General features: G+C 39.8%; 1 protein-coding gene across 1 annotated transcript; it reads right to left on the bottom strand.

The window, feature by feature from the left end:
- Positions 1-13,336: 13,336 nt before the first annotated feature.
- On the bottom strand, positions 13,337-59,210 carry QRFPR (pyroglutamylated RFamide peptide receptor). Its single transcript, XM_023636622.2, has 6 exons — positions 58,411-59,210; positions 22,591-22,749; positions 21,164-21,225; positions 17,722-17,957; positions 16,107-16,204; positions 13,337-15,366 (listed from the first exon to the last, which is right to left on the bottom strand). Exons 1-6 carry the CDS (start codon positions 58,748-58,750, stop codon positions 14,966-14,968), a joined length of 1,296 nt encoding a protein of 431 aa, XP_023492390.1. The 5' UTR covers positions 58,751-59,210; the 3' UTR covers positions 13,337-14,965.
- Positions 59,211-72,089: the final 12,879 nt, after the last annotated feature.

The following is a 72,089-nucleotide window of genomic DNA, read 5'->3' as shown; positions in this document are numbered from 1 at the left end:
TAGAGTGTTTCTTCCTCTTATCAACCAGGAAGGAGTCAAGTATTTCAAATGTTTAGTTCTCAGAAATAATCTCTTGGAAAGAGTGAGTTCTCAAAAACAAAAAAAAATCAGAGGTAGAATAAGGAAGGGAGGAAAATATTATCAATGCAATAACTAAGTGTTTTCGTATGCATTACTGTGTCGTGCATTTACATAAATGTTTTCTTAATCCTCAAAACAGCACAATATGTTTTATTTATTTATTAATTTATTATAATATTATAATTATATTGTATATTATAATTATTTATATATATTGATTCATTATATTTATCATATTCTCAGAGAAGATAAGAAAAATGTTACATAGTAAGATGTGAGCAAGACAGAGTTTAACGAAGAAGTTCCACTTGGAAAAGTGTTCGTCTTAATTTGAAGACTAAACAATCATTCTTATGCATAAAACGTAAGGGAAAAATACTTCAGAAAAATCTTGAAGCAGAATAATAGGAAAATAATAGAAACTGGTAGAAGACAGAAAAAACACATCTAGAGAAATTTTCTAGGCGTAGAAACTCAATATCCCATAAATCAGATTTTGAGCAAAAGTACGAAATACTTTTAGAAAATATGTCTGGTCATTTAGACCTTTTTCCTTCCAATTTACAGTCAGTTCTAGCGTTGGCTTGTTCCTGATTTCTATTCACCACCACCTACAATATAGCCCTCTTCCTCCAATTCCAAACCAGCCCATTCCTTTGTAGCTGTGTTGTTTGCTTCAACTTGTCCATTTTACCTGAATTTTTTCTCCCTTCCTTCACCAACACAGACTATAAGCTCCCAGGGTGAGCGTTTATTTTGTGTTGCATGCCTAGTGTATCAACCTCTGTAGGCACTTAATAAGTACACACTAAATTAAAAGTACATAAAGGACAATTTCACTGTTTTGGCCAAGTGATAAAAATTCTAATATCAAGCACAATCACAACATCTAGCACAATTGTAATTTAAATATACTTCATTCTAATACCAAATATAAATGGATTTATCTATTTACTATTCTTCCCACTACATTTTCCAAATGCGAGGCAATGAAGATTCATAATCTGAGAAAAGTAGTATCTAAATTTTAGTGGACAAAATCAGAATACCTGCTTTCCTTTTAGGTCTTGACTTTTGTACTCTCACTGATCTATAAAAGCAAGGTAATCATCAGATAAATGACCCTGAACAGCCGTTGGAGATAAAAATTTGCTTGAGTTACTCCAATTTAAATTATTTCTTTACTTAAATTTCTGTATTTTTATTATGAAGCCCAACTCTCTATTCTTTTTAGCAAAAGAAAGCTTACAGTCTGTCTCTTTAATCATCATTTAATTATGTGTCTAATCTGTCCTTATTTTAGAAAATCATGTTGCTGGAAAAACTTAGTTCTAATTGAGTAGGCATTTAAATTAAACCTGTACAATAAGGTACAAACTTCCAGAGCAGCAAAATATAAATAAATTAACATTTGCAGGAGGAGTAACCAGTGACTCAATGTTTAAAAACTGAATTTCCTACCAGCCTTGTAACGTGGACACTCTGTGGTTAGATTTAATTTATTAATTTACTTAAAGTAAGTAAATTAATATGGTATGCTCTACATTTCTGAATTTTAGGTTTTAAACTTTTAGCTCCCAAGTCTCCTTAATCTTTATATTCTGTATATATTCTTCGTTCTATAAATAGGAAAGGTGAGAATCAAAGAGATCAAGCAACTTACCCAAGCCAATTCAGCAAACAAGTGGCAGAGGTGGGATTTGAACTAAAGAATATGACCTTAGCCCATGTCCTTTCCACTATTCCACAGATGACTAACTAGACGAGGGATGGGGACAGGGCACAGGAAGGTATTCCAGGCGTCATGAATGTCCCTCCTTCCAGGTTAAAAGGCTCTGTCTTCTTGGAGAGAGCAGAAGTGCCCCAGTGACTATCGTCCCTCGGTGAAGTCTTGGTGATAACCAGGGAATTAACAAGGGCTTCTCCCCCTTCAGTTCTTCCCACACACCACGTTGGAGGACAATGGTATTTAAACTCTGACCCAGACCTTTGTTCATCCCTTATTCTGGCTTCCTACTCTGGCTAGCACAAAAGTTTCATTAATTGAAGATCTGAGATCTCCCACCAGAATTTTCAAGAATTTCATGATCAAGAGACATAAAGTGTTAAATAAGTTAAGAAAAAATTATGAAGTTCTCAAAAGGAATGATCCGGTGTCGCAGTTCATGTGCTTACAACCTTGTTCTCCTATAGAGCATCCTTATCTTTAATAAAGCTTTAATAAGTATCTCATGCACTTTAGAACCACTGGGTTTTTGCTGTGCCATATAAGTTGTTTATAAATACAGAATGAGAATAAATTCATACGACACTTGGGGATAAAATAAGCATACATATCAATTCAAATCAACTAGTAAATATTTTACCACTGTGAAGTACAGAGCCCTGTGCTTTGTATACCATATGTATAGGAATATATATGCTTTTCCCTTGAAGGAGACTACAGAGTCATTGGCAACATAAGACATAGTTGCAACTCAAACATTATTGAGTGTGAAATAATTAAATAGCAATTTCCTAAGCCATTTGGCAAAAAAAATGTTTAATACCTTTACCAATGCACTTAACCGGCCTTTTGGGATCTCTTGGACATTTCAAAAGCAAAACAACTTAGCATGTGGAAGGCATGAACTTCCTACTCTCTCAGGGATCTTCCATTTCAGTAAATGATGCCACTATCTAACCTGTGATATTAGATGGGAACCTGGGATCCATCCCTCTACACCAACTCCCCATAGCCAATGCACCAGCAAAGCCTGTCTATTCAACCTGCCAAGTATCTCTTCAGTCTCTTTGACTCTTGCTGTCTTGATTTCGATGTGTGTTTCTCTTTCATACATCTAGCCTCCACAGTAGCCATTAAGCGCCACTAGTCAGGGACCATATCTCTTTTTGCTCAGCACGTTATTCTCAGAATCTAACAAAATCTAAAAAAGTCTGATACAGACTACGCCCTCAATAAATGTGTTGAATAAATGAATGAATGAACACATGGAAAATATCAGGACAGTAGTAAATCAGGGGTCATTTTCATTTTCACTTTGAACTCCAAGCAATCAGCAACAGATTCATTCAATGGGTTTTGAAAACTATGTCCACACAAAAACTTGCACACAGATGTTTAAAGCAGCTTTATTCTTACAATGACTTATATTTTTTCAGTTGGAAATGACACAAAAAGTTGCAAGTGACTTAAGCAAAATTGAATTTATTGACACAAATATTTGAGCATTCTAGGAGCTGTTTTCCCTTAGTGAAGCTTGATTCGGGGCCTGGTTTCTCTTTTTTCCACTTTGTGCCTCACTTCTTCAGTGGAGGCCTATTCTAAGTCACCATGTGGCATTATTCACAAGATGGCTGCATCCACACTTGCCCTGAGTCCAGCAAGAAAGTAAAAGCATTTCTCCTTCAAAGTTGGCAAGAATGTTGTGGGCCTGACTCTCATTGGCCAGAACTGGACCATGTGCCCACCCCTCGACCAGTTGCTGTGGTTTATACTAATCATGGAGCACTCCTGGAGTTGGGAGTAGAGACAATTCCAGTCAAATGCTGTAGTCTTCCCGGGGAAGGGGTGATTTCCCAAAGGAAATTTTTACCACAAAAAGGATGAATGTTTTCACTACGGCAAAAACAACAAATAACAGATGCCCGCTACAGTGCTTTCACAAAGCCCTTCAATTATTGTTGCCACCACGGCATAAAAATATTGACATCAACAGAAAAGCTGGTGGAAATAGTGAACTCAGATAAGAGAGAAAGAACTATAGGCCATCCCACAGCCCTTCAGTGGTGCAGGTGGCAGAGGTATTGAATTCAATATTTGGAACAAATAAAATAAAACACAGCCCCAAACCTACAAATATGGGCCTCAAACAAGCCTAGGAAGCCTCAGCAGATGAGACCATGAGGCCTGAGCAGCACGTCACAGAACAGAATGTGTGTCTTTACCCACCGTGGCTAGGGTTACTATTGACTGGCTGGAAATTTGGTGACTTGCTGAAAAATCCTGCCGCTTATATGCGTATGTTTATGGTTATTCAGATTCCGTTATCCAGAGTGGGCAAAACCAGAGCAGCCTACCCACCCCTCACTTTTACAGAAATCTGTCTGTGTGTATATCTGTTACATGAGGACACAAAAGCTAACAAGATCTAAAACAGCAACAGGAGGCAGGGCAGGACTAATCGCCAGACATGTGCTATGGACAAAAAGTGCCTAAGGGTTGGGAGAGAGATCGATTCACGCCGCGCTCTTCAGGGAGAAACAGAGACAATAAGATTTTGTCCTTTACATAGAAAGATGGTGCAGGAAACATAAAAATACGTGCTTTTACTTGCTTTTCTCCCCCCAGGAAATAGTAACATCTTGGAAGTGATTCAGCCATGTATTTTTACCCTCTCTCTCTTGTGATATGGGCATGTATTTCTAAAAGACCGGTCAATATAAGGATGTTTTCTATAACCATGGAAACACAAAGATTCAATCAGTTCCTGGGCAATCTTAGGGGCTAACACTTCTCCTACCAAAGTTTGAAAGCCTCAATGAGATTCCATTCTCAGAGGACCTTATTACCAGCAAGTCCAGAGCCCCAAAGGAGAGAAAGATCCCTACCCCTTCCCCACCCAGAGGGGAGACGAAGGAAAGGCAGTGTTCAGAGGCTCAGTCACATCAAATTTTCAACTGGAAGAGTGATATCAGACAATCCTCAATCTCATCTATTCACGAAAGTCTCCTCTACCAGTGTTTTCTGTGCCACATCTCACACCTCCCAACCTCCTTCTGTATTCACCCCATAGCTGTGCCTGACCACAGAGGGGTGATCCTTCATAGCTACTCATTCCCGTCCGAATCAGTTCTCCTCCTCCTCACTTTCTATTTTCTTCGGTTTTCTCGTCATTTTTTCCATTATTTAGACTAGAACAGCTATTACATTTTCTGGAAAACACCTTGTATTTTAGTATTCACTTTCTCTGATGATCTGAATTTCCCAGGGAAAGCCATTTAGTCTTTGGCATGGTTAAAAAATGTTATAAGCTCATGCTGCCTTGGTTGCCCACTAAGTTGTGATAAACTTACTTTTATCTGGCCCACCTTCTCACTCAGTGACCCTTTCAATCATGCCTTGTTGATGGATTCCCTGTAATTGACTGCTCTGGACCATTTCGACACAGTCTAACCCTCCAAGCACTATTCCCTATTCATAGTAGATGGCTTTGCTTTAAAACCATCTTATCTGAATTTTTGTAAAATTCTCTCTCACTACCTCCAGGAATCTTTATTTCTACTACTTGCTTTACAAGGCTATTCTTTCTTCCCCAGACCAATCCAAAACAATGCGTCTAAATCCTTCAAATTTCAGCTATTTTACTATTCCAGGACCTTCTCTAAATATCCATGGTAACATTTGTATCTCTCATTTGACACAGCCTTTGTTGTCTAGTGCAAAATAAATGGGACGAGGAGATCAAGAGTTTAAAATAAGCATCACAAATATCTTTCAAGAAATGTTAAGAAGGATTCTCGTGATATGAAGAAGAAACTAACAATTATAACAAAAAATCAAATGGATATACTCAGCATGAAAAATACAACATTTGACATAAAAATATTGTTAAGTTTGGGATCCAAAGGCAGAGTGGATACAGAAAAAGAACAAATTATTGGGTGAGAATATCAGATTAAGAAACTCTCCCAGAAGACATCAAGGAAGTTCAAAAGGATGAAAAAAATCATTAGTGAAAATTGAGTGAAATGGAGAGTAGAATATGGAGTTGCAAACCCACAGAATAGAAATCCAAGAAGAAAAATAAAAATAAAGGGAAGAAAATATTTGAAGAAATAATAACTAAGAATTTTTCAAAATTATAGATTAGAAACTTCAGGTAGGAAGTACACAAAGAGTGCCAAAGAAAAAATACACATCTAAATACACAATAGTGAAATTTTATAAGATTTAAGACAAAGAGCGAGTTTTAAAAGATGCCAGAGAGAAAGAAGTTATCTTAGACTGACATGAGAATTCTAAACAGCCACATTGGTATCAAAAAGACAAAACATTACAGATTTAGACTTATTGGAAGAAATGAACTTAGAATTTAGACTTTTCTATCCACATATGTTCAGGGATACATGTACTGGATATTTTCCATTTGCCCATCCGGAACCATCCACTGTGCAGCATTCTGCTCCATGCCCAGGTCAAGGGGCTCCCAAGTTTGACTGTGTTTGGGGAGTGGAGACCACCAGCAGATCAGAGGGAAGAAGGAGTCGGGTCAGCGTATTTAAGTCCACGGCGCCCTCCGTGAAGGCGAGGGTGGGCAGCCACATGCCTCTACCCAAGGCCATAGCTCCTATTAGGGAGCTCTCTCCACACAGCTCTCGCTCTCTCTCAGTGTCTTCTTTTTCTCCTCCTGCTCCTTGTCTTCTTCCTCCTCCTTCTAGTCTTCCTCCCCCATCTTCTTGTCTCCTCTTCAGGTCCCAGGATGGGAAGAGTGCCTTGCTGGTATTGGAGGCTGGTACCGCACTAACCCTTTTGTTTCTGTGCACCCTGCTCACTCCTTCGCGAATGCTCCCCTTATTGATCTTGCCTCAGATTACTTGGTTTGAATGTGCCACCTGTCTGCAGACAGCACTGTGAAATGATAAACAGAGCCTCAAGAGGTTTGCCACAGAACATACTTTAAAGATTTTGTTTTTTTCCTTTTTCTCCCCAAAGCCCCCTGGTACATAGTTGTATATTCTTCGTTGCAGGTCATTCTAGTTGTGGCATGCGGGACGCTGCCTCACTGTGGTTTGATGAGCAGTGCCATGTCACGCCCAGGATTCGAACCAACGAAACACTGGGCCGTCTGCAGCGGAGCGCGCAAACTTAACCACTCTGCCACGGGGCCAGCCCCAGAATATACTTTAGAAAACACTTTTCAAGGAAGTTTTGTGGCGGCTCCTATTAAATATATGGGAAATAATGATGAGTAAATTATCTACTTTTAATTTCAGCAATCTATTTCTAATTTCCCAGAGGTTTATTAATCCAATGCCTCCCTTTTTAAGTATGCTTTAGTTATGGCTTTATAAGGCAACATCTTCTTAAATCTCTAGGAGAAAACGAATTAAATTCATTTCTAAGTTCTCTTATGCTACCTTGAATTATTTAATTCTTCTAGATATGCTATCTCTTTACTTCAGTTTTGTTCCTTCATTTTTCAGAGTTTTCTAAAATGTCTGCTGATCCTTTAAGAATGTGGAAATGTGAAGCTGATCCAGCTCTGCGGACGGGCTGAGGGTGGCAAGTGGCTGGCTGTCTTCGATTTAGGGTAATTGGGTGTGGATTTGGTCATCACACTTTGCATTGTAGCATTCCAGATCACTGAGCTTTCTGCAAATATTCACGATAACTGCTATATTTCTCCTTCAATTTCTTTCAGGTGAAGATCTCTGTTTGTTTGGAGGGCAGTAGTGTTCAGGACTGAGAGGTAAACACCTTGATGGCCATTCGGTTCACAGCATATGATGGGATGGCCTGCAGTGGGTAACTGTTCTGTAGACATGGAATCAGTGAATTCTCCTATTTTCAGCCAACTCTCTCTCCAATGCAAATACCATCTAAAAGATCCCAAGTCTCTCTAGGATTCTGCTGAAGAGAATAATTTTCACCTCGTATTGTGGTCTATTCTGGGTATAGTCTATTCTGTGATTTCCTCTATATTTCTTCACAATTTGGATGTTCATAATTAACATCCAGGTTTTTTTTTCAAGAAATTTATTTAAAATTCTCATCTACTGGGGCCGGCCCGGTGGCGCAGCGGTTAAGCGCACACGTTCCACTTCAGAGGCCCGGGGTTCGCTGGTTCAGATCCCGGGTGCGGACATGACACTGCTCGTCAAGCCATGCTGTGGTAGGCGTCCCACATAGAAAGTAGAGGAAGATGGGCATGGATGTTAGCTTAGGGTCAGTCTTCCTCAGCAAAAAGAGGAGGATTGGCAACAGTTAGTTCAGGGCTAATCTTCCTCAAACAAACAAAATTCTCATCTACTGTGACTACCCTCTCTTTTTCATCACTATTTTTGGTTTACATATTTTGTCGTTCTTTCATTACCATTTGGGTAGGATCTCAGGAGGAGGGAAAATAAACATGTTTACACAGTCTGCTATCTTCAACAAGAAATTATTCCTTAATTATTTTGGAACCCACTCAGGCTTGTGGAGTTTGGAGAAAAACTATTACACTTGAAATGCCCACTCCCTACAGAGAAGAGATACAACCGTAGGTTTCCCAGAGGCTCTTTTTTCTTCAAATCCCCTTTTCAAAAATCGCCTTTGCCAGTTCATTAAAACTTAATTTTAAAACAATTTCTTTATATCTAGGTTTTCCTGAGTTAACAAAGTCTCGTAAATGTAGCAGCAGCTGAGGAATCTGGCTTAGCGGCCAGAAGAAAGTGGCGTCAGAATGTAGTTCATTTACTCCTGGGTCTAGTGATTCAAGCAGGAGTACATTTTATGTCATTTTTCTCTCATTTCTTTCTGATTTTTTTCTTTTATAGATGAATCATAATCTCAGTTCTGGAAAACAAAAATTTTGATGAACAAGAGGAAAAAGGGTCTGAGATTTAAGCCAGTAAAGCTATGTATGTTTTTAAAATTTATGGATTCACCTGATTTTTGTGACTTTCCCTTATTCTCTCATTTGCCAACAAACCCTTTACAGACTCATCTAGTTCAGAGTACCATGATTTTCTTGATCTTGAAATGGAAATAGGGTGTCTAGGTCTGACGTTCATTAGGAGCTCCAAAAATATTTGTTGAACAAGTGAATGAGAACAACACACAGTCAGTCTACACTTTTTAACGGGTGGGTCTGTCTTTGTTTCATTTCTTCAAGAACTCCCCATAAAACCTACAAATACTACATTCGAAAAGTAGCTGAACTGCTTTTTTACTCACTGCTCATAGCAATAACTTCTCAAACATGGTATTTAAAGAATCTGCTAGTCTTACAGATAATGGAATTAAATGGCTCCAGGTTGAATTTTAGGGCAATAAAGCAGAAGCTCATGTTAAGGCTACTTTAGTGAGCCGAGAATGGAAGACTGACTCTTTATGGAGTGATAAAGAAAGGAATTTCACCTTTACAGACTCTAAGGGGAGTGGAAGGGGTCAGGTTGAGTATTAGGAGGAAATTCCTGAATGTATGGTTTTCGCATTTTACTAGTATGACTTCACCTGCCACACATTCTTTAAAAGTAAAGATCCTATGGATGTAACAGAATGTATTTGATGATTCCTCTATTGGTAGGCACTCAGGCTTTTCCTGTTTCTGAGTTATTGTTTCTATTGATGAACAACAGTACACACCATTTTAACATTTTGTTAAATATATTTAAAGAGGGTCTTTTGATAATACTTTTTTTCTTTGAAAATTTCCCTGTTTCTACTGGAGATAAAAGGAACATTTCATACTGATAAAGTGGCCAATCATAAAGAAAGACGTGAGACTCCTAAATGTGCATGTACCTCATAATACAGTCTTAACACATTAGCAAAAGCTGGCTGATGTAAAAGAGGAAACAGACCAATGAAAAACCATAGTGGGAGACTTCAACACACCTCCCTCACTAACTGATAATCCCAACAAACGTGAGACCATAGGCATGAGCTAAAGAAGAGAGAGCCATTGGTGCAAGATTGATGAGTGATAGGGAGGAATGTGCCACCTGTTTGTGCAGCTCATCTGTGCCCTCTGGACCTGCTCTCACTGATCCTGGATGCACTACTTCCGTTTTATCATGAATTGTTTCTGGGACTGCCCAACATATGACTTGGTGCACGTGACCGCGCCCAGCTCATGATAGGCAGTTTTGACCACATGGTTGGTATGGCACTCGGTCTCCCCTGGGGCCCAGTAGCATGTCAGGAGCTTCGTTTTGATGGTGAATAGTTCTCTGCTGCAGATGACATGGGCTTGCTCCAGATATCCAGGGATATGCACTGCAACTCTTTAACTGGAATTTTCCAGAGGCTCCATATGACATCTTTACCTAATACAGATACTTGCAGTACAATGGGATTTTATGGGTCGTATGATCTAGGTGACAGAATTTCTCATACCTAGAGCACTGGATCTTCTAGGTCATATGGTCCAAGTGACAGGGCTGCTTGTATTGCAGCCTAGAACTGCTGCAGAGCCCCTTCTCGCTCTGGGACCCACTCAAAACTGGCAGCAGATTATTTCACCAATAAATTGGTCAAAACAGTATTCGCTAGAGCAGAATATAATGCCTCCCGGGCCCAAAGAGGTCTACCAGCTATCCTTTGTTAGTGGTAGGAGGTTCAAGGTTCAAAAATCTGTCATTTATTTTGAAAGCTATGTCCTGGCATTTCCCAGAACCTAAGACCGCTAAAAACTTCACCAAGGTGGCAGCCTCTAAATCCTTTTAAGTTTTGTCTCTGTCATCTCACACCCTCTGGGGCACATGTGATTATGAAAGGAGAGTCCTTGCCAGTTTTTTTACTTATCAGATCGAAGTCATTTAATGTCATAAGTATAATGACCAAAATGACCTTCTGTGGAATATCCAGATAGTTCACATCCCTTGGGACTATATTGTAAGGTAACAGGCAAATTAACATAATCTTGGTTAAAACAGTGGCATGTACACTGTTGTTGTCTTGCTGCTGATTCTCCTTTTTAGTAGGCATTGAAAACGGTGCGTTTGCCTGATCCATAGCTGCATACAGTGCACCAGAGCTGGGGCAGTCTGCTCCAGGACAGATACCACAGCCGGCACAGCAGCAGCGCTTGGGGCTATGACTTAAGTTCACAGTAGTCCACTGTCATTCACTGTGATCCATCCAGGCTTGGCAGGGGTTCGACTGGCGAATTAAATGGGGATATGATGGGCACAGGTTACATCACTGAAATCTTTGAGAGCGGCGCTAATCTCCGTTGTTCACCCTGGGGAGCAATACTGTTTCTGATTTACTGTCTTGGCTGCTGGTGGTGGGGGCGGTAGGGCAATGTCAAAGGCTTCCACTAGGTTTTTCAGCTGATCTTATTCTACAGGTTAAGGAACCAATATAAGGATTTGGCATTTTTGCATTTCAAACTGAAATTCCCTTATGTATTTTTAAAAATTGAAGTATAATTTGCATGCAATTATTTTATCTTTTTAATGCACACTATTCTATGACTTTTAACAAATGTATAAAGTCAAGTAACCGCAACTTGAATCAAGCTATAGAACATTTCTATCATCCAAAAAAGTCTCTCATCCTTTGCATTCAATTATCTAAATTTAACTAGCCCCTAGCAACCACTTGCCTTTTTTCTATCCTTATAGCTTTGTCTTTTCTGGAATTTCATGTACATGGAATCATACAGTATATAGTCTTCTCTGCCTGGCTTCTTTCACTTAGCGTAATACTTTTGAATTTGGTCCTTGTTGTTGGATGTATCAATAGTTAATTCCTTTTTATTGCTGAGTTATACTCAATTGGATAGCTTTACCATGAATTTTTTTTTTTTTTTTGGTGAGGAAGATTGGCCCTGAGATAAGATCTGTGCCACCCTTCCTCTATTTTGTGTGTGAGACGCTGCCTCAGCATGGCTTGATGAGTGGTGCATATGTCTGCACCCAGGATCCGAACCTGCAAACCCCAGGCCACCAAAGCAGAGTCTGCAAACTTAACCACTACATCACAAGGCTGGCCCACCACAAAGTTTTAATTATTCACTAGTTGATAAACTTTGGAATTATTTCCAGTTTTTGGTTATTTTGAATTAAGCTGCTATGAACATTCCTGCACAAGTCTTTTTTAAGGTGGAGTTCATTTTATTTTTCACTTCTTTCTTGGAGGTGTCCTGCCTTTAGTGCCCTGTCTATGAAATCTTTGTCTCACCTAACCCAGGGCACAAACATCTTCTTCTATGTTTCATTCTAGAAGTTTTATAGATTTAGCTCTTAAATTTAAGTCTATGATGCATTATGAGTTAATTTTTATACATAGTATAAGGAGAAAGCTCCTATTTTCAGTACTTGGCTATCCCATTGTTCTAGAACCATTTGTTTGAAGTATTTTCCTTTACCCATTGAACTATGTTGCCACTTTGGTCAAAATAAGGTGACCATATATGTGTGCATCTACTTCTGGCAACTCTATTCTTTTGCATTTATTTATGTGTCTATCCTTAGCACAGTGCCACACTCTCCTGGTTGTTGGAATTTATAATGTCTTCAAATAAGGTAGTACAAGTCCTGAAACTTGGTTCTTCTTTTAAAAATTGTTTCCGGTTTAGAAATTAGTCTTTAGTCAAACTAGCATGCATAGCACTGGTGTCCTGACTCATACCAAACCATAGGAGAAGGCAAGTATGCTTTGGTAGATTGGAAAAAATCCACAGAGCTCTTTTTGGCATAATGAGTCATAAGGAAATAAAGGGCTAAGCAGTGATACATATCTTTTCACTGATTTCATAGATATTTTACCCAAATGCTAATAAGTGGAAGGCTAGTTTTCCGTCGCCCTCCTCAATCCCACCTCCTGGATCCAAAGAGATCTTTTCAATTCTCACTCCAAGGACCTGATAAGGGGAAACCAGATGGAATAAAATGAGCGACAGCTTGGGGCAGAGCGAAAATGGGGGAAAGAGCAGATCCCTGGGTGGAGGACAAAGAGGTTGGAGAGACTCAGGGGACTGGGAAGTAAGGGAGGGAGAAAGAAAGGCCGTAAGCAGGGCTCCTTGTGCAAACGCAGGGTGAACTCTCAATGGACTCCCACGCGGGACCACACCACCGTCCGGACCCAGTGTCCAGACCGGATTTGGAGCTGCTTTGGCTGATGGTTGGAGTTTCTCAGTAATGGGCTGGACTAGATTTCTCTTTCAAACTTCTATGACAGAGCAGAAGGTTTACATGTTTAAAGGACAAAAAAATGTGCTATAACTATCTATGTTTCTGAAACAGCATTAATGCAATGTGAGCAAAAAAAAAAAAAAAAAAAGAAGGGCTTTCACAGGCTGTCTGGACATTTTACAGTAAATATTTAAATTATTATCTAAAATCTAACTGGTTTTATATCAAGCTCTGCAATGTTTAGCAATTTAAAAAGACTATTTTTAATAATTAAACGGTGAGTAACCATGTTGACTTAGCTGTTTTTCATTAAGTCATATTTGGAGCATGTGTACATCAAATTTAGGAACAATCATATGAATACTTGCTGAAAAATAAGATAACCCAAATCAGTGAATCTGATTCATTTTTAATGGTTTAATGATTTAATGATAATCATTGTTTTGCTACAGAGTAACTAGGCATAATTGGAGGACAGTGTACATAAACAACCCATAGTGAGTCCATTTCAACACAAACCAAATCATCAGAGAGTTGTTCTTTCTTCACTTTGTTAACTTTCCTGTGTCATATTGACATTGTTTGCTAATACCACAGTTTCATCCTTGACTTCCATTAACTTACGTTACATAATGTGCTTACATTAACACACGTATAAAATTAAATGTCTGTATCTTGAAAGATCCCAAAGGCAACGGTTCTCTGGTTCTCAAACCTTAAACCTTTCAAGTGAAATACCCTGAGAGTTCTCGAGCTTCTCTTCCTTTCTATTACCTGGCTGGAAAACTGGAGGCAGAAGAGACACTTTGGCCGTGAGGCTGTGACCAGACTTTGGAATCTCAGATGTTGAAAGGGAAATAACAAAGCACGAGGATGGTGGCCACGGGATCCCTGACATTTGGGAGGAGGAAGAGAAGACTAAAAAGAGAGGAGTTGAGTTTAAGGGTGATTTAAGTGAAGAATATGGATGGGGAATGCAATTGTTCTTTCTGACCCAGCTCTCTCTTGGGGGTCAGTCTTGGGCACAATAAAACGGCATGGGCTTGTAATGGATTCTCTCGTCTACTAACTGCACCTAGAAGCCTTTTTACATGACAAAAACTCTGCCATCCCACTAGTGAGAATAAAGGGCTTAAAAATATAAATATTTGAGATAGTTAGATTGGTCTAAATATATTACAGTCAACCTATAAAAGGGGATCTCAGAAACTTTCTTCTTTTGATTAGAGACATCAGTTCCAAAATAGGCACGAGTGGAAAGGTGGGCAGGGTTGAGGGCAAGTCTCAGAAAGGAAAAGGGAGGAGGAAGCGGAGGCCTGAGACACAAGGAGCTACCCTGATGTTTCAGAACGCCACGGTGTTTGCGAGGACACAGTGCTTTCCTGCGCATGCTCATCTGTTCCGGCAGTGACTGAAAGAGAGGAGGCACCATCTCAGTTTACACAGGACGGAATGGCGACTTAAAGAGGTCAAATGACTCGCCAGTCATCACAGCAATGGTAACTGGTCGGGCTATAAGAAGCTCAAGCTCAGGCATCGTCCTCTAAATCTCATTCAGCCATCATTCTGCTGCTTCTCCCTCTTCAACTGTACGATTCTTGAAAAGACCTCATTTGCAGAGACTGTATCAGCAAGCTTCACAGCGCACTAAAAATTACATTCTAGTGTTCAGCTATTAAACTTTTTCAAGACAAAAAGATATTTTAAGTTATATTTTAAGCTGTTATTTTCTCGTCCAATTTAGCAAGACATTAAAAGCCACATTCCATTGACTGCATGGGGGAAACACGCTAGCCAAGAATATTTATTTATGCACAAGATTTTTAAAAATTCACTTTTCTAATCTACAACGATGGTTTAATAATTGTTCATAATTCTGTTTCTATGTATAATGTCATATTTTTTATGGAAAAATGATTTAAAGTTCCTTCTTTTCATCATTCTAAGAATTAAAAAAGCCTTTGACCTTTGCTCAAAATAATTTTCTCGTCAGATTAAGATATGAATGGCATTAATTATGAAGACAATGTTATATTTAACGCCCACTGCCTAAAGCAGAATTCTCAGAAAGTTCAGAATTAAACAGGGCAAGATGTCGTTTGAGATGGTTTTTCTCCTCTGGTTGCTCACACAATTTGACTTCAATGTTACCATCACTGAAGGCTTCTCCTTTGGTCTCCTCTACTGGGTTCTTTCTCCGGGAAAACATTGCTTTCTTCTGCATCATTGTAATTCCCGAATTTCCACGCCTTCGTGCTGGAGATAAGGTTTTTTTTACTATGCAATAACAAACTGCAGATACAAAATTTTTTTTGAAGTTTTCATTCATAAATGCATAAACAATGGGATTACAGATGGAATTGGAAAATCCAATTATTTGCACTATAGCAAAAATCATCTTGATTGTGACATCATCATACTGCTTTTCAAAATTGCCTGAAATAAAAAGTGATACTTTAGAATGTATATTTGTTTTAATGAGCATAAAATAAAATTCCTGTTTATCATCTGTCTTTAGCGAACACTTACACTTGGACAAATGATTAAGGTGTGAAAAATTCTCAAGACCGCTTTGGGTAAGGCCGTCTGATGTCTGAAGAAAAACCACCTTTGTGATGAATCTTCATTCTTAGGGAATCTAGGCTTACAAGCACAGCCCAGTGCCAGGCACATGTTAGGGGACTCAGTACATTTCAACTTGATTCCAAGCTTCATGTACACTGGAAGCAGCGGCTCTCTTCAAATGTTCTTGTGTTAGAGAAACACAACCATCTGAGAAGCATGTTATGTCTCAGGTTATCAGAGAGAGGACACTGAGGATCTGGCTGAAATCCTAGGTGTTATCAAATTCATGTGGTTCAAGTCAAGGGTCCTAAATAGGAACACTCATAGGATGTCACACCTCTCCCAATGTTTAAATAACTCAGGGAGAATAGAAGGGGCGGCATGAGACAAGAATCTCCAAAGCTTTTCTTTATCTTCTGTAATTATGAAAGATTTAGTCATAGTCATACATAATTATCTGCCAATAATGATCTGGTGGCACTGAAAACATGAAAGAAACCTACTAAACATTTGATTACCCAAGTGAATAGCAACAAACTTCAATGATTCATTGTCCATTCTAGCAGGAAATGAACTACAACTTCCATCAAATGAGAATGGTAAACACTCACTGTATTCAATCATCATGTGAACGACGTGGAAAGGTGCCCAGCACACAGCAAAGAGAGCCACCACTGTCACCATCATAATGACAGCTCGCTTCTTCTTTCTGGACTCATAAGGATATACATTGTATTGGTTAACTTCTCCTTGGCAAATGTGGCAAATTGATAGCAAAGCTATTAAATAAACTTTGAGCCTAAATCTCTCAACCATAATTTCTCAAATATTAGTGAAGCTCATGATAAGTTAATTGTGGGCTGTTTATCATCTTTTCCCATTGCTATTACCCTCATCCATGTATTTATCATATTATAAACATCCTTATGATGTATGCTCTGATCATGGGTCTAGTGCTAGATGCTTGGCATGGATTTTGTTATTAATCTTCCCAACAAGACATTTGACAGATGCAGAAACTGAGGCACAGAGCAGGCTAAGTAATTTGCAAAGTCAGACGGCTAGTAAGAGATTTAAACTAATTAGGGCTAGTTTGGATTTAAACGTAGGCAGTCTAACTTCAGGGCCTAAGTTCTTATTCATTTTATATTGAAGAGCACCCATGCTTGAGACAGAAAACTATGGGACTCCCTCAGGATAGAATTAAAATGTAATCCTTTATTATTTATTTAAATAATATGATTAACCAGGGATTCAAACTAGTTTTCTCCATTACTCCTGTAAAGGAGATTAACATCTGCAAGAGGTTTACACGTTTGCATGGTGCTTTAAGTTTATAAAAATTCAAATTCATTATTTCTCATTTCAACACGGTAGGCCTTTTCCCGGAGGAGGTGGGAGAGCTAAGTCAGCCCCAAGGTGAAAGGCAGTCAGACCCTGTACCCTGAGAGGGAGGGTTTCTCTACAGACACTGGGCACTAGAGGTCGCTGCACACTTGAAGAAATGATAAAAGTCTCATCAAACCCCTAGACCTCTTGTAAGGTTTTGTTTTCGTTTTTAATAGGCATTCAGCGTAGATTATAAAATAAACCATTGGGACTACAAGGACCATAGCAGTCAATTGTGTTTTGAAATTTCTATTAATGCATATGATCAGAAAGCAAAGCTCTCAGGTAGAAATAAAATATATCAATAATAATAAATTTAAAGTAAATAACATACTCTGGATTCCAAAAGATTTTCATACACATCATCTCACGTATTTCAGCATCATCCTTGGGTGGGAGGAAGTAAGGATGGCTATTATGCTCCCTGGTACACATGAGGAAAGCAGGGGCCTCGGGAGCAAGGAGACTGATCCACATCATGTGGCTGTTGAGTGGCAGAGAGAGGAGAGCACCCAGGACCACTGGGTCTTGACATCAGCCCACGGCTCTTCCTACCACGTCTTATTGACATATAGATAAAAATGTAACAATTTTCTAAATTCCAAGTGTCTATCTATACTGGTGGCTTCCCTTTGAGTGGGGAGCTTGTAATCTTGCTGGTTTTTCCTGCCATACATAAAATCTCGGAAGTTTAAAGTCAGCCTATGTGCTGAACGTAACTTACAAATGACACTTTGACTAAATTGCCCAATTATCCTGAAATCCCTGGCCGCTGTCTCTTCCAGCGCAACTAATTAAAAACACTTGAAACAGAGATGAATATTTCATTAAACAGACCTGGCTATTTTGGACATTTCTTTTCCATGAATAGTTCGAAGCACCGAGCCATCTCCCACTCTTTTCTTTATCCAAAGTTCATAACCGATTTTACTGTACAGGATAAGCATCACCGTAAGAGGCAGGAGGAAGAGGATGACAAGGATGAAGGTAGTGTAGATTTTCTGGTGTGCAGGGCTGGCCCACTCTTCCAAGCAGCAGATGTGTTCTTTTTCATATAAGAAGTCATACTTAATCTTTAAAATAAGAATAATTCAGTTAGAAAGACCCACTAGTCCACGTCAAAAGAGCAGAAAGCAGCCAAGTACGATTGTAACGCAGGATTTGTCAGATCCTTCCATATTTACCATGGGTACATATTTCAAATGAGATAAAATTTTGATTGTTCTTTTGTTGTGAAGTGATTCTTTGACTTTACTACTTTCAATTCTTAAGAGTTTTATGCTTTCTTTGATTTTAAATGGAATTGAGGTCCATAGGCTGTTCAATTTTTTGTCTCTTTCAACTTTTATATTATAATTGTAAGTTTTCCAACTGGGCAAGAGAGCACTACAATGACCAGATTCAGCGTGAAAAAATATTCTGTACGGCATGCCAGCTAGTTTAGTGTTACACTATTTTGCTTCCTCGCTTGTTTAAAAGACAAATTTTGACAAGGGATCAGAGTTCTTCCAACTGTTAGGTACTGCAAGTCTGCATTTTGTTACGGCGGTTTCAGGGTGCAGGAATCAGGCTGCTGGCAAAGATTTCAGAAAGGCAACTGGTAGCTTTTCGATGATGAGATGAATGAGAAATTGGGATTCAAGCTATTGCCAATCTACACAGGATAGCCTATCTACAAAATATTCAGACTCAATTACAAGCCTTAGAGGTATATATATTACAGAATGGCAATGTCTGTTTATTAATACTATTTCTGACAGGCTCATCTTATGAGTTCAAAAAATTATTAATAACAATATTAATAATAACAGCAAATGCTAGTAAAGGACAAACTAAACATTTAAAGTAGATTCAAAAGTCATTTCTCTAGATAACAGGAATAAAACTTAGAGAGTTTATCAAAACTATTTTCATTTTAGTCACTTTAAAGATTTCCTGATGAAGAATTTTGGACATATTTCTGCCTCCATTCTCAGTAAATTTTATCACTAATCTTCAAAGTCAGTTGAATGGGGGAAAAAAAGCTTTCTGGTATATGCATCAAAGGTATGAAAATTCAAGTTCTGATGTAGGGGTTATTTATAGATACAACTAGGAATGAAAACACGTACTGAATAATAATTTCAAGATCCAAACTCTCTGGGAATAGGATGTTGAAGTGAAATTCATTCTGACTGCCTGCAGGCAGAGCCCTCAAGGGCCAACAAGCATTGGGGCCACATATTGACACACGTCAAAGCACAGGGCTAGACCGGCAGTCTCCCAACAGGTGCACATTGCCTTGGGACAAGCAAACGCTTTCTGAGGACATGTCCAGACGGCTATATGGGAATCAATTTCAGATCTTCTATTTCTAGATGTGCACTTCTCTAAAACTGCACTGCCTAAGAGAATACCTGCGGTTGGAGCGTCATGCTGGGTCAACATCCAACCTCAGGCATTTTCTTAGGCAGTGCCTTTTTCCTAATCACTCTTCTTCCAATTTACATAAGTTATGTCTCTCACCCAGCCCCAATCTTACTATGGGGCACCAAAGAAAGAGATGGTTCAAATCACTGATGTCAGGATGCCGCCGTGATGAAGGCACCAAAAATCTGTCAGCTTTGTGCCTTTCGCTGTATTAAATATATTTCTATTTAGGGTAAAAGTTGGCATTAGAAAAGAGATATTTTTGACAGGTGTTCAGATGTTGTGAATTCACATTTTTCATACAGTGAAGGAGCAGAAGGGATCAGAATTTCAATTTAACCATCTCGTTGCTTCCATCCCCTGAAAATTGTCAAATGCATCACTCCTGAGAGACAGCTCAGTGAGAGCAAAGCAAAAAACAACGGTAGAAATGAAGTCAGTGGTGTTTTATTTTATCCAGGTGTGAAATTCAGGCTCTGTGCATGCTCGCACACACTCTAATAGAATTTAGGAGTGAGAAGGTGGCCGTGGGGATGGATATTAATACACTTATTTGACTTGAAGAATGAAATCATGTTTTTTCCTGACAGAAAGCAAATCTGATTTGGCTCATCTGTCTGACAGTGAGGACTGACTTTGCCAATTGGATTATATCCATTTTCTATGCATATGAGTGAGCTATATATTTAAAATATATTTAGAGCAAATGATAAAATAATTTTATTAAAACATGGACAAATCTCCTTGTGTCCTATGAACTAGAATTAGACCCCACAAATGGGAACTGGGTCAGGTCATTTATAAAAGGCTCCATCAGTATGTGTTTCCCGCTGGAGATAAGGACAGCCTCCCAGAAAGGAGCCAGCCACATACAGTTGTGTGTGGAAGCTGAAGCGTCTTCCTTGAGTAGCCAGCTGGAGAAGGGAACAGCAGTCAGAGGCCTCAGTGGTGTTATCTTTGAGAAACCCATGAAGTAAAGAGTGAACCATGGGCAGCAGTCACATGCAGAGGGCACCGACACCAGAGGACACCTGCCCCTTCCACTTCCCGCTCCCCTCAGCAGCTCCCCAAGAGCCAGAGGGCAGCCAACTGAATGGGGAGAGGAAAGAAAACACAAAAGTAAAGAAGCAGAGAAGGGACCATAGCCCTCTCCATATTGCAGGATTCTAGGCTCCAAAATGGCTCACGCTGGGAGAAGGAAGATGTTTTAAATTGACTGAGAATATGGACTTACGTGATTGTGACCCTGGACTGGACATTTTAATAATGGAATGAACACTGCTTTGTGACCAGTCACTGTTCTTGTGACTGAAAGTGACCAGAGGAATGTTATTATCTGAATGACTGGAAGAGTTATAGGGCTCCTGCAAGGCTTCATCCATGGCATTTCATCAGAGGGCTGGAAAGTCCTCAGATCACATTTTTTTTTCCTTTTTTTCTTTGCTGAAGAAGATTCGCCCTGAGCTAACATCTGTTGCCAATCTTTCTCTTTTTTCTTTTTCCTCCCCAAAGCCCCAGTACATAGTTGTATATCCTAGTTGTAGGTCATTACAGTTCCTCTATGTGGGATGCTGCCACACCATGGCCTGATGAGTGGTGTGTAGGTTTGCGCAGGATCCGAACCAGAGAACCCTGGGCCACCCCCTGGGCCACCTAAGCAGGGTGGGCGACTTAACCAATTGGCCATGGGGCTGGCCCCAGGAAAAAGTCTTTAAATAAATTATTCTATTCCACTTAAAAAACCTCCAGTGAAATAATTGAGATCATACAAATTTGCTATAATGCTTTTGCAGGAAGGAAAATAATTACACTTAAGAGGAATGGGAAAACATTTTAATAATTTGATTACCAGTCCCAGCCCCAAATCTACCTCAAGTCGTTGTACATGCCACATGGGTGATCCTACGATGACTGCCACCAGCCAGACCACACCTGTAAAACGTTAAGATCATCAGAACACAACTCAGTGAAACAAAATACATCCGTGCGTAATTCTCTAACCATAAAGGCTCCCTATATTCATGGGGAGATGAATCTACTTGATTTAAAAAAAGCTTCCCGTCTCCTATGACTTTTTGAGTAGGAACTGCCTTGACTGCCTATTATCATCTTTGCTTCCAGATGTGGAGGCTCCCTCTGCCTCTTTCTTTTTTTAATGACCTCTCTCCTCCACGTATTCCTTTCCTTACCCTCTTTCCACACCCAAGTGATGTTTTCAGATATGCTGATGGTAGAAGGATGTCAATTATTAAAAGTCAAGAGGTCTGCGAATTCTTTACAGGAAGGATGTGACATAAATTTGAAAACAGCTAACTAAAACTAACAATTCCCTCCTATTTTGGTTTATCTAGTCATTTCAAACTACTTAAAATGAGTTTGGCATTGCAAGGCTTTCAGGAGTTCTTTTTGTAATTCCGCTATCCCATGCCGGATAAACTCTTACTGCGGATGTTTACTCATTCTTCTCAAGTGAGACATTAGTAAAAATTACCTTCTTTGTTTATTCTACTAGTCGCTTCCTAAATGTCTGATTATTTAGCTATAATACATTCAGACCACTGTGAAGCATATTAGGGTTTTAAATGACTCAATTATAGTTATTGGATAGAGAAATTCTTCCATGTTACTCTGCTAGGCTTTACCACACTGCCTTAAGTTAACCATCTATCATGAATTACATGCGCATCAGGTCTTGCTGACCCAGGAGTGGGTCAGCAAGCTGAAGATTCAGAAATGCCTAAAACTAAATTATGATGTGGGTGGAATTTGTCTTGTCAGCATCTCCAGTATCTGGTACCCAGTGCTCCCTCTGCAGCCTCCACTATTGTGTACTCACCTCTGGGGCCACCTCTGGGCAGCACGCCTATTCTCTGCTTTTCTGAAAACACCTTTCCTGCCCCCTATCAAAGTCTACCTGCCCTAACAAGGGCATCTGAGCTTAGAGACCTCTTACCTCAGCATGACAGTTTACCAATCTAATGAATGTGAACGGGGCGACGCCACTAATAGGTTATCTTAGATCAGCTGAAAGTAGTGCTTGAAAGCTCAAGACTTAACTGAAGAAATAAATCTGAAATGAGAACTTTTCTGTACTGGGGTAGACCTAAAGGGGAGAAGGGGTGAGGGCAAGGGTAAATGGGGAAAGAACTGAAATCCTGAAATTACACCCCAATGCCTACAAGCTAGACAAGAAATTACTCCTCTTGTTTATAAATATAGTTCACTTTGAAGAAATTCTCTTTGTTCTATAACGAAGAATGGCATTAACTCTGCCACTGGTCCATCCCATGGCCGCACCTAGCATTGTGAAAGCCCTTCGGTTGGTGTATTGCCACTTCATTTTAAAAGGATGCACCAGGCCCTGGTGCCTTTCCACAGCAATGCAGGTCATAGTGAGAATTTCTGTCACGACAGCTGTAGACTGGACAAATGGCACCATCTTGCAAATGAAAGCACCTGCAACAAGGAAACAGGACAAGTTACACATCAAAAAGAATGAAAGCTTTCTCTGTCTCTTTTTAATTATTGCAGTTAATTAATTGAGTCTCTGTTTAAAATTTTATGACTATAATTACATTATAGACCCAAAACAATTGAGAATGTTTGCATTGGTGATGTTTTCTCCCCCTAACTGGATTCTAAGTTCCTAAATTATATGTAATTATATATAAGACAATGAGAGGACAAGTAAGTATCTGACTACTGATAATAGGCAGACAAAAATCAGTGTGACTCTGGCTTGAGAAAGAGCAAAGTCAGCGTGAACTGGTCTTGCAGAGTCATTTTTGATTCTTTCTCCCCTCTTGGTTCCACATCAAATCATAAGTAAGGAATAATTCTCATCAGAGACTTCCAAATTTTTTCTTTTATCTTCTGTTCTCCTTTGACTTCCTGTCCAAGACTTTATATCTGGATTACACCATTCCACTGTTAACTGACTTCACTTTCTCTAATGCAAAGGTCTCGAACTGGTGGCCTCTGGGCAAGATTTGGCCTGCAAACATGCTTCATTTAGTTTACATAATATTTTTAAAATATCTGAACACGTTGCCAATGTTTTTAAATGTTTACGCTATCCGTCTGGCTCCCTCACCATTGGTATTTGTGAGTCCTGGTCTGCCATCTCTGCTCTTGAATCTGCCCTGCTGACTGCTACCAGATCAATTATTCTGAACTCTCAGAGAATCATAACTCAAGGGATATAAAAAGCTGGAAGAGACCTCATAAATCACGTAGTCCAAGCTCTCACCAAAGCAGAAATCCTCTCTTCACCTTCTCCCACAAAGGCTCTGCCACGCTCTGCTTCAACACCTCCTTGCTGACGCACTCCCACCTCAGGCCTTCGCATGGCTTTTCCCTCTGCTTGGAATGTTCTTCCCAAGATAACTCTCTCACATCCCTCACTGAAGTCCTTGTGTCCCCTTTTCAATGAGCTGACCTACCCTGACAACCATAGTTGTCATGCAGCCTGCCACGTTCCCTTCCCACCTCCTCACCTCTCATTTTATATCTCTGTAACTCTTTCACACTCCAACATACTATATCATTTACTGATTTGTTTGTCTTATTGTTATTGATGGTTTCCCCACTCCTAATAGAATGTAAACACTCCAAGAGCAAAGACTTTTGTCTGCTTTCTTCACTGATGTATTCCAAGCATTCGGAACACACACAGAAGGTTCTCAACCAACATTCACTGAATTGAAGAGAATGAGTCACTAGGAGGCTTCAACCTCTAAAGATGCCTCTGTTCGACTCTGGAGAGGCTCTCATCAGAACAAGTGCTTTTCATGATTCCGCCCCCTTCCTCCAGTTTTGCTTTCTGAGAGTTCCAGAACTAACCAACTATCTTTTCCAAACAGCAGCTCTTCTTACATTTGAGAGAAGCTTTCATGTCACTTTTAAGTCATTTCTTGTTGCCCCATCTGTTCCTCATTTGATTGCTTTTCAGATCTTTCAACTCCCTGGATGCCTCCCGTTGCACTTTCTCTAGCTGGTAACTCTGTGATCCAGAAGGGAATCCACTGTGCTCAGGAGGCAGCAGAACGCTCAGGCTGAGGCAAAGACTGTAGGAATATACTGCCTGCCTGAGTCTGAACACCCTCTCCTGTGACCGTGACCACAATTTACATCAGCCTTTTGTGCTAGGATTTTCAAATGGTTGGTTTCTTTTGAACTTGAAATCGACTTGAAATGAATTGGGTCCATTTAACAGAAAATTTCTGTTAACCCAAGATTCCCTTAATTCCCATCCTGTGACTTAGAGAAAAAAATATTTTTAGAGATCAGTCTAGATGCTCCCTTTCCAGTCCTTCTTGGAAGCTCCAAATGGCAATCCAAGAGCCGATCCTACCCACTCTCCACCTCTGCTCCAGTTCCCTAAATCCCAACCCGAATCAAAGTTAAAGCCGTTCCCTGTCCAGCAAGATAGTTTAGATGCTAAGTGCAGAAATTTACACTCCATAATAATATCTTTCACTGTTTGAATGCTGATCATACTGTAAATGAATTAGTTTACCTCCAATCTTGTTTAGATATGATAATTGAATAAATGAATATGTGAGTAAATTATTCATCTGGATATTTCCCTTATTCTTTTTTAAATTTCATCAGAATTTCTTCTATGTTTTCAACCAAATTGTTCATAAAAAAAGTTGGACAGGCCAAGGTTAAAGGTACACCAAAAGAAACTTTCCATGAAATGGACATGGATCCATTAGCAACACATTTTAGGTATCACCATCCAAACAAATAAGAATTATTGTTGTAGTGTTCATTGTAGAGTTGTCTCATTTTAGTGTTATCCATCCTAAATCTATTCATCTTGTCCATCATAATAGCATGGGAGCTTGGTCAACTGACTCCCTGATACCAGTATACACTCTGATCCTGACTCATCTCATCTGTTAGTTTGCTACTCTCAACCCAATTTCATCATTTGTAAAAAGGGATTCATACTACCCACCTGTCATAGGACCAAAGTGAGTACTTCATAAAATGACAGAAGCATCCAGTATAGAATGTGTTCTTTAATAAATGGCAGCTCTTTTATCATCAGTCAGATTAAAAGAATGGAGGTAAATTTTGCACACTTGGAGGTGACAGATTCTCTGTGGCTAAACTGCCCATTAAAGGACATCTAATTCAACAACTTTATTTCCCAATTAAAGATATTGCAGCTCATGGAGTTCAGTGATTGCTCATGTCCACACAGCTGTTAGTGACAGAACGAGGCCATGAGCCCCAGTGAAATGACTCCAGCTCTTTCCACCATATCACCCTCACTTATCTTAATGCACCCATGCTATGTGGCAGTTTTCTTATCTACATGCTCACAAATCGTCTATTTAATAATCCACTCAAGAATTCTGCACCAACCTGTGGTTCTGTAATCTGTCATCTTACCCTTTTTAATGAATCCAGACAGCAATTGCCCAACTCATTACTTCTGACAAGTGTCCAACCAACTTTCTATGAAATTACTGACAGTGTTTGCTTGATCACAGCTCCAAGTTTCTTTAGTGTTGTGGCGTGTAATTTACCTAGGCTGAAGATCTGAGTTCTTTCAAACATGAGTGGATGCTCTTTTGCTATCTAATCAATTATTTTGGATGTTTATTTTCATTCTAACCATCTTTGCTTTGCCCTCTTATATTTGGAGGTCATTTTTCAAGGTCTGGAAGACTGCAGCAAAACAGGCATCGAAGAGTTTTGTTTTTTCTCTGCCTTTCATTAAATTTCTATCACAGAGCCTCCCCTTCTTTTTCAGCTCCTTGTTCTCGTAATCTCCCTGATGACTCTTCAATCAGCCCACCTATACTTTAGCCTTCCCAATGTGAACTGTGTAAGTCTAAGCTATTTTGCAAGAATACGTCCTTTGTGACATTTCTTCCCATAAATGACGATTTTAAACCGGGATAATCATAGAATTCCCTATCTGGGGCACTGTTTTCTTGGGATGTCTTTCTCTTTTTTCTTGTGGGATTATCTGATTTTAGTATTAGAGTTGTGTTTCTTAGAGCCTGCCTCAAGTGGTTATTTCTCCTATTTTGTCCAGCATCCACTTGCATTTCCTAATAGCAACACAACTTCCTCTGGTGCATAAAGTCTCCCCTATGTGAGGCCCCACTAGGGAAGACAAGGCAGGAGCAGGATAGATTCTCACAAAGAAACTATTGGCTCCAAATTTACCTCAATTTTTTTAATCTGTTGAAAGAGTGCAACGATGATGAAAGGGAGGTGTGCATGGTGTGGTCCTGTGCTCACCAGATCATGAACGCTAACAGACCACGGCTAAGTTACTGCCACTGACCTCTGAGCACCCTCGGCCCCTGCCTGTTGCAGGCCCATTCCTCCAGCTTCACATTGATCCTGTGAGCCTCCAACATCCTTTCAGTACATCCCCTTCTCAAGCTACTCAGCTATCAACTGTTGCTTGTAACCATGTACAGTCCTCCCCCGTATCTGAGGATCCCAGCAGACACCAAAATCCACTGGGAACCTCAAGTTCCTTATATAAAATGGCATAGTATTTGCATATAATCTGCGTACATCCTCCTGCATACTTTAAATTTTCTCCAGATTACTTATAATACCTAATACAATGTAAATGCTATGTGAATAGTTGTTATACTGTATTGTTTAGGGAATGATGACAAGAAAAAAAAGCCTGTACATGTTCAGTATACATACAACCATTGTAGGCCTTTCAGCCTGTATTTGGTTGACACCATGCACGTGGAACTCGCGGACGCAGAGGGCTGACTGTAAACTTGATACACTTCTCTTTTATTACCTTTTCTCTAGAAAGGACATTTCCTAAAATGTAGAATACTTGGTCAGTGTTCCTTCTGTGTATCGTTAACGTTAAGACACCACCGTCCTAATCCTACCATTACAGTTTGCCTCCACTCCTGCTTCCATTTCTACTACGTCTGCCTCTTGTGTAAGAAGCTACAATAACTCTCCTTTGCCTACTAGATTAGGAACAGATGCTTTGGTTTAGCATTTATTGTCTCCTATTTCCAACCTTAACTTATTTATGCAACTTTATTTTCCAGAACATGAACTTTTTGCTCTAGACATGACTCTTATCTACCCCATGCCTGCCACTATCTCCTACCATACACAGTACAGGTCTCAAAGATTCAAATAGAAACAAGACCTCATTATTTCTAAAAAATGATACTTGGAAATTGAAAAGAATTTGGCCAATATATATTTTCACCCTAGTGTTACAGTGACTTTAAAAAGGATCCAAGTGGAAAGAAAAGAGTAAAAAGAACAAAATATTCATATGTAAACAAGATTAAAAAACATTCTTTTATTAATTTAGATAATAATATAACAAGCAATAATTGCACGAAAGTATCTAATGATGATAACCATTCTGTGAAGAATTTATTCAAAGGTTGGTTAAAAAAAACGTGTATAGACATTTGCAGTTTTATAAAGGAAAGGCTACTTTATGCAAACACTATTTGAAACAGTAGTCTAATGTATTATAAAATAATCTGGCACATAATTACCATAATTTCTTGTACCAAAAAAACAAGCCATAATCAAAGAATCCATGCACCCTATCCCAATATAGCCTGTAAATTTCTAGTTTTGTCCAACATATTTCTTAAGCAGCTACTAATGAACAAATTTACTAAATCCTGAATCCTACGTCATTCCCCTCAAGCACATCCTATAGCAGGAGAGTAGGGAATAAATTAAATATAGCCAAAATCAGAATTGCTATACAAGCTGTGGCTGCGAACCACAGAGGAACAGAACCATGGAATTCTCCAGCAGGAGGGCCCTCCCAGAGATGACCCAGGCTGGGGTTTTCCATCACTGGTGCACGGAGCCCTGTGTTTCTGCAGGGGTGCTCTAGGAGCTGCCAAGAAGGGAGAGGGGCAGGCCCAAAGTGGGAGGGGAGAGGAGCTCCAAGCCACAGCCCTGCTTCAACGGGAGCAGCTCCAAGTGCATGTAGTTTAATTTGTTGGGGTTCCAGCATATAAGTCACCTGAAATTTTAAAGAATTTATAAAAACCCAAAGCAGATTTACACAATATTCCATAAAGACTGAAGAGGAGAACCATAGTTGCTAAATATTTTAAAAGGGACGTGTGGCCCATCTCTCCTAGAATCTCAGCCCTCCTGATAATTATTCCTATTTAGCATGAGACCGTTACCAAGCACTCTAGTAATTATCCTATGACTTAGGAACTTTCCACTAATGCCGCGCCCTATTTGTGTAGCAGGGAATAGGGAGGAACAGCCTAGGGGAAGGAAATCTGCCTCAGGGCAAAGGAGGAGGCAGAAGGATTCTTAGCTCCTGCAGAGTGGAGGGATGGGACGGGGGACTTACAGCTCCCAGGTGCCAAAGGAACACTCGGTATACAGATTGCAGTAGGAAACTGATAATGAAGAAGATGAGCCATTTTTCTCCAGAATTCTTGCTGGACTTAGGGAAGAAGACAGAAGCTGCCTAGCTGGCTCTGAGAGGAGACATGTCTCAGTTTGTTTGAGCTGTTATGTCAAAATACCACAGACTGGGTGGCTTACAAACAACAGAGATTTATTTCTCACACTTCTGGAGGCTGGAAGTCAAAGATCAAGGTGCCAACATGGTTGGATGAAGGCCCCCTTCCAGGTCACAGACTTCTCATTGTATCCTCACTTGGTGGAAGGGACTAGGGGGCTCAGTGGGATCTCTTTTATAAAAACACCAATCCCATTCTTGAGAGCTCCACCCTCCTGACATGAGCACCACTCAAAGGCCCCACCTTCTAACACCATAACACTGGACATTAGGATTTCAACAGACAAATTTTGGGGGGACACACTTAGACCATAGCAAGACACCTCCCCCAAGTGGAACTGAAGAGACACTGGATGAAATGAAACACTGCTGGCCCTGTCTAAAGTGCAGGAAAGAGTGAGAGGTCCATCTAGGAATAAGGAGAGGGGTTGTGATGGCTAAGTTTACGTCAACTTGTAAAGACCAATCCATGGGCTGTGGCGAATGAATTGGCTGAATGGTCAAGGATATGGAGGAAACATGATTGGAAAATTGGTGACAAAGAAATTTGGGGAAGAGGTCTGTGAATAGATCTTTCTGAATGGGCAAAAAAATCAGGAAGATATTTGTGTCCCGTGTGAATGCCCACCAAGGGGTGACATTGGCAAAGGAGGATTTTAATAACCAAGTGAATAAGATGGCCTGTTCTGTGGATACCAGTCAGCCTCTTTCCCCCGCCACCCCAGTCATCACCCAATGGGCTCATGAACACAGTGGCCATGGTGGCAGGAATAGGGGTTACGCATGGACTCAGAAACCATCCACTCACCAAAGCCCATCTGGCTACGGCCACTGCTGAGTGCCCAGGCTGCCAGCAGCAGAGATCAACACTGAGTTCCTGACAAGGCACCATTCCCAGGGGTGATCAGCCAGCTATCTGGTGACAATAATTGGACGGATTCGATCACAGAAGGGGCAGTGTTTTATTTTCACTAGACTAGATACTCACTCTGGGTATGGATTTGCCTTCCCTGCATGCAATGTTTCTGAGGAAACTATCATCCAAGGACTTATGGAATGCCTTATCCACCATCATGGTATTCCACACAGTATTGCTTTTGATCAAGGAACTCACTTCACGGCAAAAGAAGTGCAGCAAAAGATCCATGTTCATGGAATTCCCTGGGCTTCACCATGGTCCTCAACATCCTAAAGAAGCTTGCTTGATAGAACAGTGGAATGGCCTTTTGAAGACTCAGTTACAGCACCAGCTAGGTGGCAATATTTTGCAGGGCTTGAGCAAGGCTCTCCAAAAGCCTGTAAATGCTCTGAATCAGCATCCCATACATGGACTGTTTCCCCCATAGCCAAAATTCACAGGTCCAGGAAGCAAGGGGTGGAAATACAAGTGACACCTCTCACTATTACCCCTACTGATCCACTAGCAAAATTTTGCTTCCTGTTTATGCAACCTTATGCTCTGCTGGCCTAGAGGTCTTAGTTCCAAAGGGAAAGATGCCTCCACAAGAAGACACAACAATGATTTCACTGAACTGGAAGTTAAAGAAGAGAGTTACTATGCCAGCTAGGGTGATGGATCCTGACTACCAGGGGGAAATTGGACTGTCACTCCACAAAGGAGATAGGAAAAGCACATCTGGAATACAAGAGATCCTTTAGGGCATCTCTTACTATAACCATGCCCTGTGATTAAGGTCAGCGGAAAACTATAACAATCCAATCCAGGCAGGACTACTAGTGGCTCAAACCTGAAAGTCACTCCACCAGGTAAAGAGCCATGACCAGGAGAGGTGACTGCTGAAGGTAAAGGGATAGAGAATGAGTACTGAAAGAAGGCAGATACAAATACCAACTCCAGCCATGTGACCAGTCACAAAAACAAGCACTGTAACTGTCACGTGTATTCCCACTTATTGTTTTATGAATATGTTTCTTTGGGTGTGCATATATATTAATATCTATATTAAGCAAATATCTTCATTTTTTTCCCTCTCTTATTTCCTTATCATGTAACATAAAATGTATTGACTTTATCTCATAGTATTTAAGTATTACTAATTTTACATTTTAAATACATTGTATTTAAGTTATGGGCTACCAAGGAGAACAGTAAACATCACTCCAGCACTTTACCTTGTCTTCTAGGGAAGGGATTAGTGAGTTCTTGGTTGTATGCAGGATAATTGTATCATGTTAGGCTGAATTATGACCATGTTATTGTATTTATCTGGAGATTAAGTATGGTTTAAAGAGATGCATATGAATGCCAAGTTGACAAGGGCTGGACTTGTGATGGTCAATTTTGTGTGTCAACTTGACTGGGCTATGGGGTATCCAGTTATTTGGTTAAACATTATTCTGAGTACATATATGAGGGTGTTTCTGGAAAAGATTACTATTTGAATCAGTAGACTGAGAAAAGCAGATTTACCTCCCCAATAAGAGTGAGCCTCCTTCAAGCTGTCGACGGTCTGAACAGAAGGAAAGGCCGCGTGCAAGGGGATTCTCTGTCTCTGCCTGTCTTCAAGCTGGGACATAGGTCTTCTCCTGCTGTAGGAGTCAGACTTGGATTGGAACTTACACCCTCAGCTCTCCTGGGTCTCAGGCCTTTGGACTCAGACTGGAACTACGTCATCAGCTTTCCTGGGCCTCCAGCTTGCCAACTGCAGATCTTGGGACTTCACACCTTCCATAGTTGCATAAGCCAGTTCTCATAGTAAATATCTCTTTTGAGATTATCATATATATATATATATATATATATATATATATATATATATATATTTGGCTCTATTTCTCTGGAGAATCCTCACTCATACAGATGGGACTGAAGAGCAGGGCTCCAACAGTGGTCAGATGGCCTTGGCAGCAGAGCAGCCCAGTGTAGCACCCTTGCCCTGGAGCAGCAGCACCCTGCCCCTTTCTGGACTAGGCTCACACCTGTTCCACGTGGGTGCTGCCTATTGCTTAGGGAGACGCTCAACCCAGATGCACAGAACCCTCGGGGATCACTGGGTTTGCATGATTGAAATGATGCTTCCTGAAGCAAAGCAGGATTATTTGTTATGTTACCATTACTGTGACAGATATTCCTTGATATATTTTTCACTTTTTCTTTCTTTTCATTAATTGAAACTTTTATGAGATAACTGTAGATTCACATGCAGCTTTAAGAAATGATACAGAGAGATCCCTGGGACAGTCTGCCCAGTTTCCCTCAATGGTAACATTTAGCAAAACTACAGTAAAATAGCGCAACCAAGATATTGACATGAATACAATCTACTGACTTTATTCAGATTTCCCAGTTTTATTTGTACTCATTTCTCTGTGTGTGCGGGTGTGTCGTATACCACCTTATTTCTTGTGTAGGTTCAGTCAAGTTGCTGAACAGCACCAACACCACAAAGGTCCCTCCTCTTGCCCTTTCATAAGCACACCCATGGCCCTCCTGCCTCTGTGCCTAACCACTGGCAGTCACTAAACTGTCTTCCTTTGCTAAAATTTTCTCATTTCCAAAATGTTATATAAATTGAGTAATACAGTACATAATCTTTTGGGATTGGTTTTTTTTCTTTTGGCACAATTCCCCGGACACTCATAAAAATTGTTGCACTTATCAATAGTTTGCTCCTTTGTATTGCCAACTAATATTCCACGGTATGTATGTACCACAGTTTAACCATTCATCCACTGAAGACCACCTGAGAGATACCAGTTTTTGACTATTACAAATAAAGCAGTTATGAATATTCATATACAAGCTTTGATGTGAACACAAGCTTTCATTTTTCTGGGATAAATGCCCAGGAATGCAATTTCCTGGTTGCATGGTAATTGCACGTTTAGTTTCATCAGAAACTGACAAACTATTTTCTAGAGTGGCTGTATCATTTTACATTCCTGCTGGCAATGTATACGTGATCCAGTTTTTCCACATCCTTGCCAGTGTGCGGTGTTGTCACTATTTTTTATTTTAGCTATTCTGATAGCTGTGTAGTGATATCTCATTGTGGTTTTTATTTTCCTTTGCCCCATTTCTAACAATGCTGAACACCTTTTCATGTGTGTATTTGCCATCTGTACATCCTCTAATGAAAAGTCTCTTCAGGTCTTTTGTCCATTTTCTAATTGGATTGTTTGTCTTTCTATTGCTGAGTTTTAAGAGTTCTTTATATGTTCTAGACACTAGCCCTTTGTCAGATAGACGCTTTGTAAATATTTTCTCCAGTCTGTAGCTTGTCTTTTCATCACAAGGGTTTTCACAGAGCAAATGTTTCATTTTAATGAGGTTCAATTTATTAATTTTTCCTTTTAAAGACTGTGCTTTCGTGTCAGTTAAGAACTCTAAGAACTCTATGCCTAGCCCTGAAGATTTTCTCATACTTTTTTTCTAAGGGTGTTACTTTTACATTTAAGTCTACGATCCATTTTGAGTCAATTTTTGTATAAAGTGTAAGATTTAAGTTGAGGAGGGTTTTTTGTGCTTTTTGTCTGTTTGATTATCTTGGACTATGAACGTCTGTTGCTCCAGCACTACTGAACAGTCAATCCTTCCTCCACTGAACTGTACCTTTGTCAAAAATCATTTCAGCACAATTATGTAGCTCTATTTCTGTGCTCTCTATGTCTGCCCCTCTGCCAATATCTGGGATAAATCTCACTTGGTCATGGTATATAATCTTTTTTACACATTGTTGGATTCTGTCTGCTAATATACTGAGAATTTTTTTGTCTTAAGTTCACGAGAGATGTTGGTCTGCAGTTTCTTTTTCTTGTCCTGTCTTTGTCTGGTTTATGTGTCAGAGTAACAGAGGCCTCATAAAATAAGTTGGGAAGTGTCCCCTCCTCTCCTATTTTCTGGAAGAGTTTGTGTAAAGGTGGTGTTAATTCTTCCTTAAATATTTGATAGAATTCTCCAGCGAAATTATCTGGGCCTGGAGACTTCTTTTTTGGGAGCTTTTTAGTTACAAATTCAATTTCTTGACCTCTTCTTTTTAAAAAATATCTTGTTAGGCAAAGAATTATAAGCAAATGGTTCAAAATCAGAAGGGCTACAATTAAAAAGAATAGGCCTCTGCCCATCCCCACTCACCTGCCATCCCACTCCCTGACACATGCTTGTTTTCAATTCTTCTGCTGGGTACCTTCACATCTCTAAATAAATTGCTTTATATAGCCTATTCTTGATTCACTGACTTTAGATGATATATATTGACTTCTTTCTAGGATAAATGGGCCTTTGTTTCACTTTTATTGCCTTCTACCTATGCTTCTCTGCACAGCTTCTAACTTTCTCATAGTTATAACACTGTCTTCCATAACTTCTTTGGAAATGTTTTGGGAGATGTATTTCCTAAATTCTTGCATGTAGTTTGCTCTGCCTTTGACTGATAAAGCAATATACTTAAAATCCTATTCTTTGGTCTATCAACTTCCATCAGCTTATCTTGTCCGTCACTTTGTAAGATGATGATACCTCACCTCCTTCCTCCGTTTCTCTCTTCCTCCAAATTTCTATCAGCTATAACTTTACACTTACTTTTTCAAGACTGATCACTTTTCATTCTGTTTCATAGCCATCTTAAGTCTTCTGAACTTGGTCTACATTTTAATTATAAAAGACTACAACTATGAACTGCATTTTCATTATTATGACTATTTAAATATTATAACTACAAAGCCAATATATATGTTCTAAATAGGTTTCTCTTTCTCTGATTTTATAGTCACGAGTCCCAATCCTTGTGAATTTACTTATTGCTGTAAAGTATGCCATATTTTAATTTGCTTTATATCTGTACCATAGCTTTTGTGTAGAGTTTTTTTGTTTATTTAATTTTTCCTGGGGTTTTGGATTGCATTTCTTTTTTTAGTTGAAAGGAAAAACATGCACCTTCTTCAACACAGTATACTGGTTTAGAGTATGAACTCCGGAATTAGATTGCCTGGGTTTGGATCCTGGAGTCACCACTTGTTAACTCTGTGATCTAAAGCAAATTACCCTACTTCACTGAGTCTTGGGCTTTCTTACCTATAAAATGTAGATGATAATAATAGTACTTGTCCCATAGGACTCTTGGAGAATTAAAAGAGATAATAAGTATAAAGTGCATTTGTGAGTGTCAGCTACAGTTACTGCTGTCATCATCATTGTCGTCATCTCAACCATTGTCATTATTTTTACTATTACATCTCAACTTTTCACATAAGATACTTACTGCTTGAAATCAATTCCAGTATTTGTTCTAAGACCTTCTTCTAGAATACTACTGACTTTCAATTTTTATGACTGCAGTTTTTGATTTGTTTTAAAAGACTCCTCTATAGCTGTCATCTTGCAATTCATTTTCAATGAATTCCTTCTCCACTGTTTCTTTAATTTCACGGCTTCTGATTTCTTGTACTTCACTCTGGTTTTGCATGAATCTTTTTCAAGTTAACTTCTTCAAATAACAAATTTCAAGTAAGCTCTCTAAGTTATTGCAGATCTAAAAATGGCTATAATTTAACTTTAAGTTCAATATTGGCTTACTTTGGAATGTTAAGAGCCACTTTATTAACTTTTGGCATCCATTTTTCGTGTTAATGTGTCTATATTATCAGTTTGAGTTTTGCTCCCTTATAAGTATCCTGGTTCACTATTCGGAAGCTTTTATTGATCTCCCTGTAATTGAAATTCTGAAACGTCATGGGGATATGTGGAAGCATGAGTCAGTTTTTACTCTTTCTCCTTGGCCCTGTGTGTGCCTTTCGAATTTGAGGACTTCTGACTCCTTTATCTCTGTGCTTTTCTTTGTGCATTTTTTGCGGATCTCCTATTAACCAGATGTTGGAATTCCTGGATCGATCCTCTTATGTTTATACCTTTTGCTTATATATGTACATTTTGCTTTATAAATTCTCTTTGCCTATTTGCTCCACATTATGGAGATTTTCTTGTCTTTGTCTTCCAGTTCTTATAATTTATACGTAAGCTCAGCAATCAGATTTTCACTTTCAGGGGCTTTCCCTTATGTTCAAAATGTTTCTTTTCAGAGAAGCTTGCTCTTGATTTATGAAGTCAATATCTTCTTATATCCGGACATCTCCCACTTAACATCAGGAACTTATTCATGAAAACGAGACACTCTCTGTGAAAATGTGCCCTGGCAGCCTATTTCTCATTATTTAAAATGCCAAATTACGCTCCCAACAGATTTCCTTAAGTGTACCTAAAACACAGCAAAACCATCATTTAGATGTAAAATGCTAAAAATATTGCTCCCTATTGCCAAACACTTAGAACGGTTATTATCAAATGGTTTGCTTGCACGCTGCTCTGTATGCAGTGTTTTCATGGTGCATCATGAATATTTTTTTCCAGCAAGGCACAGCAACCAGCGCACAGAAATTAAGAAATATGTTAGAAAAATGCAAGTGAAATTTGCAACAAGAACAGGGCAATTACTTGGGATGACCTGTTACTCATGAAGAAAGGAGAAGACAGGAAACTTGAATAAAGTTGAAAGGGGAGGAGGGCTGAAGAGTAATCATTGCCATTGGTTGTGGAAAATGATATCATGGTGAACAAGTTGCAAAAGGACAATTTCAGGCAAACTATGAAACTCAGAAACTAGCAGAGACTTTTTATCACTTTCATTCTGGGGTAGGAACTCCTGAATGTATCTTCAGTGGCGGGGGTGGGGGGGGGTAGTTGATCCTTTAGGATGAAAAGTTGCAGAATGGAGCTTTACTTACTCTCCTCTAGTTTACAGAATTCTTTTCATGGTGCTGTAAGAAATATTAGGCAATAATATCTCCACAAAGTTCAAAGATAACGTTTACCATTGTATCTTTGTAGCCTACAAATTATTTTCAGCAAAGAATATCTAGTGGTTTAACTGAATGCTTTCCAGGTTATCACTGTAATTAACTTTTTCAGACTGATATTCTGAACAAATTCAGTACTTAATTTCTCAGTGTGAGATTTACAGAAGACTTCAACGTCTTTTTCATTGACCTATTCTCAAAGTCAGTCTTCTTTGCAAGAGTAACAATTGCACAGAATTCGTAAAATAAGCTGCTTCTCACAGTGTCAGCACCATTCGGCACACACATCCCTTTGTGGACACTTAGCATGCTTTTCAAATCGTCTTGTGATTCTGAGGTTCTACCAACCGTATTTGGAATATAGGTCGAGACTTTTCCTATATATCATTTTTTTTAGAATGTTTTATTAAGTTCGGGGACATAAATTTTTCATATGTAAATATCAGCTAAAAAATCGTTTTTTGAGTAATACATTTATTGTAGAAGTTTGAGACGTAAAAACCAATAGGAATTCCACTGGGAAAATATCAAATGAGGAGACCTTCAGAATAGTCTGTAAATATGAAAATACTACTTAGAGTTTATTTCTAACTTAATCTATAAATAATCCATTTCTTACGGGTTTCATTTATCTGTTTATTTTCTTCCCTTTTATTCTGCAAACTTTCTTCAACTATCTGACAATCTCTGGTTGGGTTTACCTATTTAAGAATGAGGAAACATGAAAGACAACTAGCTTCTCTGTGTGCATGCGCTGGAGTTGTTCTCAGAAAGACTTTGATTAGGACGAGTAGGCCTCCACTGTGGGCTTCACAAATCGGAAAACTTTGAGGTTTTTCCTTGTGGAGCCAAAGCTCACACTAACTCTGTGGTTCTCCTTGGAACGCGTCATCCTCGGATTACTTTATAAGCAGCACCTTTTGGGTGCATATTTGTGCCAGAAAATAAGTTCACCAGAGTAAAATTATATGTTTTCTACCATTTTCCTTCTAACTGTCATTATTCTAACAGCTACAAATACTGTTTTAGAAAAGTAACTGAATTGGTTTTTTTATTTTCCACTAATGGCAATAATTAGACTTCCAAAAAAAATACAATAAAGTGAGCCCAGGTTAAACATGAGGGCAAAAAAGCATAAAGCAGAAATAATATGGTTTCATTATGTTCCAAATGTTAAAATAACTCACTGTCAAGTAATAAAGGAGGAATTTTCCTTATATATATGTACACACTAGGAAAGAAATATAGAAGGTCATATTAGGCATTAGAAAAAACTTCTGGAATGTTAAGGTGATCAGCCCACAAAACGGATTATAAAGTGTCCTTCCCCAGAAATGTTTAATAAAATTATAGGAAGATTTATGTAATTTACGTACTGAGTTGCTCACCAAACATATAATAACCTTTAATTAGTATAAACCAATGTCAACTAATTTATTTAATAAATTGTGGTATGTCGATATAATGTAAATTATCAAATCATTAAATCATCAGGCAAAGGATGTTTTAAAATGAAACAGAAAACTAACTGAAATCAAGCAGTAAACAAATGATATGTATGTGCACACACACAATCACCCAAACATGAAAAGGTTTCCACTTTGCTAAAAATATATGTAGGAAAAAACTAAAATGTGACACACTAGAATGATCATAGTAATTATCTCTGGATGTTGCAATAAATAATTTTTATTTTCTTTATATTTATTTGTTCTCTATATTAATTAGGATGTTTTGGACTGCAAGTTAAAGAAAATTCAACTCAACTGGCTGAAACAATAAGGAAAATGTATTATTTCACTAAAAGGGATTCTAGAGGTAGGGGAACAGCAGGGCGGTGAATTCCACAGTTGAATGATTTCACCACAGTCGGTCGGCCATCGGGGTTCTCTCCATGGGGTTACTTCGCCCTTCTCAGCGTGGGTTTGCATTTGTTCTTAGGATTATTTCTTTGTGCAAATAAGACGTGTGCAGTATCTTTAAGCACTGCATCTCAAACAACAGTCAAAGGCCAAAAGAAGAAAGGAAAGTACATATTTTTCTCAAGCCCTTTATAAAAGTGAGGAAGGCCTTAGACCCCACGGCCAACATGGGCTGCACGCCCATTTTAAAACTAATCATTGACAAAGAGAATGAAATTAAAAATATTGGCCTAAATTAATGAAATCCAACTCCTATGGCTGAGAAGGGGTCCTAGCCTTCCCTGAAGAACATCCAATACCTGAAAATAGCAGGTTTCTGTCAGCAAGGAATAACATCAAACAAGACCCGAATACATGGAAAGCTATGCTCTATGCATAGGATGATTGCATTAGTTTCCTGTTGCTGCTGTAACAAATTACCACAATCTTAGTGCTTAAAAGAACACAAATTTATATCTCACACTTCTGTAAGTCAGATGTTGAAAATGGGTCTGCAGGACCTCCATTCCTTCTGAGGGCTCCAGGAGAGAATCTGTTTCCTTGCCTTTTCCAGTTTCCAGAGACTGCCTGCGTTCTGTGGCTTACAGCCCTGCAGCACCGTGACCTCTGACACGGCTGTCACATCTCCTTCTCTGCCTCTGACTCTACTGACTCCCTTTTATAAGTGCAGTCATGCGTCGCTTAACGACAGGGATACGTTCTGAGAAACGCGTCATTAGGTGATTTCCTCAATGTGAACATCAGAGTGTACTTACCCAAACCTAGATGGTGATGGCATAGTCTACTACACACCCAGACTATATGGTACGAATCTTATAGGACTACTGTCGTATATGCAGTCAGTGGGTGACCAAAACATCGTTATGGGGTACGTGACTGCATCCTGGTGATTAATTGAACCCACATAGATAATCTAGGATAATCTCCTCATTTCCAGATCCTTTTGCCATATAAGAACCCTTTTGCCATGTACCATAACACAGTCACAGGTTGTGGGGATTGGGATGTGGACATCTTTGAGGGACACTATTCTGTCTTATCACACAGAATTAACATGATTTACTATCACACAGAATTAACATGAATTATTGCAAAGATGTCAATTATTTCTGAAACTACACATAAATGGAATACAATACCAATCAAAACTCCAGGGGGATACTTTAGGAAGTTGACAGGCTTATTTTTAAATCTATATGGAAGAACAGAAGCATATGTATCTAAATCAATTCTGAAAAAGAAGGTCAAAGGAGCTAGGGACTTTCCCAATGCAATATTTAGATATGCCAAAAGTCTTCGCAATAAACACTATAGCACTGGTGTGGGCACAGGCAATTAGACAAAGATTCAAAATAGAAAGCAAAGAAGAAGGTGGGAAATGGGTTTATAATCAAAATGGCATCACAAATCAATGGAGAAATTGTGAACTGTTTATAGGTGGTATAAAGAAGCCTAGCTCTCTACATTCAGAAAAATAAGCCAGGGTGCCTCTCTTACATCATGTACAAAGGGAGACTCTAAATAGATAAATTATCTGCTAAGAATAAAAGCATTAGATAAATACAGCAACATGGATAGGTGTTGAAAACAGCACTGAGCAAAGTAACGAGGCACACCTATACATACATAACAAGGACACAAACAAATTTAAGGATACCTGTCAAACACATCATTGTAGCCACCTATTCAGGAGGAGATGAATGAAAGCAGGGAATGAGGATTCAAAAATATATATATATTTTTATATATATTTATGTTTATATACATAATAAAACAAGAGAAGATCATTGCCCAGGATGACAGTGATAACATTTTATTAACTCAACACTATGAACCTGAGATAGAAAGAAAGAGCTTGAAAACAAGAATGAGAGAAAGTTGGAAGTGGGAAGGAGAAAGAGGCAGAGAGAAGTAGATACACGACTTTTGCAAGAGAGAGAAAGTGAAATGGGAAATGTTTTTCAAGCCATAACCAAGACTTCAGACAAGGTCATATCTGAAGATGGAAGCAGTCACCAGCAGTTGCATACTCAGCAGTTACTTCTAGGTGGATATTCAGACACCCTTCCCAACAACAGGTAAATGTGTGTTCTGGGAATTCCAAGACCCAGTCCCAGATTCCAGGCCCTAGAAAGCACTGGTCCTCAAATTTGGCTACACGTTGGAATAACTTGGAGATCTTTAAAAGAAATTGATGCCTAGATCTCACTTTGAGAGATTCTGATTTATGGAGTAGGAGTGAGCCTTAGGGTTTTAAAAAGTTCCCAGGTGGTTTTAACACGCAGGAAAGTTTGAGAACCACTGGGCTGGAGAATGGATTTGAGAGTGAGCCTTCACTTCACTGTCCACCTTTCTAACATTGCTCGCAGCTCCTTGGGGTTAGAGAGGGCTTAGGAGGATATTCTTAGTCTATCACACAGTACTTGCATCCTGTACTCTATCTTCTCATTCATGCATGCGTTTGTTCATTCATTCACCTGCGGGTCCTACACTACTCCAGACTCTTTGAACGCAGACCAAGACAAAACATAGCCACTCCCTGCTTTTCTTCATGGAAGGAGAACAGACATTAAACAAGAGCCCACAAATGAACATATAATTACAAAGTAATATTGCAAGCAATTCTGTTTGAATACAGACAAGGATAAAGGAGTTGAAATATTTTTAAAAAACAAAATTAAAATGCTAGATTAAAGCTGATTGACAGATAACAAAAGAAAATATGCATGAAAGCAACGATGGTGAGTCATACCTAGAATGTCGTCAATTGCTTATCATCTACCTTACAAGGGTACAAGCAGTGGTGTGCTGATAAATGTTAACAATCAGCTCTCCAACTTAAAAGAAAAAAAGTGTCCTGATTCATAGTGTTTGCTAATTTCCCTGGTGTAAATATTCTCACTATGGCCACTTCCAAAATACCAACATGATATCCATGAACATGAAGTTGAGAAGAAATGCACACAATTGGTTTTCATGAGCTGGTACAAACTAGCTCTAGCATTCCACTGATACCTAATAACGTTCAAATAAACAGTAACGAAAAAGCATGTCAACTGATAGATGTTTTACGTCTTTTTTTGTTTTGTTTTCTTCTCTCTTCTTTCTCCCTGTGTATCTGAATCACTCTTTATTCCTTGAAAGACTAGTTGTAAAGGAAGTTTGTGTTTTATAGATGACTTATTGTGAGAGGTAATTGTACATGCTATCACATATATATTATCAACTTGACTAGACTGGACCATGGGATGCCCAGATGTCTGGTCAAACATTTCTGAGTGTGTCTGTGAGGGTGTTTCTGGAGACATTAGCAGCTGAATTGAACTAAGTAAAGCAGATGGCCCTCCCCAGGGTAGGTGGGCATCACCTAATCTGTTGAGGGCCTGAATAGAACAAAAAGGTGGAGGAAGGTTGGATTTGCTCTCTGCTGGAGTTGAGAAACTGATCTCCTGCCTTCAATGTCCCTGGTTCTCAGGCCTTCAGATTCAGACTGGAATATGCAGCATCGGCTCGTTGGCTTTCAGGCCTTTAAAACTACCACCACCACCTGCTTTCCTGGGTCTCCAGCTTGCAGACAACAGGTTATGGGACTTCTCAGCCTTCATAATTGTGTGAGCCAGTTCCTTATAATATATCACACAGGTATACATGTAGATATAGATACACACTACAGCCATACCACATAATATTTGGGTCAACAATGGATTGCATATATGATGGTGGTCCCATAAGACTAGTACCACATAGCCTAGGTGTATAGTAGGCTACATCATCTAAGTTTGTGTAAGTACACTCTTGGATGTTCACACAATGAAGCTGCCTAACAACACACTCCTCAGAAGGTATCCCTGTCGTTAAGTGACGCGTGACTGTATTGGTTCTGTTTCCCTGGAGAACCCTGACTAATATGCTTATCTTTATCTCTTTCCTGACACTGCTCTCATTAGCCTCTGTAGTTCTGCAACATCAAGAAAGTCTCTCTCTGCTCTCCTCTGCTCTCTCTCTTCTTTTTTCCCTGTTTATGCCTTATTCCTGCTAGGAGTGTCCTCGGTTATGGCTGGGCCACACTGATGATGTGTTCAAAGTTAAAAGAGTAACTTCCACTCTAGTAACATTTATTGAGCATTTATCATGTGCTAGGTATTGTTCTAATAAGCATTAACTTGTAACTCATAAAATCTTCATAGCAACACCTTGTAGCAGGCAGCTAATGCTATATCTCTATCTGGAGGAAGAAATGAGGAATAAAGCAACTTCCCCAAGGTCGTTCATAACCCATAAGCAATGGAGCAAGTAGTCTGGTTCCAGAGTCCATGTTCTTAGTCACTATAAAAACAAGCCCCCACAACCACAGGTTTTCCATAACTAGAATGGAGGATGGGCCTTACAAAAGAAGTGAGTATTCAGTGTGTCTCAATAGTTTGGAAGCATTGATGCTTTTTCTTTTAAATTACTTCCCTACTTGCCAAATTAGTACAACTCTGTTCTCTCCTTGTCTATATATTTACACTTGGAAGACAGCTGATTATCAGTCATCATTTTCCTTCTTTTCTGCATCTCCTCTCTATATCCTTGACATTTCCCTGCTTCTTTCCCACTCTATTTTTCTAAACACTATTTTAATTGTTGGGGTAACATTTTTCTAAAATTCTTTGAGTAGTAAGGCTCCTATGTTACAATTTAGTAATCTCTGTGCTTAACCCCCAAATTAAAATATATCATCTGGAAAGAGTACTCAATAAATTTTTTTAAAAGTAATAGCTCTGTTTTTACTGCAGTAATAAAAACAGTCAGAGAGCTAGGAGGTCCTAGGCAAAAATCATATGTAAGAGAGCCATTCTTCCACTAAGCCACACTGACATCTTTTGACATAATGTAAATAGTTTGCCTTTGTTACAGTCTCATCCACACCAACACATTCCAAGATGGATAAAAACTTACTACTATATTAGCCAACCAACCACAGGGAAGTCAACTTTTTAATTATCTATGTTCCTTATAAATTACATAATCAATTTCTCCAGTTTAGAAACCCAATTCTGAGAATTGTCTGAAACAGAGTATTGCCACTGGGTAGCATTGGACCATAATTATGGCACTGCTGAGTTCTGATGGGTTTAATTTGCTTATGGTCAACTGTACTTGCTCTAACTCAACTCCCCTTACAGTAGCAGTTTTGGCTCCAACCCACAACAAGAAATACCTTTACATTATACATACAATACATATGTGCACACACACATACATGTAATTTAAAGGTATTTCTAACTGTGTGTACATATATTTTTATACACACATGTATATATATACATATACATATACGTATGTGTGTGCATGTGTACACACAACCATAAGTTTTACTATGTCAATGCTCTTTGATATTCTGTATTCTAATATATTTCAGTTTTTTTAAATTGCTAATCCTGACTCACCAAATGACTTCATGACTCATTAATAGGTTGCAACTCCTAGTTTGAAATTCTCTGCCTCAGAATAGTGATGCTTCTGCTCCAAAACGAAGTTCAAACTCCTTAACACAGCACCAGCAGGCTCTTCATGACCTGTCCTTCAGAAGCAAAAGTGGAACACAGCAATGATGTATTATAAACAGGGCGTCTCAAACTTTCTTGTGTGTATGGATCACTAGGGGCATTTTGTTAAAATACAGATTCTGATTGAGTAGGTCTGGGATGGGGCCTGAGACTGTGTTTCTGACAAGGTTCCAGGTGACGCTGATGCTGCTGGTCCATGAAGCTGACTCTAAGTAGCAAGAAAAGTGCATCATATTTGAAAGACTTTCTGTTCTGCAACTAGGGAACGTTATTTCTTGACTAAAATATTTTTGTTACCAAAGCAACTGGGCCACAAGTGGGTCCTGTGACAACTTGACCTAACGACTTGTGCTGGAGGTGTTTATCAGAGGAGCAGCCTCTCCTCCCTTAGTCTCCTTCGCCCACACTGAGCTCCTTCTCCCTTTTCAAACTAAAAGAAACCAGGACTGTTCATTCCAAAATAAAGCGTCTTCTAGTTACCAGTGAAGCAGCCAATTTTTACTTACCTCTTTCTATTGGGAACTTTTTAAAATAAATAATAACTTCTATTGGCTGCCATACTCTCCATTGTCACTACCCAGAACTGAAACATGTTGAAAAGATGTATAAAAGCCATGCAGAACCCAAACAGCTCAGTGTACAATTTTGGCTCACACGCCTCTCACTTAATAATTTTTTCTGTTAGAGATTTCCTTAAGGTTTTTAACAGAAGATAATCAAATCCCATTCTCATATAGTCAGACTCCCATCTGTCAGTAACATCTGTAAGTCAAGATTGTCTGACACTAAAAGAAAAATGTGGATTTTTTGTTCCAGTTCTTTCTCTTTTTTAAAAAGCGTTTTGTTTTTTGTTTTTGTTTTGCTTTTGCTATACACCCTTCTCCAGGAAGTGAGAAAAAGGGGTCACATGTATGGAGTTGCTTTAACTACAGGGAAAGTCTTTCTTTGGTATGTTTACTACAAGAGAAACCATTTAAAATGAAGTCTGCCAAGGATAAAAAGCAAATCCAATTTAGATAACAAACCAAGGTTCATACTTATCTGACATGAAATTCCCATCATTGTTATTGAAGCAACTTTGCAAATTATCACAAAGAACTGTTCATCCAAAAACTTGAGAATTTCACAGATAAATTTAAAAGAAATAAAGTAGTCAGTTAACCTCTGGAGTCATGCAAGCCTAGGGAATTTTGCAGCCTCCAGGGGTTTCCTAAAGAAGCAAAGCTACATCCTACTTCTTATGCCAAGCCTGTCAGCCTAAGGCACTGGCCTTTCTCACCAACTCTGCTGAAGGAGAGGCCCTGTGCAGGATACCTGACCCTGACCTTTCCCCATAGCCCTCTGCTGGCTGGACCATATTGGACTCCAGGCTGAGAACAACGAATGAGAAAGATACAGTGGGAGATGAAGCCAAAGGATACACAGAAATGCCCTGAGTACGAGCAGGGGCCACAAGAGTTATGAGACAGTCAAAAACCAAGAGACAAACCAATAAAATGGGGATGAAATTTACTAATGCTTGAGTTTTCCGAGTTTCTTTCTCTCCTCTACCCTTCACTCCTTAATCAGAGAAATACTGGCTGGAGAAATTTCGCTCTATGGGCCATTTTACTAACCAGATTGTGTGGAACAAATGGGGCTGGATATCAAGATGGGATATTTGCATGAATAAATCTGAGATTTAAAGAGAGCGACAGGAAGAGGGAAAGACAGAGAGAAAGAGAACAGAAACAGGGAGAATAGCGAAGAAGGAAAAATGAGAAAACACTAACTGGGGTGGAGCGCAGGAACTAGACAGCAGGAATGTGCACAAGATAACGGGCAGCCACGTTCATCAAGGAAGGCTCCGCTGGGGTGCAATGGGGAGTGTGGCTCAGAGAGGCTGAGGGAGCTTGAGGTCCTGCATTACAAGACGGGGGCACAAGTTGGTGGGACAGCTTTGTATTAATACTAGTTAGTGTGGCAACATTATGTCTATAGTCTGGGTGGCCTGGAAAGAGCCTTGCAGTTGGGAAAAGTTTTGTGGGACACTAGTGACTGTAATAGAAAAGAGCTGAATGGAACAGAAGAAAGGGGTTTTAAGAAATAATTTTGTGAATAATGAATTAAAACCTTTTAAAATTTCTTGAGACACATAAGCAAAGATTAAAACTATTTGACCTCAGCGTTGGTCATGGGACTAAGCTTTTTTGAATTTGACACTGTGCTAGCCTGGGCCTGTTGGAGCACTAGGATTTTATTCAGCCTACCAGAGTAAAGCAGGAGGCAGAAGATATGAGACAGTAAAAAGAATGAATAAACCAAAAGATTAAACATTATGGCAGTAAAAAGCCCTCAGACTTAATCAGCAGGCCTTTGTCCACTGCTGGAGAGCAGCAGACTCACATTTATGGCCGAGCCCCAGAGCTTCCTGAATTCTTCACACTAGCTCCACACAGCAGGTGCTTTGGGTCCCATGTCAGTTTTCATGAGACCTACCTGTCACTGTCCTTAAATCAAGAGACCCCCCCCCCCTTCTTAACTGCTACGAAACACCCCTGCCATAACTCCAATTACTTGAGGTAAACTGAATCTTCATTCATTGCAACCATAAAAGCAAAAATATAATATACACAAAAGATAAATACAATCTCCTTCTTCACATCGCAAAAACAAACACATCTGATTCCTTAACAGCTTCAAACATTAGGAAAATGACAAATAAGATGATATCCATTAATTCATTCAAAAATATTTATCGCGAGGCTCCTATGTGCTATTGAGAACATTCTACTGCTGAACAACAACCTAAGTGCCGGATGAAGAAGAGAGAGGAAGTTTCTGACCTTACGGAGCTTATATTCTAGCAGAAGAGACCAAAAATAGACAAACTGTGTCTTCAAAGTCATAAAATTCAGATGTGTTGTTTCCTCAACGGTGAAAATCTCATTTGAATAATGTGCTGGCGAAATTAACCAGTTGTTTTAGCATCTTGCAAACACAGTGTGAAGATCTATAGTTTATACCTCATGATTCTATTTATAGATAATATAAAATTTTAACACGATCTACATTTTGCCCCTCTCGTGTTGTTTTATTTCATTAAGTCTCCACTTAGTTTGTTTTAAGCCCCAGACCAGTGCTAATTTCTAAGGCTCCATCACTCTGTTCTCTAAAAAAGTAAGACCGCTCTTTTAAAATACATTACCATTGTTTCTTCCTCAGAACCCATGGAGGAAATCGCTGCTTGGATCAGGTTTATATTGATATTTAGATTAGATTTTAATCCAATAAAATTCCTCCTCATAAAAATAAATCCTTTATTGTTTGTGGATATTGCAGTAAAGGAAAATTTTTAAAAAGCCAAGCAGGGGCCTGCCTGGTGGCGCAGCGGTTAGCTTCATACGTTCTGCTTCAGCAGCCTGGGGTTCACCAGTTCGGATCCCGGGTGCGGACATGGCACCGCTTGACAAGCCATGCTGTGGCAGGCATCCCACATATAAAGTAGAGGAAGATGGGCACACATGTTAGCTCAGGGCCAGTCTTCCTCAGCAAAAAGAGGAGGATTGGCAGCAGTTAGCTCAGGGCTAATCTTTCTCAAAAAAAAAAAAAAAAAAAAGCCAAGCATATTGCTTCATTGGTAGAATAGCTTGACAGTTACTTGTACATCTGAGTCAGTATGGACTTCTCTGAGTATGCGTGTGTACCAGGGGTCCAAGTGTGGGTGGAGTGGTGGGCAGAGCTACTGAGAGTCAATTTTTAGGAGCCCATTTTCAAGAAGGTTTCTGAGGAAAAGACCATGGCAACTTTTTAATTTCAGAAATTTGTCCTCCAGGTCCCAAACTAGCATCTGAGCTCTAGGGGTCGAACCGTGTGGGCAACACTGTACACAGACCCATTGGATTGGGATGTGGAGTTTGGCACAAAGAGGCTGAGGGACCCTGAGGTTCTGCATTACCAGACGGTGGCACAAGTCAGTGGGACGGCTTTGTATTAATACTGACGTGGTAACACTGTGCCTACCGTCTGGAGTGGCTGCAAAGACATATGAGCCTTGCAAGGAATTACAAATTCCTATCATCCCCCTCAGATTTTTCACCACTTAATCCTCCTCTAGGGATGTCTTACTGCTTCTGAAATAAATGAGAGCAAGCACTCTTTTCTATTTTCTGAGTACAGGTGACTAGTTTGAATTTTCATATTTTGAGTATAAAAGTAAATATTTTCATGGTAATTATTCAAGATTTTATTAACCAAAATAACCTATAAATGGACATGATTATTTACCATTGTTTTATTTAAATGCATATCATATGTATTTGAGATACTACTAATATGGTAATTACAGGTTTTTTTTAACTCTATCATCCCCATTGGCTATAAATCTACTCTATAAACCATCGTACCTAACGCTTTAAACAGTAATACTCTGCAGCTGTGAACAAGCACCCTCCTTTCGTTGGAAGGCATGGCCAGGTTGCTGACACAGGACTCATTCATTCTCACAGCAGCCCTATGAGATGGACATAGGTTTTCCCAAGCTTACAGATGAAGAAACTATAGCAAAGAGAAACTACATAATTGTCCCAACGTCCAACACTGTGTTTGCCAACCTATAACGTTTGAGTTTATTAAATGCATTTCAGTTTCACAAGGAAAAGTTGTTTAAAAATAATGTTAGTGTCTTTTCATATGTGTATTGAAAAGGACTTTCAAGTTTTATAGGTGAAAATACGTAAATACTTTATGCTTCATACTGAAATCCAATGAGAAATCCTAACAACTGGATATGCATTAATATTTTTGTTAAAATACAGCATGAGGTAAAACTTGCCTCTTTGTTGTATTTTCTGCTGCTGCATCGACCACTGGGGGGGTTGATGATTATAAAATAATCATCCATTATTTTATATCCTTTCTGCTTGGTCTCCTACGGGCAGATATAATGCGAGGAACTGTAACTTACAACCGAGTTAATACGCTAACTCACAAATGGTGGAAAAGGATTAGAACCAAGACTGTCTGACTCTAAAGTACATGTTCATTTCAGTACACCAACTGTCTATCTCTTCTATTTCTCCCAGGATATGAGAACCCGCTCTCTTTTAAGGAGATTCCCATTAGTCCTTAATAATCTGCAATCTCTCTGGTATAGTTGGTGATACATATCTCAGAAACCCAGCCACAGGAAGAACAAATTTAGTTTTGCATAGTTGGATAAAAACAATAAGCACTTGAGTACTTCATAATTAATCATTAGAAATCCTTAGTTTTAAGACAAGAAAGGAAACAACAAGTTGAGCTTCTGCTGAATCTTTCGGAGAGACACAGACTGAGAGGGAACTGCCAAGATGAAGGTCCCAGACCCCATGCACTGACTTTCAGTAATTCCTTAGCAGAGTGAGAAAGCATATGTCCAGCAAAGGGGATAGCGCAGCGCGGAGGCTGAACCACCAAGGAGCATGTAATGTGGTGGGAGCAGCAGGTGGAGATGCCAGCACCCATCCCAGACCAGGAGAGGGAAACAGGAGAGGCTATGCAAAACTCTGGTTCAGCAAGATCTCAAAAACCTGTGGGAGGACATCAAAGAAATCAAAGACAGAGGACATATGTTCAGGGAGCTTGTAGTCCCCAATATTGAACTCAGTCCAGTAGACACATGCGGACAACTCTATTAAACATCCTTATCTACCCTGCACACCTTCCTTCAGGAGAACTTCCTGTCAAGCTTGTCAAGCATCCCCAAGCCACAGTGTGGCAGCTAACGGGCCACAAGTACCACTACTGCAGTCGTTAGATTCAGTCCACAGAGTCAGCCAGGAAAGAGACAACGAAGTTTGTTACACAGATGGCAAGGTGAGATCAACACAGAGTCAGTTCCAAGCCCCATAGGAAGACACCAAACCTGCAAGGCCAGATGACCGACAGCACGGGCAATGGTTCGCTCTGCTGGGGAGAAGCCCCCATGAAAGTACGACCAGGTAATTTTACAGATTTACACAAAAGCTTGTAGCTGGACCTTACATGGGAGCACAGTGGGAAGTCCTGTGCTCAACTGAAACCACACTAGGGAGATGGATGAGAAACGTTCAGTCTCCCACAAGGTCGAGAAAGGAACTGCTTGTGGTGGCTACTCACCAGGCTTTTCCCCTTGCTCCAGGAGGTGTCTCCAGGCATCGTGCCAAGACTCCTGTGAGACAGTGGTTAAACCTTGTCTATGTGGCCTAGGTGGAGAGGAGTAAGGCTGCCAGGATGCCATAGTGGAGCTGTCCCCCGGTTTTTCTCCAGAGTAGAAACTCAGTCCAAGACATTCAGGTAGGGGTGACCCCCGGTCCCTACCTCCACCTCCCTACCAGCATGGGGCACATGACCAAAGCTGAGCAGAGGATTTCATAGCTTGGGCCACAGTCCACAGTGATTGGCTCTACGAGGAAAAGAATGATGCCAAGCTGGTTGGAATCCTCCAGAATTTTCTGCAGCTACTAGGAAGGATCCTCTCTTACCTGCTGAGATAGGGGAGTTTCATTTTTTTGAAATTTTTTATTGTGGTAAAATATATATAACATAAAATTTGCAATTTTAACCATTTAAAAATATACAATTCAGTGGCCTTAAATACATTCACAACGTTGTACAACCATCACCACTGTTTCCAAAATATTTTCATCACCCCAAACAGAAACCTGTACCCATTAATCAGTAACTCCTCATTCTCCTTCCCCGGTAGCCCCTGGTAACGTCTAATCTACTTTATCTCTCTATGAATTTGCCCATTCTAGACAGTTCATAAAAGTGGAATCATATAAAATTTGTCTTGTGTCTGGCTTATTTCACTTAGCATAATGCTTAGTATCATAACTTCATTCCTTTTTATGGCTGAGTAATATTCCATTGTGTATATATCCACTGTTTGTTATCCATTCATCTGTGGCTACTCACTTAAGTTGAGACAGAAAGCTTTTTTTGGTGAGGAAGATTGTCGCTGAGCTAACATCTGTGCCAATCTTCCTCTATTTTCTATGTGGGATGGTGCAACAGTGTAGCTTGATGAGCAGTGTGTAGGTCCACGCCTGCAATCCAAACCCATGAACCTCAGGCTGCTCAAGCCGAGTGCATGAATTTAACCACTATGACACTAGGTTGGCCTGAGATAGAACGTTTTAAAGACAATGTGACTCCAGAGACCACTTTTCACACTACCTGACAAAAGACAGACCAAGAATGAAACCAGTACAGAAGGAAGTAAAGATGGGCACAGAGAGGGAGAATGGCAAAGGCCTAGAGTCACTATTGGAGGACCTAGATCCAGCTGTGCCTGAAGCTAGAACTAAGCCTGAGCTTTTCAGTTCCATGAGGCAGAACATCCTATCTTTTTCTTAAGTTAGTTTAAGTCAGGCTTCTCTACTTGCAAACAAAAATCCTAATGAACTGACCACTTGTCAGTGAACATGCTGAGCTATGCTCTAGAAAAGCAAATTAAAAAGGGGATTCTTTTTATGTCTCCTAAGTGCACAACGAAGGTTTTCAAATTTTCTCATTGCTAAATCCTTTCCTGTCCTTATTTTAACTGTAAAATGTTGTTGTCCAAAGTAGAGAGAATCTTTTATAGAAATCCCTTTGCTGTTACTATCCCCTGCTACCTCCTGAGAAAAGTGAGTGACTTTCTTGACCCGTGGCATCTTTTCCTCTCAAAGTGTGTACACCATTGACTCCAGGGAAGCTCATCCAGAGGCTGCCCCAAGGCACAATTTTTACGCCTCCCTTTGATTTCTTTCTTTTATTTCTTTACACTTCTCTACTCTAATGAGACAACTCTTTGTCAAAGGCTTTCATCGTTCCCATTAAAATATGTTTTAAAAGCCCCATAATACTGTTGATTTTATAACAATTTCACCATATTTAAATTTCCCCAGGAACTCTGTAGTTTCTGAAATGTTACAGAAAAGGGAAAATTATTATAACAAGTGTAAGTGATGTTTTCTAACCACTAATCAAATAATAGAAGAGCAGTCTCATCCCTCTGCTCTGAACTGGCCCAAAGAATTAAGATCTTTTGACCAAATAAGAGATCAACAACTTCCTTTAATAACCCATTTCACAACTCATCAGCTAGAAACCTCTAAAAACTCACCTAAAATTTTTAGCTGTGTAGAGTGAGTGCTCTTTCTTGCCCTCTCTCTGGTTCTTCCTTCCAGGAAAATCTCTTTTTTTCCCCCTGTGAAATCTTATGCAAAACTCTATCTATTAAAAAGAGGGAAAGGGGCTGTTCTGAGGAGGCCTGGGAGCTCACACTGCCTCAGCCACCCACAGCTGCCACTATGGCTCTGGATAAAACCGACGGAAAACCTTGCTGTGGGCTGTGCTAATTTAGAATTAGATTTCTATTCCCCAGACAGCAGAATAATTCTTCTAATCTCTCTTTGTATGTTTTATATCCCAACATTTTCATCACTTTTGACTTCCTTCCAAATCCATCGTGAAAGACTCCAAAAACGTGAAGGGCTTTAGTAAAGATGTCACTGGCCGCGTCCAGTGGAAGAACAGCCTCAGAGCTCCATGTTGGACTCCATTTTATGCAACCTACTTCTGCATTTTCTGAGCATCCTAACTCCAATTGCTATTTAAAAAAAATATAATAGCTATATTGTACATGTGACTATTTAAGCCCTTTACATCCATTATTCCTTTTAATCTTCATAACAGCTCAAGTCTTGGTGCTGTCAGCATTGACACTATGTCAGTGGTTCTCAACCTGGGCTGCAAATTATAATCTTTCCTATTGGGGAACTTTTGAAAATCTGATACCTACATCACACTCAGAACCAATTAAATCAGAATCTTTTGGGGGAGGAACCAGGTATTATTTTAAAAACTCCCCAGGTGATTCCTGTGGGTTTCTAAGATTGAGAACCACTGCTTGAAGAGAAATTTTCCTATCAGATGCTGAGAAAATTAATTTTTACATTTTCTTACCCAAGCGAGCAGTCTTCAAATGTAGTAAGTGTATACAAATGTGCACTTCTGCCAATGACTGCCTTTACTTATGGTATTTTTGGAATTGCTTTTAGTCAATTTGCCTGCCTCCATTAAAAAAATTCTTTTCAATGCCCACAGCAGGATTGCAGGGAGGGCCACAGAGCTCTGGGGGCACCTGCGGAGACCATCCTTTCCCCTGGCTGTGACTGCACCCACAGCAGGACGAAAGTGGGCAGAGAGCCCTGCAGGCTCCTAGCAAGGCCACCACTCTACTCCTCCCCCAAACACCCCACCTCACCTTATTAAGGCTGCAAGCCAAAAGAAGGCTAGAATGAGAACTGATTTTCTACCTCCTTCTGGGAGGTCTTCAAACTTAATCCCCCCATGCTGTAGATTCACATTTACCTGAGTCACTATGAGTTCCATTTTCCCCATCCCTCACTCCTGGACCCAATCCAGTCTCTGAACATCCCCCATTCTGACTCAAGCTCCCTCCTCCCCAACACTTCCAGTGTGCTTTCTCCACTGTGCACTCCAGAACCCTAACAACAACAATATCCACCGCACTCTCCATCTTTTCTTTGAATGCTTCCTTCCCCTCTTGCACTAACTGAAACCTGGATATTCCACAAGGACACAGCTTTCTCAATACCTACAATATCCCAGTGCACACAGCGATGCTCAGGAAATACTGAATACAAGAACAACTCATGGTACTATTAATAATAATTTAGATGTTGGGCAGAGGGACAAGATAGGACGAGAGAAAGCTGGATGCTGATAAGACATCCATGTGTAAATGCTTAGGTTTCAGATCAGGTGAGAGACTACAGCTTAAGATGATGACTAGATACTGATTTGGGAATCATCATCAAAAAAGTGCGAGTCCTGACTGTAGCCACTACACAGAAACGAATGATGAGAGAGAAGAGACTGCATCCCGGGCTTCACTGGCCCACACCAAAAATAACAGGAAGTGTGAGAACTATCAAAATGCACAACATAAAGAAAGAGACAGAGACAGAAAGAAAAGAAGGAAAAGAGAAATTCATGGAAACCTAGAGAAGAGAGCAAAATGTTCCGGAACATTGTTCAGAAGCAAAATCTTATTGTACTGAATTTAGTTGGAAAAAACAGAACATGTTCAGTCAGTGAATTTGGAGGAACATTCAGATATTGTGAAGAAAGAGATAAAAGGAGGAAGAAGAAAGAGACAATTGAGGAGGAACAGGCTGTAGATAAGGCTCGGTAAATTCCGTGGCACCAACAGCGCAATGGGCAAGTTCACTGCTGGAATCTGACCAAACAGATCAGAGAGTAAGGATGGAGATGGAACTTCCAAGGACCAACCCTTATTCGCTATGGCAACACAACCCCATCTTCATATTAGTGATAAAAGAAAAATCATAAGCAAATGCTATTTTTTATTCCTGGGGGAAGAGAATCCCCGCTCCTGCTAGCTCCATGCTGGAAGAAGTTCTGGGGAGCAGTGTGTGAGCGAGGCAATCGGCAGACCAAAGTCGGTTGACATTAAGATGGTAATGGAAGTATATAAAAGGGATCGTCCACCAGCTTGGCTCAATGCTGGCCAACACCTAGATGCTGATGACCAGCTGTATCTCCTGACTGAGTGTAATTCATGTAAACACACTAAATGATTACGAATACACTTTGTCTCACCTGTCATTCATGGTGTCATCACTGCACAAAAGGAAACCCAACGTCTTTCCTCAGTGGCATGCTGGAAAACAACTGTGTGTGTTTTTTTAAAGGTCTAATTTGTAGCTGCCGATTTCCACATGTAAATACTCCTGCCATGACCGATTTCAAGCCAACAACATGTCCTTGAATGGGGAACTGGATAGAGATGTGCACAGTGGGCTCCGGAAGTCAGTGCAGTAGAGTCAGAGGTAACTAGTCTGGACTGTGGCTGGCAGACATCATTTGTAAAGGCCCTCAGGAGACCCTCTGTGCAGCCAGGTCTGAGAACCATTATTTGAAGCAGTGCTTTTCAGACTTTCATGTGCATATGAACCACCTGTGGATCTTGTCAAAAACGCAGGTTCTAACTCAGGTGCTGTTGGTCCCTAGCGAAGGAGATGAGAGGACTGAGAGGAAGAAAAACCAGTCCCTCCCAGCCCCGCCATTGTCAGAAATGTTTGAGACAGAGGCTTTGTGGAGAAGGCACAAACTGGAGGTCCAAGAATTATTTGTGGCCAAACCCACAGAGAGGTTTTCTTTCACCCAATTGTATTTTACTTTTTAAATGTGAATTAAATGTCAATATCATAAAAATATGTATTCCCAGCTTCTCTGAAAAAAAATAATAAAAGCAATAACAACGACGACAGAAGATGTGACAAGGCATCCTGCCCCCTCTAGGGGGGCACAGAATGTCTCTTCCGCCACTGTTGGCTCCTGGTGGTCTTCACTGCTTTATATTTCCTACCTCATCTCTGAAGGAATTTGAGGGGTATTCATATTTTAGGTTTTAAATATCTTACACTATGCTTGTTCCTCCCTAGTTGCACTAACCTACCTTTCTGTCTCATTTCCCACCATCCCGCATATAAACCGTATATTCTTGAAATGGCTTACACTGTATTTTTGGAATACACACCTTCTTTTCCTCCAAACTTTGGGTTGACCCCTGCTCCTAGAGCACACCTCATCCTTCTTTCCCTGCTGGAAACAGCCTGAATTATTCTTCAAGATCAAGCCCGCACATCCCCGCCTCGGTAAAGCCTTTCTGACTCTTCCGTGACCCCACAGCAGAGCGAATCCTCTTCTATCAAATCCTATGTTTGCTCATTTGGGGTATTTCCTATTCTCTGAGGCCCACAAAAGCACAGACGAGCTTTATTCATTTTTGTATTCCCAAGGTAGAATGCTTTGCAATAAAGGGGATCTTCAACAGCTTCAAGAAATAATTAATTGTGAATTAATGTTCAACTCTTAGATTACAATCCCTGAACTCTCTTTCGTTAATTTAAAAGGGACTTTTGCAATGACCATCCTATCCGATAAGGTACAAATCAATTCTCCTTACGTCACTATCTCCCGTCCTCTGCAAGCCCTCCCCTTCCCTGAAGTTCCATTTTGCTGTTACTTGATTTACAAGAATGTTAATTCTGTAAATCTGGTCCCAGATAAACATAAGCCACCTCCAATTAAACACTCCTTCATAGAATTAATACTTTACATTTTCATGGAATAGTCAATTTTTTTCAAAGCATTTTTACTAATACACTTTATCCTCACACTAACCCTGTAAAATACACAAGCAACCTTTTACCCTTTTTCAGCAGTTCGAAGCTCAAGTGAAATGTCCTTCATGAACTAGGAAGCAAGGAAAGCAGAAAGTCTGAGAAAGGCCTACCTAAGTCCTCAGGAGGGAAGAACCGCCAGGCAGTGTTCCCCAGGCGTCACTCTCCAACACGGCTAGGGGCTGAAGATCTGCCTTATTCCACTCCCAAGCTCCTAGAACCCCTAATATTTAATTGAAAAACGGAGGCCCAGGTATGTTGAATTAACACGTATTAGAGTAAAAGTAGTAATTCGGGTCTTACTATTCTCAGTATAAGACCCCCCCTTAGCTTAAATATGTTTACCTTTACAAATGGAGCTATAATTACCCAGAAATACAAACATGCTTCATAAATCTGACTTCACAAACATTTAGAAATGAAAACTCCTGTGCCCTTTTTCTCCAAAAATAATTTATAGATGATGAGCAAGTTTCCCCATTATTATTATTTTTTTTTTTGGTGAGGAAGATTGGCCCTGAGCTAACATCTGTTGCCAACCTTCCTCTTTTATTTATTTATTTATTTATTTCCAAAGCCCCAGTACGTAGCTGTATATACTAGTTACAAGTCCTTCTAGCTCTTCTGTGTGGGATGCCACCACAGCATGGCTTGAGGAGCAGTGTGTAGATCTGCGGCCAAGGATGGGAACCCAGGAACCCGGGGCTGCCCAAGCAGAGTCCACGAACTTAACCACTACACCACCGGGTGGGCCCCCTTCCCATTAATTTTATGGTGTTAGCTGTACTGGGCAACTTTAAAATGCCTCTGTACAACGATTTCATCAGAGTGCATAGCAGAGTCTATAATCCATAAATCAACTTAACTTTCTGCATCGTGTGTCACTTTAAGTCAATGCTATGTATTCTAATGTTTAATACATTTTTGGAAATATTTATGTTATAGGTGAGATGAGAATCAAAGATTTTAGCATCCTGATCCACTAACAAAAAGCCTAGTGCGAATTAATGGAAAAAAACAAAGCCAGAGAAATAAATCGAAGATCTCAAATTGGTAAAGATGGGATGAAAGAAACACCCCCCATGAGATTAAAAGGAATTAGCAAAGGGGTGGAAATGCCAGGGCTTGAAGTAAAATGATCCATTTCTCTCACATTCTCTCTGTATTTCCAACTACTTTCTAAGAATTTTGATGTGGCCACAAGAATACACCCACCCATAAAAATGCAGATACAACCAACGCTTCCTCCCCAGGTACACCATAAGACTGAGAAAACAACGCATTGCTGCATGTGGGTTACAAGGACGCACTCTCGAGCTGTTTCTCTTTGGAAAGACTGGCTCATCTGGGACGTGCAGTGTCTATTTCTTCCCAACCTCCACACACTGCTTCCAACTCCGTGATTCCGAACGCTTCTCCGCCCCTCTTCTAAGGACGAAGGAGAAACGAGTCTCTCCTCCTTTATCAGTCAGGAGGGGATATGTTTTCGGTGCTCCTTCTCCCTGTGTGACTCTGTTAATCCAACTTTTAAAAAGAAGGACTAGTCCATGATATTTTTTCTGCAAATGTATGTTTGTTTTTAAGAAGTTTTAAGTCCATGTATATACTTGAACTACAAGTACCTGTCTGGAAGCCATACGGGCAACTGGGGACCGAGCCTGGAGATTAGGGGAATGAGCGGATGTTGCGGTTTTTATTATTTGAAATAATTTTACCTTACTTTTATTTTTAAAAATAGAAAAAAATTCTGGTAATTATGGAAAAGGGAGCTGAAATAACCGGAGAGCAGTCCGACCCCCATCTCACTGCCTGAACCTTTCCCAAGCTCTTCCGTAACCCGCATCTCTAAAGGACAGGGAGAAAAAACGCTGCACCGAATCAAAAGCGGCCAAAAACTTATCTCCGAGTGAGCGCAGGCGAGGAAGTTCTGAGAAAGGGCACTGGATTCATTTGGTACAGAGAGAAATGTAAGAAGTCAGAAGAATAGTGTGTGTGGTGGTGGCGGTGAGTGGGGGGTGGGAGGTCAGTGTCCCCTGGAAGCCCGAGGATTAGGAGAGAAGGAGCAGGCGCGGACTCACCTCCCAGCCAGTTGTCAGAGATGTTCTGGAGCATAGTGACCGGGATGCAGAAGAAGGCGATGAGCAGGTCGCTGAGCGCCAAGGAGCAGATGAAGATGTTGGTGACGGTGCGCATGGCTTTGCTGCGGGTCACCACGTAGACCACCAGCGCGTTGCCAAAGAGTGCCAGGGCAAAGATGAGCACGCCGGTAAGCACGAAGGCCAGCTTGGCGCGCCCAGGCAGTTCCGGGGTGTAGACGAGCGGCCGCAGCCGGTACAGCGCGATGAACTGCTCCCGCGTCAGGTTGTGGTCCCGCAGCAGCCGGGAGAACTGCTCCGGGGTGATGTTGAGCGACTGCATGCCACGCGCGCCCCGAGCCCCAGGCACCGCCCGCTACCGCCCCGCAACCACCGCCCGGGACGCGGACTCCTGCGCGGCGGGGCGCGGGCCGCGGGGGGACCAGCGCGGCGGCCGCCTCTCTCCCTCGGAGGCCGGGACAGCTGTGCTCCGGACTCGGGTGCGCGGGAGGGCTCCCGGCTGCACCCCGGGAGGTTCGGGAGAAGGAAAGCAGCGCAGGGATCAAACCCACAATCAAAAGGCGGGAGGCCAAAGAGGGAGACTATCCCATTCACCAAGAATGTTTGCAGCGCAAAGAAAGTTCTTCTTTGGCACTTCTCCAAGGCGAGCGCTGCGGCTGTCCGGAGCCCGGAGCGCTGCGAGAGCGTACTCGCGCCTCTGGCTCCCCAGCCGGGTGGCCGCGCGGGGCGGGCACCACCCCAGCTCCGCGCGGCGAGGGCGGGGCTGGAACTCGGCCGCGCGCGCTCACCTCGGGCTCCGCGGCGCCGACTCCGCCTCCCGTGCGCTCGGCGGGAGGGAACCTGCGGTCCCCACTCTGCCGCCCAGCGCCTTGCTCGTTCCCCGGGTTATGCTTCTGTGTAAAATTGAGTATTGGGGTTTTCCGCAGTCTCACGGTTTCTCCTCCTACGAAATAATGTGGATCACAGGTAGCCAATGCAAAATAGAATTTATTTTTAATTTTTTTCTGTATTAAAAAAATAATTATAGCACACAGGAAATTGCAAAGATAGTACAGAGACGTCCCGTGTATTCTTCGCCTAGCTTCTCCCATTGATTACACTTACTTAACTATGGTACAAATCAAAACCAGGTATTTGACAAACGCGCAATGTGTGTGTATAGGTCTGTGTCATTTTATCCCAAGTGTAAAGTCCTGTAACCAGCACCAAAATCAAGATAGAAAACTTTTCTATCACCACAAAGATCTCCCTCCTCCTACCCCTTTATAGTCGCACCCAGCCCCTCCCCCCACCACGTGTAACCCCTGCAGATCACTATTTCTCTATCCCTATACTTTTGACAGAAAGTTATATAAACGGAATCATACAGTGTATAACTTTTTGATATATGTATTTTTTTCACTCAGCATGATGCCCTTCAGATCCATCCAAGTTGTTGGGTATATCAGTAGTTCCTTTTTATTGCTGAGGGTGTACCACAGCTTGTTTGACCATTCACCCAGAGTAGGACGTTCTGTTTTTTTCCAGTTTGGGGTTATTACACATAAAGCTGCTATGTAGAATCATGAACAGATTTTTGTGTGGACATGCATTTTCATATCTCTGGGAAAAGCCAAGAAGTTTGGTTATTGAGTCTATGGTTTGTATATTTAGGTTTTTAAGAAATTACCAAACTGCTTTCTAGAGTGGCCCTACCATTTTGCATTTCCACCAGCAACGTATGAGAGATTTGGTTTCTCCACATCCTTGCCAGCAGTTGGTATTGTCATTATTTTCTATTTTAGCTGTTCTAATAAGTGTGTAGTGACATCTCACTGTCTTAATTTATATTTCCCTAATAGCTAACAATGTTGAACATCTTCTCATGTGCTTATTTGCCATTCCAATATCTCCTTCACTGAAATGTCTTTTCAAATCTTTTGCCCATTTGGTAATTGAATTGTTTGATTTATTTGCTCTTGAGTTTTAGGGGTTATTTTTATATGCTAGATACCCTTCATTTGTCAAATACGTGGTTTGCAAATATTTTCATCTAACTGAACCTTGTTGCTTATCCTTTTGACAGAGTCTCTCACTGATCAAAGTTTTTAATTTTGATAAAGTCCTATTTATCAATTTTTTCTTTTATTGGTTATACTTTTGATGTCCAGTCTAACAACTCTTCACCAAATCCCATGTCCTCAAAATTTTCTCCTACGTCTTTTTCTAAAAGTTTTACAGTTTTACAGTTGACCTATTGAGCTCTCTATTCTGCTCTATTGATTTATATGTCTATTTGTCCTCCAATACCACCCAGTCTTGAACACTGTAGCTATTTTGTAGGTCTTGAAATCAGGTAGTGATTTCTCTTTCTCACTTTATTCTCCTTTTTCGGAATTATTTTAGATATTCTAGGACCTGGACCTATTCATATAAATTTTACAATAAACTTGTCTATGTCTACAAAAAAGCCTGGCTGGGATTTGGATAGGAATTAACATCTATTATTATGTTGAGCCTTTCAATTTGTGAAAAGAGTATGTCACACCATATGTTTAGATTTTCTTTGATTTCTTTCATAACCATTTTTCAGCTTTCAGCATAGAAATCCTGTGTATGTTTTGTTAGATTTGCACTTAAATATTTCCTTTTTTTTTTTTTTAGCATTTGTGTATGGGACGGTATTTCTAATTTTCACTTCCATATGTTCATTGCTAGTATATATAAATGTGATTTACTTTGTATGTTGATTGTGAAACCTACAATGTGGCTGAATTCACTTATTAGTTTTAGAAGGTTTTTTTTGAGATGTCTTGGGATTTTCGACATAAACGATCATGTTGTTTGAGAAGTTTTATTTCTTCCTTTCTGATCTGTATGCCTTATATTTCCTTTTCTTACCTTATTGCAGTGGTTAGAGCTTCTGGTACTATGTTAAATGGCAGTGATGAGAGTGGACATCCTTGCCTTATCCCCAGTCTTAGGGGGAAGTATTCAGTCTTTCACCACTAAGTTTGATGTTAGCAACAGATGGTCTTTATCAATTTGAAGATAGTCCCCTCTATTCTTAACTTGTTCAGAAATATTATCATAAATGACATTGAATTTTGTCAAATATTGTTTCTGCAACAATTGCTATGATCATATGATATTTTTCCTTCAGCCTGTTAATGTGGATTATAATGATTTTTTTTAATATTGAACCAACCTTGAGTATCCGAAATAAACAGTACTTGCTCATAGTATGTAATTATTTTTACATATTGCTGAATTCTGTTATTTTTTCAATGATTTGCATGTCTGTCTTCATTAGGGATATTGGTCTATAATTTTCTCTTTTTGTACTGTCTTTGCATGGCTTTGGTAATATAAAATAATAAAAAATACATGTTGGTCTCTGCCCCCCAGTTTCTGGCAAAGAGCTTCTGCAACCGAGGTAATTTCCTAAGTGGTAAGAACACTGGGAGCATCTTTTTTTCTAATATTTGGTTTTTGATTCCAGTTCCTGACACAGAGCTCCTAAATCCCTTGGAATTTCCTAGTTGATAGGAGTGTCTTTTGTTCACGTGAGGTGACTCTTAGTGGGCTCCTGGATGGGGGCTAGTCACCCTAAAAACCAAGCCATGACCAGAAGCTTGGAACTTTCAGCCTCATCCCCTGTTCTCCAGAGAGAGGAGAGAGGCTGGAAATGGAGTTAATGATCTATCATGTCTATGTGACGAAGTCTTCATAAAAATACCAATAGTTAGGGTTTGAGAGTTTCTGGGCTGCTGAAGACATGAAAGTACTGGAAGGGTGGTGCACCTGGTGAGGGCATGGAAACTCTGTGCCCCTTCCTATGACATAACTTGCCCTGCAAATCTCTTCCATCTGGATGTTCATCTGTATCCTTTATCATAGCTTTTTATAATAAACCAATAAATGTAAGTGTTTCCCTGAGCTCTGTTGGCCATTCTAGCAACTATCTCCAAGTATATAGTGTCAGAATTGAGTTCAGTTGTAGGTCACAAAGCTGATGTCAGAGAATTTCTTGATATGTGGTAAACCCACACACCTGGTGTCAGAAATGTTGTGAGTGTGGCAGTAGTGTGGGACTAAAGGAGAGATACACAAGAGTGTACTTTTCCTTTACAGGTATCCAGGTAATACTGGCTTCATTCATAGAATGAATTGGGAAATATTCCCTCTTTTTTTATTTACTGGAAGAGATTGTGCAGAATTGGTGTTAAATCTTCTTTAAAATTTGCTAGAATTCTCTAATGAAGCCATCTGAACCTGGAGATATCTTTTTAAGGAGTTTTCAAATGTGAATTGAATTAATTTGATAGTATAGGGATGTTCAAATTATCTATTTCAGATTGGGCAAATTGTAAGTAAGGTTTAGTAGTTTGTGTTTTTGGAGTACTTAATAAATTTCATTTATCAAATGTATGTGTGTAGAGTTGTTAATAGTATCCTCTTATTATCCTTTAGATGAATGTGGGGCACATTGTGGCAACCCATGTTTCATTTCTAATGTTGGTAATTCTTGTCTTTTCTCTTTTTTCTTTGTCAATCTTGTTAGAGGTTTGGCAATCTTACCGATATTTCCAAAGAACTAGCTTTTTGCTTCATTGATTTTCTTTATTATATTACTATTTTCAATTTCATAGATATCTGCTCTTACTCATATTATTTTCTTCCTTCTACTTGCTTTCAGCTTATTTTGCTGCTTTTTTCTTCTAGTTTCTGGAGGAGGGAGCTTAATTTATTGACTAGCAATTTTTCCTTTTTTCTAATGTAAGCATTGGGTTCCAGAAATTTCCCTCTTGGCACTGCTTTAGCTGTGTCTCATGAATTTTTATGTGTTGTATTTTCATTTTCACTCAGTTTAATATGTTTTCTAATTTCCTTTAAGATTTCTTCTTTCACCCATGGATTATTTAGAAGTGTGTTTTTTAGTTTCCAAATGTTTGAAGATTTTCCTGTTGTCTTTCTTTTTTCTAGTTTTATTTCATTGTGGTCAGAAAACATACTCTGTATGATTACAATTCTTTTATATTTGTTAAGGTTTTTTTTTTTTTTTTGTGGTCCAGGCTATGCTCTATGTTGGTGTATGTTCCAAAGGCATTTGAAAGGAATGTGTATTCTGTTGTTTTGGATGGAGTGTTCTCTAAACATTGATTAGATCCTGTTGGTTAATGATGTGGTAGAGTTCTTCTATTTCCTCGCTGACTGTCTCTCAACTTATTCTATTAATTGTAGAGAGAGAGTCTTCAACTATAATTGTGGATTTGTCTATTTTTCATTTCAGTTCTCTTAGTGTTTGTTCCACATATATGGTAGCTCTGTTGCTTGATGAATGCACGTTTAGAACTGATATGTCTTCTTCTTTTTTTTGGAGGAAGATTAGCCCTGAGCTAACATCCATGCCCATCTTCCTCTACTTTATATATGGGATGCCTACCACAGCATGGCTTGACAAGCGGTGCCATGTCTGCACCTGGGATCTGAACCGGCAAACCCTGGGCCGCCAAAGCGGAACATGTGCACTTAACCGCTGCACCACTGGGCCGGCCCCTGACATGTCTTTGATGCATTGACTCTCTAATCATTACATAATGTCTCTCACTGTCCCAGATAATTATCTTTGCTTTGAAGTTTATTTTATGTCACAGTAATATAGTGGCTCCTGCTTTTTTTAAGTTTTCTTTTGCTTTATTCACCTCATTATTTGTACTTAGATTGTAGAAACTATTGTGTGTTTCAACTTAAGCAATTTCAATAACTCCAGAAAGCCTGATTAAAACTTTGCTGAAGCCAACAAATATTTTGAACATTATTGACTTGGCAACATTTCCAAAGGTTTAATGTAATTTTTTTTTCTATAGAAGCAGTTTTTTCTAAAACACAATCTATATATCTCTACAAGTGATAATATTGTAAAAAAGGGCTATGTTTGAACATAAAATTAAATATATTAGACTAGATATTATGCATTCTAATACTTTGGAAATTTTCTTACATATGCATTTCACATATTTTGCATTTTTAGTAATTTATTAATCAACATTTAAATTATATGCAAAAGGTATTAAAATATTGAAGTAAAGCTAGACTTTAAAAATGCATGTACCTTTAATATTTTGAAAATACGCATATATATTGCATATATGCTCTAGGGTACTATCTTATTATTTTTCTGTAAGCACTAATTAACAGTTTATTACTTCGTTACTTCACTCTATTCCATCGGCAAATGTGTGTTGAATTCTTACTATGTGCAAAGGGGTGTATATGTGCATGTATTTATACATATACAGTACTTGTAATTCTTTCTGTATTTTTAGATGCTCTTAAAAGTTCAGTAACTTCAGTAAGTAAATGTGATCATGCTGAGAACATCGGTAAAATACAGCTCTGACAGTTATGTTTTAAATGCAGAAACTAAAACAACTATGCAATTGTATATATTGATATAATAATGCTTTGGTAGTGTTATATCTATTTATATCACTGAAACACATGTATATGTTAAGGAAAAATGTAAAGTACTAGTATATAAGTTATATGCTATATGTATGTGTAAGTTATACGTTCTTTTTTTTCCTTTTCTCTTCACAGGTTATTACTTATAGATCTAATTATTATTATTGATTTTTATTGAGGTCGTAATAGTTTATGACATTGTAAAATTTCAGTTATACGTTATTATTTGTCAGTCACCATATGTATGTGCCCCTTTACCTCTTATGCCCACTGTCCAAATCCCCTTCCCCTCTGGTAACCACTAATCTGTTCTCTTTGTCCATGTATTTTTTTATCTTCCACATATGAGTTAAATCATATAGTGTTTGTCTTTCTTTGTCAGGCTTATCTTGCTTAACATAATACCCTCAAGTTCCATCCATGTTGTTGCAAATGGGATGATTTTGTCCTTTTTATGGTTGACTAGTATTCCAGTGTGTGTGTGTGTGTGTGTGTGTGTGTACACACAGGACATCTTCTTTATCCATTCATCAGTTGTGGGTACTTGGGCTGCTTCCACGTCTTGGCTATTGTGAATAATGCTGCAATGAACATAGGGGTGCATAAGTTTCTTTGAATTGTTGATTTCAAGTTCTTTGGATAACTACCCAGTAGTGGAATAGCTGGGTTGTATGGTATTTCGATTTTTAATTTTTTGAGAAGTCTCCATGCTGTTTTCCAAAGTCATTGCACCAGTTTGCATTCCCACCAGCAGTATGAAGGTTCCCTTTTCTCCACATCCTCTCCAACATTTGTTGTTTTTTGTCTTGGTGATTATAGCCATTCTAATGGGTGTAAGGTGATATCTCAATGTAGTTTTGATTTGCATTTCCCTGATGATTAGTGATGTTGAACGTCTTTTCATGTGCCTGTTGGGCCTCTGTATATCTTCTTTGGGAAATTGTCCATTTATATCCTCTACCCATTTTTCGATCAGGTTGTTTGTTTTTTTGTTGTTGAGTTGTGTGAGTTCTTTATATATTTTGGGGATTAACGCCTTGTCAGATATATGATTTGCAAATATATTCTCCCATTTGGTGGGTTGTCTTTTTGTTTTGTTCCTGCTTTCCTTTATGCTACAGAAGCTCTTTAGTCTGATGAAGTCCCATTTGTTTATTTTTTCTTTTGTTTCCCTTGCCCGAGTAGACATGGTATTCGAAAAGATCCTTCTAAGACCAATGTCTAAGAGTGTACTGGTGTTGGAAATGCAGGGGATGTCTAAATCTAACTATAGCATCTACCCACGTGTTAGTGAAAACATCTGGGAATGTTGTTGTGGTAATTTTAAAAAATAATGCAACAGTTTCATGCTATTGTATAAAACATGTCTGGCATTCCAAACAAGCAATGATAAGCAAAGGGTGACATTGTGACTACTGAAGGAAGCCTAAGGAAAGACGATGTCTTGATGGTTGCAGCCTACCTAAACCTCCTTGAAGGAGTGATAGCCCACATCTGTGAGCATGATTCTCTGGGCTGTGAGTTGAAGGTTTGGGTCACAGAGGGCAGCCCCCAAATGGTGCAGAGATGGAAGATATCTCTTTGGCTCTTGGTATTGGGATCAAGGAAGGCCAGCAGCAAAACTGCACACCAATCCTGACCCCAGGTGTTCCAGGGAAGTTTTCGCAGGATTTCTTAGAGGCTGGAGTGACTCTGGTGTCACCATATTCAATACCTTGTGCCATGTGGACACATGTTACTATGGACAGCAGTAGCACTGCCCTTGATGTCTCAGCCCTAGGGCTACTCAGCACTCTTCAAAACAGGTGAAGGAGTGTTAGAGAATCAGGGAGATGTGAGAAGCAAAGCTTAGCTCCCTCTGTTGCTCCCTGGGATGTATTGAAAAGCCCTGTGGAGCCAGAGAAGGAGAATTTTAATCAAAATAATACTTGATTGATGTTAGTGTTGTATTGGAGCTAAATATGAAAAAAGATGAGAATCACCTTTGGAATTTCAAACTTTCTCTTTGTTCTTCTTCCCTCTATTGCAATTGCACCAGTCCTCATTTCCACCACTTCTCCACACCTCTTTAACCGTCACTCCCCCATCCTTTCAACCCACTCTATCCTGCCCATGCACTCCCAATCCCCATCTCAATGAAAACAGCCCTATTAAGGCAACCCAAGCCTGATCGCACAAGGCACTCCCACTACTCCTGACCTTCTCCACCATCCCAACCCCATGAACCTTTAGTTGGCCCAGTTCCTCAGATCTCTGCTTACTGCTAGAAAACTGAAAAAGTAAATGAACATTTATTCCCCCATTCAATAACTTTTTTTATGTCTGCAGTATACCAAGCGCTGTGGTTGTCATGGGGAGTGTGGTGAAGAAACAGGCCCAGGCCCTGCCCTCAAGAGGTAACTCCTGCTGGGCAGAGCACTGTGGCATGCATACAATGGCATAAAACACAGCTCAGCCTTTGGCAACTCGTAATCTAGTTCAGGGGCCAGCAAGCTACAGCCTAGGCTAAAGACTATTCACTACTTGTGTTTGTACAGCCCATGAGTAGAGAATAGTTTTTATGCTTTCAAATGGTTGAAAAATTTTCACAAGGAGAATATATTTCATAACACGTGGGTATTGTATAAAATTCAAATTTCGGTGTCTATAAAAATAAAAACGTTTGATCGGAACACGGCCATGCTCATTAGTTTATGTGTTGTCTATGGGTGCTTTCATGCTACAATGACAGAGTTGCATATTTGTGACAGACTGTATGGCCCTCAAAGCGGACAATATTTACCCTCTGACCTACCGCACAAAATGTTTGCTAATCCCTGCTCTTATTGGAGAGGCAGGATGGACAAATATCCACAGCCCAAAGCAAGGTGGTAAGTGCCGCATCCATACACAGAAAAGACATGTTCCACAAATCCAAGCAAAGACACATCCACAAAAGCTGCATAGAGAAAGGAGAGTGTGACCTGGGCCTAGCAGGAAAGGTAGAGACGAAGGGCAGGCCACTTATTTCACGCTGGGGGAACAGCTTTCTCAAAGGCACTGAGGTAGAAGTGATGATGCTAGAGATAAGATATGCTGGGAAATACAAAAAGGGACGGTAGGATTGTCTTCTGATACTTGTTGCCAATGCTCATGACTGTAAGATAGCAGTGAAAGAGGGTCCCTTTTCAAAAAGAAGCAAGCTAACCGAGTGAAAGAGAAGCACAGAAGAGCTCTCTACCCTTAAGGTAGGAACAAGGGAGAAAGTGTTTGCATAAATGTAAAAGAAGAGGCAAGTGGTACTTTTCTGGGAACATTCTAGAGTTTATCTTGCCAGTCAGAGAGTGTAATAATCAAGTCTTCCTTAGAAAAGATTACAAAATTGTCAGAAGTGGGGTATTAACTAGACATGGCTGAAGGTATAGGTAGTCTAAAAGCATAGTATGTGGTAAATGTTTTCTTCACCTGGCTGAGAATTTTGTCACTCAGAAGGAAGAAGGATCTGGGACAACTGGTATTCTGTTCTTAATTCTGACCAATGAGGAAAGAGTTGGCGGTGTGGTGGGAGTGACAGAAAGTTTGAGAAGAGTGTTGTAAACTCTGAGTGTGAGGTGAGGTAGGATGTGCCACATACAGTCAGAAAGGGATTCCAAGCTTCAAGAAACCAAATGAAGGATGTTTAGAAAGGTCCATACAATCTCTTGGCCAGAGTTTCTAAAATAGAAACTCGCTAGGGAGAGCTGAGAAGCTCTAAAATTTAAATTTCTTTTTTTTCTTGCTTTTTCTCCCCAAATCCCCCCAGTACATAGTTGTATATTTTAGTTGTGGGTTGAGTTAACACTCAAAACTACAAAATGTTGCTGACAGAAATGAAAAAAGATACAAATAAATGGAAAGACATCCTGTGTTCATAGATTGGAAGATTTAATATTGTTAAGATGTCAATACTACCCAAAGTGGTAGACAGATTTAATATAATCCCAATCAAAATCCCCAAGGTATTTTTTGGAGAAATAGAAAAATCCATCCTAAATTCATATAGAATCTCAAAAGACCCTGAATAGTCAAAACAATTTTGAAAAAGAAGAACAAAGTAGGAGGTCTCACACTGATTTTGTTTCTTATATATTAAGTTTTTTTGTTGTTGTTGAGGAAGATTGGCCCCGAGCTCACATCTGTGCCAATCTTCCTCTATTTTGTATGTAGGACACTGCCACGGCATGGCTTGATAAGCAGTGTGCAGGTCACACCTCGGATCTGAACCAGTAAATCCTGGGCTGCTGAAGTGGAGTGCACCAACTTAACCACTATGCCACCAGGTCAGGTGCTCACATTTAAGAATAGATTAAGAATAGAATAAGATTTTAAAACTTAGTACAAAGCTACATTAATCAAAACAATGTAGTACTGGCATAAAGACAGACATATAGACACATGCAATAGAATAGAGAGCCCAGAAATAAACTCTCACTTATATGATCAAACAATTTGGATGAAGGTGTCAAGATCACAATGGGGAAAGGACAGCCTTGTCAACAAATGTTGTTGGTAAAACTGGATATCACATGCCAAAGAATGGACCCTTACCTTATACAGTATACAAAAATTAACCAAAAATGTAGCAAAGACCTAAATGTAAGAGCTAAAACTATAGAACTCTTAGAAGAAAACATAGAGGGGAAAGCTTCATAACATTGGATTGGGCAATGATTCCTTGAATATGACCAAAAAAACCACAGTCAACAAAAGTAAAAATAGACAAATTGGGTAACATCAAAATGAAAAACTGTGCATCAAAGGACACAATCAGCAGAGTGAAAAGCCAACCTATTGAATGGGAGAGAATATTTTCCAATTGTATATCTGATAAGGGGTTAATATCCAGAATATGTAGAGAACTCCTACATCTCAACAGCAACAAGAAAGCAACCTGATTAGAAATGGGCAAAAGACTTGAATAGACATTTCTTCAAAGAAGATATACAAATGGGCAACAAGTACATGCAAAGATGTTCAACAACATTAATCATTAAGGAAATGCAAATCAAAATCATGAGATGCTGCTTCACACCCATTAGGATGGCTACTATTAAAAAAACAAAAGCAGAAGATAAGTGTTGTTAAGATGAGACTTGTACTCTGTTGGTGGGAATGTAAAGTCCTGTAGCTACTATGGAACATGGTATGGCTATTCCTCAAAAAAGTAAAAATAGAATTACTGTATGGTCTAACAATTCCGCTTCTGGGTATACACCCAAAAAGAATCAAAAGCAGAATGTAGGAGAGCTATTTGTACACCCATCTTTATAGCAACATTATTTACAATAGGCGTAAGGTGGAAACAGCTCGAGTCTCCATTGATGGATGCATGGATAAACAAAATGTGGTATAAACATACAATGGAATATGATTCAACGTTAGAAAGGAAGAAAATTCTGACACACGCTACACCCTAGATGAACCTTGAGGACATTATGCTAAGTGAAATAAGCAAGTCACAAAAAGACAAATACTGTGTGGCTCCACTTCTTTGAGCTACCTAGAGCAGCCGGATTCATAGAGACACAAAGCAGAGCCGGGGCTGCGGGGGGTTGCAGTGAGGGGCAACGGGGAGCTGTTGTTTAATGGGTACCGTCTCAGTTTTGCAAGATGAAAAGGGTTCTGGAGATGGGTTGCACAGCTGTGTCAGCGTACTTAACTCTACTGAGCTATACACTTCAAAATGGTTAAGAAGGTAAATTTTATGTTATGTGTATTTTGCCACAATTTTTAAAAAAGGAAAAAATGCAATAATAACATCTTTTGAACCATACTTTATTTGCATTATTTTATTTATTTAATTTTCACAATGACTATATAAGGCAGGTGGTTTTATTACCCTTGTTTTTTAAATGAAAAAGGGAGGCACAGAGAATACTGTGAAACTTGCTCAAGGTCTCACAGCTAAAACTGCTAGTTTGTCTCTCAAAATTCTAGGCAGTCAGACTCTTAAGCCCGTACTGTCTTTATTCACAAGCAAAAAGCTGTAAACCTATCAGGACAAAACAAAAAGAAGGAGAGGGAGGGGATAGAGCTCTGAGGTTGACAATGAAGAAAGCCAAGCAGGTGTTTCTATCAGTAACCAGGTTACAGGAGGCTGCAGCAACGGAGTAGAATGTTTAGCTACCAGCTTCCTGACAACGAGGGAGTCAGTGCCGAAAGAAAAATATAAAGGAGTATTATGGTCTTCATTACCTAAAAAAGAAAAGAGCCATACCGGCATGTCAGAAGAGACCAGTCTTTTTCTGGCTCTGTACTCTGGGAGGAATTTACCACATTAGTCTTTATATAAGAAACATTGAAGTACATAAGGCATGGTGTCTTCAATAGCCGCAGACATTCTGCACGTCCCCATCGGTAACAGCAAACTCGATGCGAGCTGATGGCATAATTCAACTCATAGTTCTATAAGATGATTTGTACAGAGAGTCAGAATAATAAAAAGCAGGGTGCTGCTTTCTGATGATTTGACTCGATAGGAGAAAGCTTAGAGAACGTATAACCATTCATGTCTCATGAACCACCAGCCCTGCATATCAATTGTCTCTGTCGGACTTTGGACAGGAGCCCTATAGGAAATGGCTCTAAATCGAGATAAATGGGGTAATCTCAGCTGTTGATTGCAAAGAGACCCATGTGCTCTGGACACAGTGTATCCACCAGGTAGTGGATTTGTTAGGAAAGATATGGGGCTCAGCTGTGTTGTCCTGCTCCTCAAGGGGACCCCTCCAATTCTGCACGGAGGTCAGCAATGGATTGTGTAGCTATAAAGCATGAGAAGGACTAACAATAAACGTGGCTGAAGACCCGCCACTGAAAATCTTTAGATCAGAAGACCAAGGAAAACAGTGTAGACCAGACATGGGTAAGTTCTCAATCTCCCCAAGAAGGAAAATGGGGATTTTAAACCATGAATGTGAGGCCAGCTCCAGTAAAATTCTAGAGCGATTTGATAAAGGGAGGGAGATTATCAGCATAGGTTTTTAGAAAGAACAATTTTCGTCAAAGTGCTCCTTTTTTTTAAGTGTCGCTGGACTAACAGCAGAACATTGTGGTCAGGGAATAAGCTGTTTATCCATGAATCCCAGCTCTGTCACTTACTGGCTGCAGAACCCAGATGCCTTTCTTAACCTGTCTAAGCTTCCATTTTCTTGACTATAACCTGGGGATTGTAATACCTACTTAAGGGTTCCCTT

Source organism: Equus caballus, chromosome 2 (genome assembly GCF_041296265.1).
Source record: "Equus caballus isolate H_3958 breed thoroughbred chromosome 2, TB-T2T, whole genome shotgun sequence".
Lineage (NCBI taxonomy): Eukaryota > Metazoa > Chordata > Mammalia > Perissodactyla > Equidae > Equus > Equus caballus.
Note: the sequence above shows the minus strand (reverse complement) of the source record. Positions and strands in the feature narration are given on the sequence as shown.

Excerpts from the sequence above, each read along its gene's own strand:
- QRFPR (XM_023636622.2), bottom strand. The coding sequence starts at position 58,750 with ATGCAGTCGCTCAACATCACCCCGGAGCAGTTCTCCCGGCTGCTGCGG. Across the intron at positions 21,226-22,590 it reads AAGGGCTTTCACAATGCTAG|GTGTGGTCTGGCTGGTGGCA; the intron begins GTGCGGCCATGG and ends AACGTTTTACAG. Across the intron at positions 16,205-17,721 it reads GAAATGTCCAAAATAGCCAG|AAAGAAGAAGCGAGCTGTCA; the intron begins GTCTGTTTAATG and ends TTATGAGTCCAG.